At 34.5% G+C, this 72,089-nt stretch overlaps 5 protein-coding genes and 1 long non-coding RNA gene across 7 annotated transcripts; 3 read left to right on the forward strand and 3 right to left on the reverse strand.

The window, feature by feature from the left end:
- The first annotated feature begins 60 nt into the window (after positions 1 to 60).
- LOC127259902 (uncharacterized) lies at positions 61 to 4,356 on the forward strand. 2 transcript variants are annotated; one of them, XR_007840596.1, is made up of 4 exons: positions 61 to 459; positions 2,395 to 2,483; positions 3,877 to 4,012; positions 4,108 to 4,356. It is a non-coding gene; the product is annotated as an uncharacterized LOC127259902 (long non-coding RNA). The 2 variants fall into 2 exon arrangements; XR_007840594.1 differs by having other exon boundaries at positions 2,395 to 2,471.
- Positions 4,357 to 10,441: 6,085 nt separating this feature from the next.
- LOC127260084 (tropinone reductase homolog At5g06060-like) lies at positions 10,442 to 11,779 on the reverse strand. The gene is made up of 4 exons (XM_051287752.1): positions 11,427 to 11,779; positions 11,133 to 11,349; positions 10,949 to 11,055; positions 10,442 to 10,861 (listed from the first exon to the last, which is right to left on the reverse strand). The coding sequence occupies exons 1-4, from the start codon at positions 11,718 to 11,720 to the stop codon at positions 10,676 to 10,678; spliced, it is 804 nt and encodes a 267-aa protein (XP_051143709.1). The 5' UTR covers positions 11,721 to 11,779; the 3' UTR covers positions 10,442 to 10,675.
- A 16,842-nt stretch (positions 11,780 to 28,621) lies between these two features.
- On the forward strand, positions 28,622 to 31,098 carry LOC127259826 (uncharacterized). Its single transcript, XM_051287441.1, has 5 exons — positions 28,622 to 28,799; positions 28,939 to 28,990; positions 29,149 to 29,274; positions 29,341 to 30,601; positions 30,649 to 31,098. Exons 1-5 carry the CDS (start codon positions 28,622 to 28,624, stop codon positions 31,096 to 31,098), a joined length of 2,067 nt encoding a protein of 688 aa, XP_051143398.1.
- Positions 31,099 to 32,788: 1,690 nt separating this feature from the next.
- LOC127259827 (uncharacterized) lies at positions 32,789 to 33,680 on the forward strand. Its single transcript, XM_051287442.1, has 2 exons — positions 32,789 to 33,498; positions 33,641 to 33,680. Exons 1-2 carry the CDS (start codon positions 32,789 to 32,791, stop codon positions 33,678 to 33,680), a joined length of 750 nt encoding a protein of 249 aa, XP_051143399.1.
- Positions 33,681 to 39,683: 6,003 nt separating this feature from the next.
- Positions 39,684 to 41,188, reverse strand: LOC127259910 (tropinone reductase homolog At5g06060-like). Its single transcript, XM_051287526.1, has 4 exons — positions 40,659 to 41,188; positions 40,352 to 40,568; positions 40,167 to 40,273; positions 39,684 to 40,079 (listed from the first exon to the last, which is right to left on the reverse strand). The coding sequence occupies exons 1-4, from the start codon at positions 40,950 to 40,952 to the stop codon at positions 39,894 to 39,896; spliced, it is 804 nt and encodes a 267-aa protein (XP_051143483.1). The 5' UTR covers positions 40,953 to 41,188; the 3' UTR covers positions 39,684 to 39,893.
- Positions 41,189 to 67,857: 26,669 nt separating this feature from the next.
- LOC127260036 (tropinone reductase homolog At5g06060-like) lies at positions 67,858 to 70,798 on the reverse strand. The gene is made up of 4 exons (XM_051287676.1): positions 70,314 to 70,798; positions 69,836 to 70,052; positions 69,083 to 69,189; positions 67,858 to 68,195 (listed from the first exon to the last, which is right to left on the reverse strand). Exons 1-4 carry the CDS (start codon positions 70,593 to 70,595, stop codon positions 68,013 to 68,015), a joined length of 789 nt encoding a protein of 262 aa, XP_051143633.1. The 5' UTR covers positions 70,596 to 70,798; the 3' UTR covers positions 67,858 to 68,012.
- Between the last annotated feature and the right edge of the window lie 1,291 nt (positions 70,799 to 72,089).

Here is a 72,089-nt window from a genome sequence, read left to right on the forward strand (position 1 = left end):
GTAAAAAAATAAAAGTATGTTACAGTTTGGGTTTTAGCCAAAATTATAATCGATCTCAATTTCTCTCGCCTAACTCTCCTTCTATTATCGAACCCTCGTTGAAGCAAGCTCCGCCGTCTCCGGCGGTGAACTTCCGTTCACCAGATCCGGTCCACTGCCACTCCCCGCATCCTATCCTAGCCCCCACTTCTATCTCTTGCCTCATTATCTATCTCGTGTCTATATGGTAGGTCGAGTCCGTTTAGTTACCATCGCATGCTTGTGGTCATTCTCTGACCATTTGCTACAGGTAATGGCATCCCTTCGTCGACCCCCTAGGTTTGCCATCAACCATTGCTTAGATTAAGCTATTCCCCGCTCAATCTCAGGTTGTCCCAATTGTTCTCCCTGTTTCATGGTTATCTCTCTTCTTCATTGTCGATGGTTTCTCGATGTGGGGATGGAGATGGATCAATTTTGGTAACATGTGGCTTATCTTTTTCTGTGTTCTTGCTTGATTATTGTGGATTCTTCATTGTTTGATTGTGGCTCGGTGTGATTTCAATTTCTTCTCTATTTGGTGGCGTTTTATTTCGATTCTTCTGTGTTGGTGTTGTAGTTGGTTTGTGTATGGTTTGTCATTATAGAAAGAGGTGTTCTTAGCCATTGATGAACATAAGGTTCACCTCGACCAAGCTTTGCCAATTTGTTCTAACCTCCACCACGCACACAAACAGTTCAACTAGTTGCATGTTTGAAATCGTGTGTTTGTTTCGCTATTTTGTGGTTAGAAGAATGCTACAAAACTTTGTTTTGTTAATTGAGGTTAATAAATGGATGAATAAGATGAAGAGGATGATAACACTCTTGATTTTGAAAGATAAATGAGTTTGTGAATTAACATATTTGGTTTTTTATTGTTGTTTAATCAATCTATCTATGAATCTAGGTCTTGAATATGTAGTTCAATGCTCTCAATGTACTATACACTATAGTGTGAGTGAAAGAAATCTAGATAAAGCGAAGAGTTTACTTGCAGTGTTTATTTAGCATTAAAGTAAAACTATTGGGCATCAATTTTGAAATAAAAACTGTTTTTCTTTTAATTTGATTTTCTAAATCTTGATGGAGGTTAGAGATTAAAATATAAGATTGGAAAGAAGAATTAATGTTTTATGGGGGGCATATTTTAGAATTATGTTGCTGCTGGTAAGTGAAGGTTATTCATATTTGTGTAATTGTGTTATTACGGTATATAGTTGGAGGAAATGAAGTAGTTGTTGTTCCTTGCTCGCTAATATCAACATCGTGTGCAACCTCACTCAACCTCTCTCTTTTCTTAACAATCATGGCCATGATAGATGATCATAAGTTCATCAGCTTACCTCTGATCCAAAAACTGAATTATTTAGCACACAATTAGAGGTATACGGTGTATGTATATACATATACATATGTAATGGGTTTCTATGTACGTATGTATTTGTATTCATTAAAATGGTAGCATATATAGCGATCTATATCTATGTAACTAGCAACGATATTTATTGGATTATGAATGAGCTTCATGGAAATCATCACTTCCTCTTGTATCAATGAAGATATCATTTTGAAACTTTCTTTTCATGTTCTAAAATAAGCTTTTCTTTCTGATGTCCCACTATGTCATAATGTTCATAAGCTTATACTCTTGTCTGATTGTTGGATTTTGTTCTTTTTTAACAACCAATCACTGCGTTTCTGTGAGCCCTATGTTTTATTAATTGAAAAACATTGGGCAATGTTCTGGCAACTTCTCTGTATTTGATTGATTATTGTATCTTATGTGGTTAGATTATTCCTTTGATGAATGTGGTACTCCATCCTCCGATAGCATGATGGCAGTTGGTTTCGTCCTCCGTATATTTATACTTTTGTCTTATATCCTTACTATTTTGTCCCCCATGTTTTACTATCAATTGAATCGTAAGTTCACACACCATCATGATTATTATTGTTTATTATTTGACCATGTTTGCTTGTTTGAACTAGTTTATGTAGGCAACCAATACTTATAGTAGTCTTTGTTTTGATCACTTGTTCATCATATCAACCCTTACAAATCTTTAGTTTATTATAAGATACATGTTGGGTTTACTTTTTGTGTAGAATTTGCTTATGCCTGGTATCAAACTTACATTTCAAATAGTTTGCAATGGAACAATTGTAAGGACAAAGCTATTAAGGGTTTATATTTGTTCTCCCACAATCTGGAAAACTTGCCATTAAGAATGGCCATAGGAATTTAGTCATACTACCTTCAAGAGATTTCCCTACATGGAAAATATCTAAACCAATTACGTATATACATATATATGTAAATACTTCACTCTATTCCTGCTGAATCATGTTCCCCTCTCTCTTTTCATCTTTCAGACTTGTGAGTTGAGGGGCAAAAGAGAAAGGAGAAAGGATAAGCTGTATGCGACTGCTACCATAACATACCAATCTAGGTAATCCGACAGGTACTTCTTAAGAAGATTTCTTTTTTTATAGAGGCAAGAGTGCATAGAAGAATTGCAAGTGGTGATTAGTTTCTTTCTTTTTACTGTTATACACAAAAGTGATATAAATATTATCAATATTTATCTATATATCCAATGTCAAAGCTAAGTTGACGTTGAACTAACTTATTGAATCGAATTATTATCCAACCGCCAGTCTTGGTCCTATCAACAAGAAAACCTTTGTAATCCACAACAACTGCCACTATCAAACTTATCTATGCCGCACCATCTGCAGCCTGCAATATTTATACATAGATTGTTAGATAAGGTTGTCCTAATGAATAAGCTATTTCAAGAATATATATTATGATGATGCTGTATTTAAAGGGTTAGTTAACTACTAACCATAGAGGTAGGTTTTCTGCTTCTTGCTTGCTTTGTTCTGTGCAATAGATTTTGGTTTCTTTGGATTAGGCTCAGTCAACTTAAGTGGGAAAGAGATGATGAAGAAGAGAGAATATAGAGCAGTTTTAGTTGCACGCTGGTTCAGTAAATATTATTGCTGGAGGCTGTTCTCTACTTGATTATATTATATTAATATAGTCGTAATTATGTAACTACTAGATTGTTAATTACGTCTAGTTAGTCTAAATTAGCATGTTGCCATTAATTGTTAAATTGCAATTTTTGTTACTGCAATATTGATTATGTTTGTTATTGTTGTTTGTTTAAATTATATTAGGATAAGTGCTCATTGATTAATTATTTTGCTATATAGATTAGTCTTGTTTTTATTTATATTAGTATATGGGCTGTTCGTGGATATTTATTTTATTATTTGGAGTAACTTAATAGTAGTAAGTAGTTGAATGGCACATATTGGGATTGAGATTGGTATTGGATGGCATCGGAAAATTTGTTGGCATCTGCTGATATTGTTGTAGGGACTTTTATTCGGGTATCAAGTAGTTGTATGGTCGAATTTTCTATATAGAGCTTGATTGGTGGTTATTTTTTGCCATAGGAGATGTTATCTTATTTTTCTTGCTGAAGGATTTTCCCCGTATTGTATAATTTTAGTTGTATGGACTGATATGAATTATGATTGTGGTGGTTTATAAATGTTGTTTTACCAGTGTTGGGAGAGTTGTTTCGTAGTTTATTGTTGTGTGGTTTATCTTCCTAATGTTTGGTGGTCAGTCTTCTTGACTAATGCTTTCGGTTGTAGACATTGGTATATTTATATTTAAGATAGTGTCCATACATCAAATTGAAGGATAACTTTTATTTTATTATGAAGTTTCCATTGCTATCATTACTTGATGTATTTATATCTTTTATTATATTCATTCATGTTGCTTAGAGATATCATATTTCCTAATATTAGCTTTGGTTTTATATTTTTATATAGGTGATACCCTAGCTATTGTCAAGGCATTTGTTACCGCTGTTACAGTCCCGGTGACCATACTTATTCTCTAAAGTAATGCAGGAGTAAAATGCTCGATGAGGTACTCGACGAAGAAAACATCAAGTGGACTTACAAGGTTGTACAATTTCTTTAAAAATGTTTATTCTTTTGGGAATTAAATTACTTTAGATGCCGATATAATTCTTATATATCATTGGAAACACATTGCAGTTGGTTGACCGCCTCTGATTGCTTTATCTGTGATTTTACACTCGATGAGCTTGGTCGTTCATAGTTGTATTTGTTAGTCGACCTTAGGATTGTGCAATTTGATACCATATTTATTTATTTCACGTATTAATTTTGGATTTGGGGATCAAGTGTTAGCAAGTTGTTTGGTTGTTATGGTGTATGGCATGGTGACTTTTGAAGATGTTTTAAAGTACGGTTAACATCTAGTATTCTATTTTTGACACGAACATAAATGTTGTTGGATTGATGTCAGTGTGCATATATGAACAAGGATTTCAGATTAATTACGATAATATTATGTTCTAATTTATTTGTGATGCAAATTGATCAATAAAAAATTCAACAATTGGATTTTATTCGTGGCGACAAAATCCTTATTTGAGACAGACACCTTTTGTAGCGGATTTTTTATTACGGACAATGGCTGGTACAAAAAGTGTTGTACGTTTGCATTAAATTTCTACCGAATTTTTCGTTGCGGAAAAATTTTGCAACAAACAGTTCTCTGACAGGACACTACTTTTGTAACGCAATTTTTTGTTACGGACGAAATTGCAACAAAACGTTTTCTAGCAAGATTCCATATTTGTACCGCATTTTTCGTTTAAAAAATATGTCCTAACAAATAGTTCTCTGACAGGATTTAAGTTTTGTTCCGAATATTTTGTTACGGACATATGTTGTTCCAAAAATATGATCGATGTTTTTGTTACGTACAAAAAACGCAACAAATACAATAAACACATGCTTATTTTGAGGGTTGACCGCCACCTATTTGTTACGGAATTTGTTGCAACCTAGACTTTTTGTACCACGATTTTTCGTAGCGGTCAAAATCCGTAACAGAGTTGACATAAAAGGCTATTTTGCACAAAAATTGAATTTTCGTTACAAATTTTTGACCGCTACAAAAAGTCATTTTTTTGGTAGTGATATGATTACACTCTAATGCTATAATTTAATCAATCTCATCAAGAAAAGAAAAATAGCATCCAATGAAAAGTGAAGGGTAAAAAATCTTTTTGCTGCCAACCAGAGTACACCATGTGACATCATTCGAAAAGAAAATCAAAATAACGCTTTCCATAAAAATAAGGGTTTTTAGCAAAAAACGTACACTAATGTCAAATTCAATACTCAACCAAATAGTAAGTGTTGGGTGTTGGTGAAAGAGGAATGTGGACTAGAAGGGATTGTGTCCCACTTAGAACAAAGTTCACCTTTTTTTATATATATATTGAATTTGGACTCATTAAGAGTTAATGAAAAATCGAATTGGTGAATTGGACTTGAATTGAGTTTGGACTTGGGCCTTGTTTACGGTCTTTCAAAGTGTTCTTCTAAATATATTAAAGCATATGAAGAAATGCGGCCAAAAATTCCCCAAATCTTAAGAGAAATCATTAAAAACAAATCGACAATCAAATTCGCTTCACAAATCAATTACATTGTCAATCTAGATTTGCCAAAACAGTTCTCAAGAGAAATCATTAAAAAAAAATCGACAATCAAATTCTCTTCACGAGTCAATTACATTGTCAATCTAGATTTGCCCAAACAGTTCAAACCACCGATTATGATTACAAACTGTCGATTACGGCTTGTCAGAATTTCAAATCGAAGCTGAACTTTCCGAATGACGGTTTCGATTACAGTTTGACGGTTCGATTACGGTTTATAAACCGACGATTACGGTTTAAAAATCGACAGTTACGGTTAGAACCGCTGGTTTATAACTTTATATTACTTCCTTTTCCGATTTTTTCTTTATATTAATTTTTACTATTAATTTTGATTCTGGCTTTAATTTACTAAATCTTTGTATTTTTATGAAAAATATATAAATAATACTTCCTTTTTATAAAATAATTATTTATCCGTTTATTAATTAAGAATTAAGAATAAAATTATAATTTATACAATTGTGTAATAAGTTAATTTTTAAATTAAATCACACTAGAAATTTAAAATTATTTTGTTTAAGACTAAGATTATTTTTTATTTAATTTATATTAGAATTTAAACTTATAAATTATTTAATTAGATAATCCAAAGATTGACGACTTTTTAAATATTTATTTGACTTTACTATTTATTTTTACAATTGTAAAACAATTTTTTTTTAAAAAAAAGATTATTTCAACTTCCAAGTTTCAAGTAAACAAAAAATTATTTAAGTAATTATTTTATAAAAAAATATGTAATTATAAATATATAAATAATAATTATTCAAAATTGTGTAAGTTTATTATTATAAAAGTGTTTCTAAGTTTTAAAAAATAATTCAATTTTATTAATTCTTATCTTCTTATGTTATTAATAATATTATAAATTTTAGATGAGTTATTTGTGTAAAGTGTAAACAATTAAATTATCTAAGTGCTAATTTCAATTTTCGGTTACAAAATTATGTATATATTTTTTAACTTATGATTTTTATTTATAAATTATATTATTATATTTTATGATTATGATTTTATATAGCTCCTATAATACTATGTTAGTAAACATTTTATTTAAGAAATTAAGTTGTGTTTAATTAAGGGGACTTGGACATAGTTTTAAATTTCTAATTTAGATTTATCTAAATTTAAAATTTATAAAAAATTTAAACTTAGAAAATCTAATTTAGAAGTTTAAATATATGTTGTCTACGTGTCAAATTGGAATCAAAGCCCATATAGTTCTTTTAAATATTATATACTTAGAGCTGTTACGATCCGAGTCGAGCCGAGTCAAATTTTAACTGTTCGTTAACATTCGGGAACAAGGCTCGTGTTTGTTCGTTAAGCGTTCGAGCTCGTTCGTAGTGTTCGAGCTCGGCTCGTTAAAAATTTTTGTTGTTTGAGCTCGTGTTCGTGTCGGCTCGTTTAGGTTCAATTAAGCTCGTTCGAGCTCGTTTGTCTTATTTTTTAAAATTTATATATAAATTATAAAGAAAATTTAAAATTATTTTATTTATATATTTTAAATTAATATTTTATTTATTTATAGATTATAATTTTATATGTATATATAATATTTATAATAAATATATTATTTAAACGAACGTTCGCGAACATTCGCGAACAAAGCTCGGGCTCGTTCGTTAACCAAACGAGTCGGTTTATGTTGTTTGGCTCGGTTCGTTAACGTTCGCGAACGAGCTTTAACCGAGTCGAATCTAGCCGAACCGAGCCGAGTTCACGAACGGCTTGGTTCGTTTAACATCTCTATATATACTAATCTAAATATACCCAAAATTAATAAATTTTAATCATCAGTTTTGGTTATATTTTGAAGATCATCACTTGAATCCTATTATTAGATTTACATTGACTTCTATCTTTAACTTTTACCCAATCATCAAGTAAGCAATGATTTTCTAAGTGTTCAACAATTAATTTAGAACGTTTAGCATTTAATGTATGACCACCCATACTAAAAGCTTGTTCGACGGCTACAGTTGAAACGGGACAAACAAGTATTTCTTTCACAATTAATGTTATTATTTGATAAGTAGATGCTTTTTTAGACCACCCTTTTTAAATATCAAATTCTTCTAATTCATTTTCATCATATTCAAAAGTAGTTGTTAACTAAGTTTTTTAATTCTAAATATGGGTTTGAAAATATCAAATTCTTCTAATTCATTTTCACCATATTCAAAAGTAGTTGTTAAATAAGTTTCTAATTCTAAATATGGGTTTGAAATTTCTTTAAAATGTTTACGTCCTCTTACATTATAAAAATCATAAAAGAGTGAAAGTTGTGAAGGTTGAGATGAACTACAAGATACGTTAGAACTAGTATCTATATTTTGGCTAGGATCAATTCTACAAGTATCAAATTGTTGTTCATACTCTCTATAAATATCCTTTAAAAGTCGTTTTGCTCCATATGCAATTGGAATAAGGTTAGGGGTTTTATTATCTTTTTCAAGAAATAACGAATCGTAATAATATGTTTAACAATTATTCTAATCCATCTAATCTTACTCTAGGATCAAGTATTTTAGCAACTAAAAATATATCATGTAAATATAAAAAATATTTAAACCATTTAAGTTTCATGGAAGCAATAGCATTTCGAAGCAAACAATTTGAAGATTTCTTTAATATTAAATGAATTTTAACACAATCATCTATAGCCAAATTAGAAGTAGGATAATATGGAAATAAAGTAAAACCACATTCACATGTTTCTCGTGAGAAATAATCACATAGTGCATTTTTATATTCATATGAACCACGTAGCATTTTATAAGTAGAATTCCATCGAGTTGAAACATCAAGCGAAATTTTTTTGGGTTGTAAATTATTTTGTCTACAATATCTTTTCCATCGTTTTAATAGTGAGGCATGTCTTACTAGATAAGAAATTGTTTGTTTAATAGAATGTACATGCTCTTTCAAACAACATAAACCATCTTGAACACATAAATTTAAAACATGACAAAACATCTAACATGGAAAAATTTACCACCAATTGATGGTTGACAATATTCAAATAAGAGAATTTAAACTAGCCGTATTAGCACTTGCATTATCAAATGAAAATGAAAAAAAATTAGTAAGTAAATTATATTCTTGCAAAATAGATCATATTTTGTGAGAAATGTTTGTTGCCCATATAATTAAATATTTTTGTAAATATAATTAAATATTTTTGTGTGTTTTACATCACATTCTCTATATGTAATTAAATATTTTTGTAAATTCCATAAGTTATCAATCCAATGTATTACATGTAATGCCCATATAATGATGTTCTTGCCAATGATCACTCCAAACATCCGAAGATATAGAAATATTCTTTTGTAAATTATTAAACATATTAATTAATTCTAATTTGCATTCACCGACCATTATATCAATATCATGAGTGAGTGTTGACCGTGAAATTCTTCCAGCCGAAGGATTGTAAACATTAGTAACCCATTTTTCAAAACGTAAATCATTTGCAAATTTAAAGGAAGATGTTTAGAACAAACTAACTTAATTAATTCTCTTTTAGCAGTAATATCACTATATTTAAATAAAGTAGGGTCATTTACCTCATCTCCAATTTTGGAAATGAAAGACGGCATTTGCCATCAAATTTGTGTTTGTGATGAAGTTATTCCAATTTTAGAAGGGTGTTTCTTCTCGATATGGAGTGTAATGTTTCATATCCTCCTCTCTTCTTGTAATTATAAACTTTAAACTTTAGAACAATAATTACAAATAACTTGAAAGCAATACCTTACCTCAGTTGCTTTTTTGGTAAAATGAACGGAGAAAATATTGGATCTTAAGGCTTGAATTTGAGGAGCTTTTCGTTTTCCACTTACATCTTCTTCATTGTTGGGACCCTCGGGGCATTGATTTTGATTTAAAAATTCAAGCTCATCCAAATTTTCTATATTCCATTGCTCATTAAAAAAATTATTCCCTCCGTCTCAGATACCATGTCCACGTTGCTGTTTCTATCCGTCCCACGTACCATGTCACTTTCATTTTTTAGAAAATGATTACACACTTTAATTTTATTTTTTTAATTTTAATTAAACTAATTAGTTATCTTAATCTTAATTTATAATTATTTATATTATTAAATAATTATTTTCACTAATACATTCTTAATTATCTACTAATTACACCCCTCCTAAAATACCGTGTCTAGTATAAAATTAGAAATGAGGAGGAGAATGTAAATCAACAGTAGCCTTACCTTTGCCTTTTCCTCTAGACATAGACGATGACATTTTTCTATTTAAAAAATTAATTTTTAATGGATATCAAAATATATAAATAATGTAATGAAATAAATAATACAAATAAATAAAAATTCAACTAATAGCTCCTCGATACTTTAAAAGTATATTTTTATCTAAAATAAAATATTATTGAATAGAGTAGATTAGTAGAATATTAAAATATTAGTATAAAATAAACTTAACACTTAAATAATTGTAAGTGAGTGAGAGAGTGAGATTTAAAGAGAGGATAAGAATGTAGAAGTTGGGTGAAAAAATTTATCCAATTCATTCACCTATTTATACACACGGTCATTAAATATCATCCGATTCATTTACTATAATGTACATTAAATCTCTAGCATTCATTTCAAAATTTTGATTTATTTTTTTAAAAAAAACTGCCCAAACTGCCAGTTTGTTCCATCGAATCTCGGCTGTTGGATTGACGGTTTCGGTTCAGTTTGAACCCGGTTTCGGTTCAAACTGAAACAGCCAGTTTGTAAACCGGCAAACCGAAAGTTCCAAACCAATGAGCAAGTCTATGTCAATCCTTTAAAGAAGCTACAAAGAATAGCACAGATATGGTTGAAGATATGAAAAAATATTATTAAAGCATTTCATTATCGTTTCAACAAACAAAATGTATATATAGTCAACCGTGTTTACAACTCAAAGTCACTCTCACATTATGCTTTAAGACTAGAAATATGAAAAAAAATACATCACAAAATAGTTTTAAAACAGCAAGAAATATGAGAAATAATACATCGACAAAGATAATTTTAAGTAAAACGGACAAACAAACAGTATTAATTATTTATCATTTGTCTAAGGGAACGAGAAGCCATTGGCAGTGGATCCTCCATCGACAGATATAATCTGTCCGGTGATATATGAGGCCGCCGGGAGGCAGAGGAAAGCCACCAAGCCCGCCACTTCTTTAGGCTCTCCGGCACGCCCAAGTGGTGTTTCGGTTTTTACCTTGTCGGCCAGCGCTGTATTATGCTCCAGCATCTGAAATTGAATTACTATTAATTAGAGAAGAAGCTTTCTTACTTGATTAAGCATTGGATATATATACACACAAAAGAGAAGACTTACAGATCCGACGGCTGGCGAAGTGATGAAGGAGGGAGTGATGGCATTGACCCGAATGTTGTCCTTCGCCCACTCGCAGGCTAAGTTCTTTGTGAGTTGGTTCACGGCCGCTGTAGGATCATATCATATATTTACAAAATGAGATGATTTGTTTGCTGGAAATGCAATTGCTATATGAATTAAATACCTTTGCTGGCTCCATAAATGGATCCGACAAAGACATGGGTAAGACCCGCAACAGAGGAGATGAAGACGATGCTGCTGTTGCCGGCGGCCTTGAGAAGAGGATGAGCAAGTTGGGACAAATGGAAGGAGGCTTCAAAGTTGGTAGACATCACTGACGCATAGTCTTCAGCGGTGAAATCAACAGTGGCCTTGAACACATTAGTCCCGGCATTGTTCACCTACAATTCCAATTCCAACATTTCACTCAATTGCCATATCCACAAAATCAAAATCAAAATCAAAATCAACCACTTACAAGGATGTTGAGCTTGCCATTGAAAGCAGAGGAGGCGCTCTCGATGAGCTTTTCCCTCTGTTCCCGGGAAGACATATCGCAGACGGAGCCACCCACTTTGTAGCCCTTGGAAGTCCACTCCTGCAGGCGCTGGTTCAGATCCTCGGCGCTCCTGGCGCAAGTGTAAACGTGCGCACCCAATTCAGCCAGCTCTTCCACAATCGCCTGTCCGATGCCGCGAGTCCCGCCGGTGACCAGAGCCGTGCAGCCGGAGAGCGACCATCTGGAGTTTGAACTCGAACCCTTTGCTGCCATCGGATCAAGTTTTGGTTAAAATTAGGGAGTGTTTTTGTTTGCAGTAGTAAGGAAGGAAGTAGGTTGGATGTAGAATTTATACACATTCGATGGGGATATATAGACAGACAATCCAAGACTTTGAAGAAGACTTTCTGTCGTAGGAAACACGGTTGGTTTCCCTTTTGTGTAGAAAGAGAAGTCAATAGTAGAAACTAAGCAAAAACTGAGTCATATTAAGACAGCGCCTACATAATCCAAGACAATCTTCACCCAGGAAACGATCTTTCTCAAAAATGTCATTCAAGTTTCCAGAAAGGAATATTATGACCACGGCTGGTGTTCACACATTATTATTATTATTATTATTAAAAATAAATAAAAGTGGTCTAATTGAAATAAAAAATAATTAATTTTAGTTACACTATAAAAATATATTAATTTTGATCTTATAAAAAAAATTACAGTTGTTTTTGTTCCATAGTTGAAAAATTAACAGAAATTAATATGAACATAACTAGATCTAGACTGATATGTGTATGAGTAGCCAACAACAAACTAATCAACTCATATGCCAATGTTCCATAACAATACGTCCATATACAATAGAACGGTAATATTCCAAAATTGACCGCTGCTTTGTTATCTTGATACACAGTCATATTAATCGGAACAAGGATAATTCTTTGCCTTATTAATATACTGTCGTGCGGTATTCATAATCATATATATATATTGGTAAATTCAAATTATTGAAATTCCAATCTAATCAAATATTAGAATATTAGGATTGTTATCATCACAATTAAAAAGATTAAACAAATAATCAAGCCAAAATCGTTCAAATAAAAGGTGAGAAAGTGATTTTCGCTCAAAACTGCAAAGGTTTAAAAAAACATCGATTCCCGTTTCGTTAACCTTTCAGATCAAGTTGAAATTTCCGCGGAGTCTTTGTGATTCATTACTCTTTCAATCCAAATGTAGAATTTACGATCGGATGTTCGTAGTTCAACCAGATTATTTTATGTTCGTTTTCTTGATTTTGATTTTAATGTTAAGTTTGTGATTTTCGTTGGTTGATTGAGTGATAATTGTGGCATGTTTATATTTATTTTTTAAGGACTCTCCTATATAATTTGATTATAGTCGATTTTCTTTTCTGATTTGGTTTATCCGTGATTTTTTTTCTTTATCTTGAAATGTTTTCTACTTTTTATTTTTTTCAAATATAATTTGTTACTTCCTCTGTCCCACCAAATTAGTCCACGTTTCCTTTTTTAGCTTCCCACCAAATTAGTCAACTTTCCTATTTTAGTAATAATTAATAACTAATACTTATAATTAAAAATTTAACCATATTTTATTAACTTACTAATATATTTAATGTTACTATTTGTAAATTTAGAAGTTGGACAAAAATTTTGAATAATAAAAATAAAATAAATATTTAATATGATATAAATAAGTATTCATCTAATTTAATTTTTATTTAATTTAATTTTTAATGTAATATAAAATATTGATATTTGATTTAAAAATTTATGGCCGAAAAATTAATTAAGATTTGATTTTAATTTTTTTTTTCTTTATGCAAAATAATAATAATAAAAAAACTTATTTATCATGCAAAATTATAAAATTATTTTCAATTTCGGTATTTCAATGTAACATATTATATTCTAATACGGTGTATATAATTCAGTTAGAGATGGTTTGAAAAAGTATAACGAAAATATCGAACTATATTGTACACCGTACCAAATTTTTTAATTTATTAAAAAAATATCAATATTGTATCGAATATTTGATATATACATAAATATCAATTTTTTTATTATCTATATATACGGAATATATCATGTATATCGTTATTATAATCGTACCAATAATTTAATTTTTTTTCGATTTTTTTTTGTATAAGTATGTATGTTATTTCCGTAATTCAATATTTTTTTTATTCATAAATTTGGTATACCAAAATATTTCTACAATATTGGTACAGTAAAATATAATATTAAAAAATTTGATATGGTATACAATGTGGCATTAAATTTAATGTGTCATAACGAACTGTTTCTAACAAATCAATTTCGAAAAATTTTATGTATTTTTTATATAAAATTTTATTACATTTTTTACTGTATTAATTACATTTAAATTATTAAAATAAATTTTTTTTTTTATCTAATTGCATGTATTGATTTACAATATATATAATAATTATTATTATTTTAAAATAATTTATGTAAATAAAAAAATCAATATTTAAAAATTAAAATAAGATATTTAAACTTTTAATTTTATATTTTATCAAATAAAAATAGTTAAAATAAAATTTATTTTATCAACTAATCAAATTAATTAACTATATTTGTTAAACTGCATGTCCAAAAGAAAATATACTAATTCCACGGGACAGAGTGGAGTATTATTCATCATGTTCTTGTAAGGGAATTTCATTTTTCTATTATTAATATATATATATATATAGTGAAATCCTAACAGAAAAATTATTTGTTTAATTTTAAAATTTCAAACTTGATTATATAGAAATTAAGTAGTTGATTCTATTATTATTATTATTATGTATTTTTTAGTTTTTACTAATCAATTCTAATAGTCATGCCCGTGATGCAGGAAAAAAAAATCACAAAAGAAAAGAAAAAAAAATACAATGTATGTTTTATTTGTAATTGTTTATTGTGTTTTTTTTTTCCTTTTACTGATAATTTTTTATTTTTATTGTATATATTTTTTTTAAAATTAATTTGATTTTAAATATAATATTTTAATAGATTTTTTAATTCTCTAGATAATGTTTAAATTTTGACTCTTTTGATTTGAAAAAATATCTGGGAAATTCATATAGAAAATTATGATAAATTGTAAAGTATAAAAATTTTATTTTTAAGGTAGTAGTTCTATTTTACTGTGTATGTATTTTTTTTAAAATTCTCTATTTTTTAATTCTTATTTATTATGTATGTTCTTTTTAAAATTAATTTCGTTCGAGTAATATTATATATATATAAACTATAAGTATTATTTATAAATGTTAGAAATTTTGGGAGAAAATAATGAGATTGTCTGATTGATCATCAAAATAATGAGCCTATATATAGGCAATACAAAACAAACTCGATAGATTCAAATCTAAGTAATCTAATCTATGAACAAGATCAAATCTAGATATAAATCTACTAAATCTAAAACTGAATATCTAAAATATCTCAACATCCCCCCTCAAACTCAAGTGGTATAACATAAACCAATTTGAGTTTGATAAGAAAGTTGAATATAAATGCAAAAAAGAAACATAAATAAAATTAGCAGTTGGCTCTCCATCCATCGGAGCAAAAAACGAGATGACTTTCCACCGAAGTCGAAAACGAGATACCTTTCCACTGGAGCAAAAAACGAGATGACTCCACCGGAGCAAAAAATGATATAACTCCATCGGAGCCGAAAACGACATGACTCCACCGAAGCCGAACACGAGATGACTCTCCACTGGAGCCGAAAATGAGCCGAAAATGAGATGACTCCACCGGAGCCGAAAACGACATGACTCCACCGGAGCCGTCGAAAACGAGATAACTCCACTGCAACCGAAAACTAGATGATTCCACTGGAGCCGAAAACCACATGACTCCACCGGAGCTGAAAACAATATGACTCTACCGGAGCCGAAAATGAGATGACTCCACCGGAGCCGAAAACATGATGACTCCACCGGAGCAACAAATGACATGACTCCACTAGAGCTGAAAACGACATGACTCCACCGGAGCCGAAAATGAGATGATTCCACTGGAGCCTAAAACGAGATGATTCCATCGGAGCCGAAAAATGAGATGACGCTCCACAGGAGCCGAAAAACAAGATGACGCTCCACCGGAGCCGACAATGAGATGACTCTCTATCGGAGTCGAAAACCATATGACCACCGGAGCAAAAAAAAACAGACAAATCACAAACATCGGATAGATCAGATCGTACGCAGGCAACAGACAAACAGCGGACAGATGGCAGATCATAGACAGATTTCCGACAACAAATAAGCAACGAAAGATGGCAGATCGCACGCAGGCAACAGACAGGCAACGACAGATGGCAGATCGCACACTGCAATACAGACAACGAACATATGGCAGATCGTTTCAGATCGCACGCAAGCAACAAACAAGCAGCGAATATTTCAGATTGCACACAGGCAACAGACAAGCAGCGGACAGATGGCAGATCGGAGACGAGATGAGACAGATTTGCGAAAAGACAACTTGCAAAGGCATGATCTCAAAATCACAAGACGTCCGGGTACAATCCAGGTTGAATGTACCCGGAGAAACACGGGTTGGTAGGCTTATATCTACGGCATGAGAAAAATAGGCTCTGATACTATGTTAGAAAATTTGGGGAAAAATAATGAGATTGTCTTATTGATCATCAAAATAATGAGCCTATATATAGGCAATACAAAACAAACTCAATAGACTCAAATCTAAGTAATCTAATCTATGAATAAGATCAAATCTAGATATAAATCTACTAAATCTAAAACTGAATATCTAAAATATCTCAACAAGAAAAAATATTAAATTAGTATACAATTTAATATAAAAATAACTCGTGCATAACATTAGTTACACACTACTATGAAGATAAAGTATATTGTTTTTGTTGTAAATTATTCATAAAAATAATTCCAAGAGTTTATTGGCTAACGTGGATTTTACAATTGAAAGCATCTAGCAAAAAGACTTAAACAACATAGAAGTAACATTAAACACATAACACATATAAATACTTGGAATTAATTAAAAATAAAATTAATAAAAATCAAACAATTGATAAAGACATTCAACTAGAAATTATAAAAGAAAATGAACGTTTAAGGCAACTTTTAATAAAAATAATATCGGTTGTAAAATCTCTTTCTAAATACTATAATTTTACTTTTCGAGGATCGAGTGAAAAACTTTTTACATGATAATGGTCATTTTTTAGGAATAATTGTGGAATTTGATGTAATAATACAAGATCATATTAGACGTATTTAAAATATTGAAATTCACAATCATTATCTTACTCACAAAATTCAAAATAAATCATTTTTTTTATTAGCTCATAGTATTAGAAATTCTATTATAAAAATTATTAAAGAATCAATATATTTTTCTACTATCTACGTCCCAATTCAAAGTATCATTTTTTACCATTTTTATTTGTTTCACTTCAAAGTATCTTTTCGATTTTAGAAAAAATATTAATACACTAATACCAAAATACTTTAACTTTTACTTAAATTACAAACATACCATTACACATACAATTTCTTTATATATAAAGTTATTGACAAAAATGTTAAAAACTCTTACACACTTCCATTAACTAATAAAATACTATTATTTCTTGATTTACTATAAAATCTCAAAGAAGCTCTTTGATTTGGGACGAAGGGAGTATAATTTTTTTTATCCTACTCCGGATATTAATAATAACAAACAAATGACATTAATTGTGCGATGTATAAACACGTTAAGTAATAATATTAAGATAGAAGCATATTTTTTACAATTTTTAAAAGTAGATGATACAAACAGGATAGACTTTTAACGAAGTAAAAAATGTACTTATAAACTTTAGATCTTGATATTAATAATATAAATATTAAAGTTATGATAATGATTCTAACATAAAAGTTAAACAACAAGGGGTTCAGAAAAGATTAATTCGTATAATTCTAAAGCATTATATATGTTATGTGTTAGTCATAGTATTAACCTTAATATGACACTTGTATGAAAGTAGTTTCATTTTTTTGAGTTTTTCAACATATATATACATTATTTTCAAGTTCTACAAAAAAAAGAAAAAAATTTATTTGATAATATTTCAAATTTAACTTTAAATTTTTTTCAAATAACCGTTGAGAAAACCAAATTAAAAATATTAAAGCTATTACATTTTCAAGATCCTCAATTTAAATTAGCTTTATTATTTTAAATTAATTCTTAGGATAATGCTAAATCAAAAAATGAAGCAGAAAATTTGATTAATTTAGTTGAGTCTTATGAATTTTTACTAGGAGTGATTATTTGGTATGATATTTTATTTGTCATTAATAGTATAAGTAAAAAATTACAAAATAAATTTGTGTTCATTGATGCTATTATAAAACAATTAGAAGATACTTTATTATTTTTGTTGGGGAAGTGATTTATCGAACAAAACACATTCTACTAATCAGTGCTGATTACATAGTATAAACAATCACAACTCCTTCAACTCAAACTCCTATCATGGTCTACCTTGGAAAATACCTCCACAGGTTCACGTTGTCACAAACGTGTACTGACAACGACCATATAGCAGAGCCGCTCAGAGTTTGATCATCCTCTCCGGTTGGAACTCCTTTAACTCCGATCACGTCGACTTCTCCGGCGAATTTTTATGTCAAAAACTCATTCAAAACTAAGGGGAATCGATATGGATAGAGCGTTAAAACTTTACTCCATATTCTTCTTTCTAAAGTATGATCTCCAAATCACTCGTCACCAATCTTCAACCCTATCCGGTTGAGTAAATCACTCACATTCCTGGAATAAAAGATTTCACATTAATTTCCCTTTGCACCGAAATGGAAGGAGTGAGTTTCCATGTTTTGACATTTCCTCAAATATGCCTTTTGTCTTTTGGAAAGTCTTTGTTGCAGAAATTAAGGCACCATTAGTTCATATGCCAAAATAACATAGAGGAATTTCCATTCACATTCTCCCCATTTTTGGCATATGAAACCACGAATAAAAGTGTAGGAATTTACCTACTCACGCACTAAATCATCCAAGAGTGAGTCCAACTATTACATGCCAACAAACATAAAAAGGCTACAAATAGCCTTCACATTGATATGGTTGTAATCACTTCGGACTTCCAACAAAAATAGTAACAATAGATAAAATCAACAATCAGCAAAGTAAACAACATCTGAACTTGGGCAACTCCCCCTGAAAATATGATCTCCCATTTTCCTGCATTACTCCCCCTTTGTGGGAGCAGATGACAAAAAGAACAAGTACCTTCAATTTGTTGAGAAATGGTTGTAGTAACAACTTTATCACCGTCACCAACAACTGTTCCAACAATATCATCAAGAATTTCTGTTGCTTCACAAACAATTTCACTTGTTCCATTTTCACGAATTCCTTCTCATTTTGTCCGCTGAAAAATGCTTGCAGCAGCAACATCAACATCAACATTAGCAGCAACACCAACATGAACAACAATAGCAAATTCGGTTGTTCGACATCAGATTTGTTGTAGCAGCAACTTCGCAGCATCAACAATGATTTGTGCAACATCACAAGACCTGAAAATTCTTCAAAATCCAGTGTATGACTGAAATGTCCTCCACTTCGAATTAATCCATAACCAAAACATCAACATGGCATCAAATCTGACTCTTGCCATTTGTACAAAAAAATTATACAAATATAGATATTTTAATCTTAAGTACAATGACACAAAAAGTAAATGTGACCCTTAGAGACGGACAAATGGAGTATTTGATATTAACTTAGAAAAAACTATTTTCGAATTAAAAGTTTTGCAAATGATTTTACTGAATAATTTGAAATTGTCAACAGAAAAATTTGAATTTACTAAAGTTGCATATTGTATGAAAATGTTTCAATTTCTTATCGTATATTATTAACTGTCGGTAGCTGTATCGGCTGAAAGAAAATTTTCAAAATTAAAATTATTAAAAACTTATTTAAGATCGTTTATGTTTCAAGAAAGATTCAATGATTTAACAATGTTATTTACTGAAACAAAATTATTAAATAAAATTGATATTGATGCTACTATCGATGATTTTGCTTCTAAATTTGCTAAAAGAATTTGTTTTATTTTATTATTTAAATTTATTATAGCTAAAAATTATTTTTACATATAGGGGCCCATTTTTTCTCCTTGGGCCCATCAAAAGTCAGGACCGGCCATGCCCTGTACCTGTATTTTCTTGTTTTTAATATAGTTATGGAAAGATAATTGTGATTGCATAATTAGAGTATGAAATATATATCAAGAAAACAATATCTTATTATTTGCATAGGTTACTCGAAGTTTGTGCTCTTTCAGAAAAAGAAAATAATAATATTGGTTTTATATATATATATAACAACATTACTCTACGGCAAGCACGTTTAACTCTAGAGTTCTTTCAGTAGGACTTCCGAAAAGGAATGTATATATTGTTGACATAAGTAGTCTATTCAATCCATTTAATTACTATTCAATCCATTTAATTACTATTCAATCTTGGATGGCCTGGCACCGGCTCATCCACGGGAGTTGGCCTAGCACTGGCCCAACTCTAGAGGTATTACAATACCATTTTATCATTTGTATAGATTTTTTTTTTTTTTTTTTTTTTTTGTGTATTATAACAAATCAGAGTCTGTACTTTCGCCCAAAGATGTTTTCTTCCGGTCCAAAAATATGTCATTTTCCCTTCTCTCTGTGGGCAATTTTGTACGGTCTTCAAATTCAACAATAGTATCTAGTAGCAGAGTAGTACTACTGTAGCACTATTTGAAGTGTTAATATATATATATATATGCAATATATTCTTCTTAGCTTGTTTTTACTGTGGGCTAGGTGGGTGGATGGATTTCCGATTTTATAATTTTTCTTGTCTGTGAACGAGTGAATGCATTTCATTAATTGTGATTATTATTCACCGCATTATTTCATCCAACCATCTTTTTTTTTTTTTCTCTCTTTCTTCTTGTGGTGTGTGTGTGGGGAATATATATGGGATTATTTTTTTATTTTTCTTTTGTACGAACTTTCATTGAGTAACCCATGGAACTAGTTCTGGCTAGTCAGCTATATCAGCGCCAACTTCAGTTCGTAGTTGCCAGATCCTCTGAGCGCCGTACTCATGATCAGAGTCGCAACAAGCATGGATTGATAATGGGAGTTCATGGGGACCTCAACAGCTAGGCAATCAGCAGTCTTGTACCTTGCAAATTGCCTTTAGTGTGGCTCAATAGTAGGTGGAGGCAGAGTGTTGGCGGGATTCGTAGCAGCATGAGCCATCTGCGTTGCTTGGGTAGCGAGAAGCGCATCGAGTAGCTTGAGTCTACTCAACCTAAATGAGATGCGACTGCAGGACAGCCATTCCTCGCTGCATGTTGGTTAGTGTCCTAACAATTTGTTCCTTAGTGTTGGTTAGGACATAGGGAATGGTGGTTGGCTCCGTAATGATGGAAGTGTTGCATGGGGCCTCTTGTGAAGATGCAGATGTGGTAGCGGTATTGGTGTCCCAATGGCAGTAGGGAAAGTTGGGGCAGTTGGGACAGGGGCACCGGAGTTTCCATTGTTGGCCATTATTCCTTTCTCCAGTAATCTCTCTAAAAAGACATCTCTGAGTGCTGAAGGACGGAGTAGGACTGGTTTCACGTTGAAAACGTCTAGGACCCCTTAAGTATTAATTGCCATATCAAACCAACAAGTTAGAATAAGAATAACAATATGAAATTGACATAATTTAACTAAATTATGGCGCATAACTCAAATATTCCAGAGATTCAATTTCTTGATGTTAAAATCCCCAACAACAGCACCAGAATTATGATAGCTAACATTTAGTTTTCGGAAATAATAGGGATTTTTGATAAATTAAATTTGGATTAGATCTTGGCTTATGGAAAATGATCATATATAGAATTTATGAAAATGATGTTGTTGTAGACCCTAAATGCTATAATATAATTGATTTTATATTCTCTAGCTGTTGAGTTTCAAGTTGAACACAGAGATTTTAATTTATAAAATTAAATCAAGAAATACTTACTGAGTCTGGTTAATTTCGAAAATTATTAGCGTGGCTCGTTAGCGAGCAAATTGAAAGTTATAAGAGATATAAAATTAAATAAAGCAATAAAGATGAACGGGCAACGACAGCAAACAGAGTGACAGTTTGCAAGCAGTGGGTATTGTGAATGTGTTGGTGAGCGGGATGGTAGGGATGGTAAGTGGGTAGTATACATATAAATGAGAGATGACTAGAAAACGGCGGCAAATAGTGATAATGAGTAAATGTGCGATATTAAACTAGTGAATAGAATATACATAGGTGTTTGTGTGATTTGTGCATTCCTTAATGGCTAGGTTCTCATGGATGAAATAAGCGGATGATGAAGTTGGACTAACAAAACATATATGTATAATACGAAATGGCAGAAGAAATACATATGATCATACTTGTTAATTTAAATCAGTTTCATTAGTGGCTGATACCTCTCTTCAATCAAAATTGAATTCAAATCAGTAGTTAAATAGGTCAACAAGACCCCTGCGTACTTAACTATATTAAACTACATAAAATATGTTAATGAATACGATGCAAAATTAGGCTTTGGCAATAAATTCTTCTGAAGAACTTTCCACAACGAGTTGAAATTCTAAACTTAAACAATCAAATCTAAACTTGAAATTGGGATTGACGTTGCAGATGAAGAAATGATGATATTCCTTTATCAACTATGAAGACAGTAAGTCAACATTATGAAAGCATTAACAAAGCAGTAGATCTGCCTAAAAAACAACTAAACTGGGTGGTCAGTGGCTCAACTTTCCCAACCTCCTCAAACTAAGAGAACTTTCTTATATGATTGAAGCTCTTTGAAAATTGAACAGAGTAAAAGCAAAGTAAATTGCAGTATATAGAGTTGATATTACAAATGAAATACGACCCTATTTATAGAATTTCTGGATCGGCAGTTGGCAGGAGTTGAGTGGTTGCAGAGCAGCAGTTAAAAGCAGTTGAAATATTGTTGCAACCATTGTGCAGTTAAGGAGTTGGGCGGTTGATCGGTTGAAACTTAACTCCTAGCTTGCTTGCTCCTTTGCGGGACTGCTATGGCTGGTCATAGATATTACTCACTTGCTTTGCTAGACTTGGATTGGTTGGAGGGCATCGGCGCAATTCAACCGGTGCTGTCGTCGCTGGCCGGTAACTGAAGGCTGACCGCTGGGAGATCGACACTTAGGCAATTTTGATACTTCGGGATCTCATTCATCAGCGGTGGATGTCTAGTTGGACTGGCTCGAGAGCAAGAGGAAAGAGCATCGCGTGCGCACAGCTGGCTGCACCATCGCTTGTCTTTCATCTTTAAACAATTTATAGGCTAGAACATTGCTTAAGAAGGCTAAAATATCAATAATCTCCACAAGCGGGCTTTTAATCATGCGAAACGAAACAAATCAATAAAGTATGCCATAAATAAGATATTGTGATGATTTTCACATAAAAAATCATAAAATACGCAGTTTTATCAAGCAGTAAATATGCTATTATTTTAGAGTTATCATTAGTACATCAACATAGCTATTATAATTTGCAAAAAAAATAAAAAATGTTTCAGATATCATCTTTGCATACGACAATTAGCATATCCATTATTTACATGTAGCATATATTGTTGATTAGTACAACATCAAAACTATTATATTTTAAAAAAATATGTTACAATCATCGTTTCCACATAAGATAATTACCATATCTATCTAAAGTGCACAACATATTTTGTCGAGTAGAATAGCAACAAATTTATCATATTTTTGAAATTAAAGTGTCCCAAATATTTTTTAACCACGATTTGATTGAACCAACCATCTGCATCTAAAAGGCATTAATTGCATTTATAACTTAAAAGGTCTTTTAAAACATACCCATCGCTATAGATTTTACATACCCATCGCTATAGATTTTAAAGTGTCCCAAATATTTTTTTGGTTGTTTAGGATCGATTCCATACCCATCGCTATATATTTTACATATAAAAGGCCTTTAAAACATGTTTGTCTTATAAAGTACCTCAAAGAAGCACTATTGGGGCGAAAAAAATTTTCGTGGTTGATGTCAACAACCCTTCTCGGCACACATGAGAATGTGGTCTAACACGATGATGTTGTTTAAATCAATGGGCGATGGCATGTGGTGGTTTATTCCGGCGACGTCTTGCCGACGGCGATTCGGGAGGGTTTTGGGGGTTGCGAATTGGGTCGGAAATGAAATTAGTCACAACGGTGTAGTTTTAATCAATGAAGATAGCGTGCGGGCCGACGAATCTGGCGGTTTCTTTCCGATGGTGCATTTTTGTAATCAATCGTATTATTTTTGGATATTATAAACTCCAAAAAATTCCATATATAATGACTTATTGGTAAAAAATATATCATGTCCTATCGTACTACTTGCATAATTTTTGGATATTATTTACATCATATCATTCATGTGTAATTTTATTAATACATCATATTATTAACGATTAAAATATCATATTAATACTATTTAAATAATGTATTTGTTGATGTCATTTTCCGAGGACGCACATCCGAAAATCACATAGCAAAACTCACTCTATGAGGAGGACGAATGCTTCAAGAGTACCTCCGCACCAGTCACCCCTCAAAAAGTTGCAACTCATTCGACTGCATCAAGTTATGCCCCGGTGATGACCACGAACGCTTCAAACATAGAAGACCAACTCGCTGCACTGGCCAAAGTCATTGAAGGGATGTCTCAACACATGCAGCAACAAGACAATGTCATCGCAAAGCTACTTGCAAAACTAGACAAGCCAGAACCAACCAACCATAATGCTCCAGAGGCCCAAGACGAAGCGGAAGCATCCACGGATCAACGCCATGTTAAAGAAAAAATGGCGGGACTGCAATCACCAAATAAAAATTCAAAAATACGGTTCATATAGATGTAATCAATTAAAATATAATGCTATAGAACTCCCTTTTCAACTTCTTTGTGGCTCGGAGAATTTTAAAACATTCCCCTCCTCTCACTCATAAGCGTCAAGTTTTGGGAACATTCTGAAAATTTCAGAATATGCGCGCACAACAGCATGTCCTTCTAGTGGAGGCTTTTCATGAATTTCCTATCCTCGTTTATCAATTCTCAAAATCAATTAAATCTCAAAATTCGTCAAAACAGCCCCATAGCGCTTGATTTAGGACTTGCGGTATTTGGACGCAGTTTTCAATTTTAATTTTCTCTGGCAGGGACAAACAGGTTTGGACAGACCGGCGGTTCGCTTGCGCTTGCAGTTTCCACGCCGCTTCGTTCAAATATCGGCTAAGGAAGATAGACTCGCTGCTGCGCTTACCGATGCCGCTCAAAAATTGCACTGAGAATTGGGTGAAGCTTCAGCGGCAACATCGTTGGTAAATCTTCGTTGTGGAAATCGCTTGAATGGTTCTGGAGTTCTTGGCTTCAATTGGGCGCTGCAGAATTTCCAAGATTTCTTGGCGCAGGGGAGGATCTTGATCTGGAAGAATTTTTTAAATCCCAAAATTGTCTATCGCTGCTCAGATTAGGGAGATATTTTAGAACTCCGCTTCGCTTGTGGAAGACGGACGAATCCCTCCTCTTGGACTCCATCGCTGCTCGAAAGAAAAAGAAAAACGGATGCCAGATCCCCTGTTGTGGATGTCCGCTTGCTGGGGTCTCCTTTGATCCGCTGGGTGGGAGATGCTGCTTACAGCAGTTACCGCTCTGCTTGTGTAATCGCCGCTCAAGCGCGCAGGCCCGCTCACTTCTCCCGCTTGTTTTTGCCGCTTCGCTTGCACACACACATTGACGCCGCTTCGCTTGCATACAGAGATATTAACGCCGCTTCGCTCGCCATCACCGATGGTTCACAAGGATAGATGTCTACTTCGATTTTAAAATTCAATCTGAATGAACGAGTAGATCATCTTGGAAATCCTGAATAAACAACAAAATAAAATTATTATTATTTTGTATAAAAAATATATATATATTTATTATATATATATATATAAAGGGGAGAAAAGGGAGCGACGGCTCCTAAACCTAATTTTTTATTTATTCTAATTATTCTTATTCTTATTATTACTATTATTTTATTATTGTTGATTTATCATTATAGTAATATTATTATTTATTATGATTTATTTATTATATATATATAGTAAATATTATTATTATTTTTATTATTATATGATTATTACTATATGTATATTTAGAACACAACTGCAGAGGCCGCTCCCGAGCTTTTTTTTTTTTTTTGAAATTTTTTTTTGATTTTTCTCCGAAAGATACATTGCCGTGTAGGTTTGATCCTTGAAGGATATCGCACTCTCGAAACCTACAAAGCATACCGCCGATGGATTAGATGTTCAAAATACAATAAAATTCAATATTAAAATAAAATTAGCATTAAATCAATATTTTCCAATTAAAACAAAGATACTAGGCTTATTCCCTGGCAACGGCGCCAAAATTTGATCGAATATTTATGAGAGTTTTTAAAATATCTTTTAAGATACAAAAAAAAATGATATATGTTTAAAATGAAAATAGTGTTGTGCGTGTTCGTGTAGTAACTCCAAAAAGTTCGTCAAAAATAAAAAATCTCTTTAACCGGTGAGTGTCCGGGTCGAACTAAGGGAATATGCGAATATCCTATATTTAATTAGAAAAAGTGCAATGAGTTAATGCAATCGAAGAAACTGAAAAGATAAATTGCGGAAATTAAATCTAACTAAAAAGCGATAAAATATACGTATCTCGAAAAGGATAAAGCGAGGCGTTTGTGTCTGACTTTTGCGTTCCTTAATGGCTAGATTTCCATGGATGAAATGAGCGGGATGAAGATAGCGTGATAGCGAAAAATATATGTATAATTGCGGGGCGGCTCGGAGAAATGAATGTGATCGCATTTGCTCGCTTAAGCTGATTATCGACTCGGTTGGTACTTGATCTTGGGGGATTTACAACGAGGCTTCAGCGACACCCGGCGAAGAACATTATAAGCAAGAAACCCTACTGTCACTAGGAATCTCTGTGACCCAATAGACCCCCGCCTATGCCCCATGAATTATTCTTCCAACCGTTCCGCTAGTGGCTCTACCCCTTTTATTACCTCTCTTTAATCAAAATCGAATTCAGAACAACAACTAAGCAGGTCGACAAGGCTCCCGCGTACTTAGCTACGTTGAACTACCCGGAAACCGCTTTTGGCGCATAACAGGGCTGAAATAGTCGATTCTTCTGTCGCCCTTCCGCAACCTTGTCGAAATCCAACTTGAACAATTCAAATCGAACATGGAATTTTTGGGTGAAGGTGAGGTGGAGAAATATGATAGGAATTTTACTAGCTAAAATACTATGCTGAAATTAAAAGAAAAAGGGGGAGAAAATCAGTTTGTTCGCGACACAAAACCGAAAATCTCGTATTATTAAACTAGATAAAAAAATACGGAAGAAAAGAAATGGAGAAAATAGAATGTATATTATTGTGTATATATGGTGTATATATATATCTATGGTGTATCATATCTATCTATGGTCTATATATTCTATATGGTACAATTAGAGGGGATATTTATAGAGGGAAAACTTTTAGAAACTTGGCGGTTACAACCGCCAATAAATAACTAATTCTAAAAATAACTACTAACTACCTCTAAAAATAACCATAAATAACTAACTCTAAAAATAGCTACTAATATAACTACTAATAACTACCTATTTTCTAGAAGATTCTAGAATAAAAATTACACAAAAATAGCCAAAAATTGGCTAAAAAGTAGTGCAGGATTTTAATTAAGGGAGCTGAGAGAGTGTAGTAAATGCAGGAGCTGAGGGTGCAGGAGACATAAATGCAGCGGAATTCTGTGCAGGAATTATTGTGGCGGCGCAGTAAATGCACCGCTGACCAGCGGCAATAAATGCAGCGAGAATTAATGCAGCCGCCGCTTCGCTCACTTCCACGTATGGCTTTCCGCTCCGCTCATATTTCCATGTCAGCCGCCGCTTGCCTTTCGTGCCAGCCGTCATCGCTTCGCTCACTTCAATGCCAAAGTTTCCGTGCAGCCGTCGCTTGTCTTCCGTGCGGCCGTCGCTTGCCTTCCGCGCTCATAAATACAGCCGCCGCTCGCCTTCCGTGCTCGCTTGCCTTCCGCGCATGCGCACTCCTATTCAGCCGCCGCTTGTCTTCCGCGCTCATAAATACAGCCGCCGCTCTCCTTCCGCGCTCGCTTGCCTTCCGCGCTTGCGCACTCCTAGACGACTATGGTTACCAACTTGGGGACGAGTATAGCCGTACAACACGACGCACCCCCGCAGCCGCTGCTTGTCTTCCGTGCGTCGTTTGTCTTCCGTGCGGCCGTCGCTTGTCTTCCGTGCTCGGTTGACTTTGACTTTTGTGCGTTGACTTTTTGGCGTTGACCGTTGACTTTTGTTGACTTTCACGCTGGTGACTTTTTTTTTTTTTGCTTCTAAAGCCATTTTTTCACTTTTTAAGGCCAGTTTTGGACTCTCATATCAGTTTTCAAGCATTATTTCACCTATATAAATAATGAACATCTTATAAATATTTCTTTAAATAAATAATACTTATTAAATAAAATTAATTTAGTTAAAATTAAATACTTAAATAGCACATAAATAATGCCAAAAAATATAATTCAAGAAACACATCAATTAATTTAATTTATAAACCAAAATAATTATAAATTGCATTTAAAAACTAATAAATTAATATTATACAAACAATATGAAATGAATACAATTATTAGAATAAATTAACATAAATAATACCAAAATTCGACATAAACAAATAATTAAATAAATAAATATAAGCTATAAAATATGGCAAAATCAAGAGTTATCAACTCGTCAATGGAAAGATGAACCAGCAATCGACTACATCAATCGCTGGAGGAGTCTGAGCTTGAAATGCAAAGACCGGTTGTCCGAGGCCTCCGGTATAGAGATGTGCATCCAAGGAATGCACTGAGGGTTGAAATACATCCTGCAAGGGATCCGACCCCGCACTTTCAAAGAACTTGCTACCTGCGCTCATGACATGGAGTTAAGTATAGCTTCAAGCGGGATGCACGGACCATCAATTCAAGAATCTTCAAAAGCAAAAAGATACGAAAGATATGATGCCGCAAAGAAGGGGAACAACGCCCCTATCAAACCTTTTGGAAAAGAAGCCTTGGCCATAAAAGCGACGACCAAAGCACTAGTGAAGATCCAAAGTAAAGAAAAGGAAGTTGCAAGGAAAAGATAGTCAACTCAGATAGATAGACCTCCAAGGCCCACCCGTAAAGAGTTGCAATCCAAAACTTATCATTTCCTGGATTATGACGTCTCGGGCTTCTTTGACGATCTACTCAGAGGAAACCTCATTGATCTTCCAAATTCAAAAAGACCGGAGGAAGCTGGAAAGGTTGATGACCCAAAATACTGCAAATACCATCGTGTCGTAGGACATCCCATCCATAACTGTTTCATCTTTAAAGAAAAAGTCATGAAGTTGGTTCATGAAGGAAAGATCACCCTTGAAGACGATTTTGTTGCTGTTAATGTCACTTCAATCATGTTCAGGTCTCTCGAAGTTGACATAAAAGATGAAGAATCATATTGCCTCACTACCGAGAAAGATGACAAGGCGATCAGAGAGAAATCGAGTGAAGAATGTGCCACGATAACTTTCACTGATGAAGATTTGATGTAAGGATCAAAACCCCATAATCGTCCATTACTGGTTGTGGGTTATATCCATGAGCAAATGATTAGCCGGATATTCTTAGACGGAGGAGCCACAGTCAACGTCCTTCCTCTATACACATTGCAAAAATTGGGAATACCAGTAGATCAATTGTTTGAGAGTCGTATGACAATACATGGATACAATCAAGAGGGTCAAAGAACACTTGGCACCATAAGATTGAGACTGTTAATCGATGAAATGGAAACTAACCCTTTGTTCTACGTCATAGATGCAAAGACATCTTTCAACGTTCTTTTGGGAAGACCATGGATACATGAGAATGGTGTAGTTCCATCAACGTGGCACCAATGCTTCAAATACACTCAAAATGGAGTGACAAAGAAAGTTCTCAGAGACACAAAGCCATATACAGAAGTCGAGTCGCACTTTTCGGACGCCAAATATTTCTCTACAGAAGCAAAAGAATCCAAGGTACATGAAGATGTCAAAGCGCCACAACTTAAATTGGGGGCAAAGTCAAGAGATAAAGAAAAAACACCCGCCTCAGGTTCTGCAGACTTATTAATTGAGCCTCTGAAAGATTTGACTCTTCCAAAGACCCCACTCAACCCAATCTCCCCCTCACAAACAAGGAACGGAAAAGAAGAAAAAATAGAGGCTATGCGGTTGCAAGAGGACAAAAGCTTTGGCCCAAAAGCCTACAAACTTTTCACAAAAGCTGGATATAATCCAAATGAGGAGTCACTACTGGGAAAGTTACCACCACAGACAACCCAAGGTTCGAGGGCTGGTCTTGGATACATGCCACAAGCTCCCGTACGCATCGCTATTAAAAGGGCCACAAACTATCATATCACCGAAAGCGAGAGCTTGTCTTTCAATTCACCTAAAAAAGGTAAGAATACAAGAGTATCGGTCTTCAGGAGGCTAAAACCTTCTCTCTTCACAAGGTTAGGACTAAAGATCAATAAAGAGAAAAACAAGATGAATTTCACATCAACAAAATATGTGGAGATGGATGAAGAAATCAAAAGCCGCTTTCCATCCCACATGACACGTCAAACAAAAATGACGATACATTGCGGTAAAGTTTTAAAGGCTAAATGGCAAACCATTGTCTTCACCAAACCCAAAGAAGATAATGAAGAAAGTGTTGCATCATCCTGCTACATCACTGAAAGGGGTGAAGAGACAATGATTGAAGAAGATGCAGGAAATGCACCCGCCGCGCTTGAAAAAGGGGTCAAAGCTGCAGTGGATGAGTTAGAAGAAATCAACTTGGGAATTGAAGATCACCCAAGACCCGTCTATGTCAGCAAAGAGCTGGTGAGGATGATATGAATGCCTACACACGACTTCTCAATGAGTTCCAGGATGTCTTCGCTTGGTCATATAAAGAAATGCCCAGTTTAGACCCGAAAGTTGCGGTCCACCATCTAGGTGTGAGGAAGGGAGCTCGCTCTATGAAGCAAGCGCAACGAAGATTCCGTCCTGAACTCATCCCTCAAATTGAAAATGAAGTCAATAAACTCATTGAAGTGGGATTCATCCATGAAGTCAAATACCCCCAATGGATTTCTAACATCGTGTCTGTAAAGAAGAAAAATGGACAAATCCGAGTTTGTGTGGATTTCCGGGACCTAAATAAAGTATGCCCAAAAGATGATTTTCTTTTACCCATAACTGAATTGATGATTGATGCAACGACAGCACATGAAGCGCTTTCTTTCATGGATGGATCATCTAGATATAACCAAATTCGCATGGCACATGAAGACGAAGAGTTAACCGCCTTTCGTACACCGAAAGGTAACTACTGTTAAAAAGTTACGTCTTTCGGATTGAAAAATGCGGGGGCAACCTACCAAAGAGCAATGCAAAAGATCTTTGATGACATGCTACACATAAATGTAAAGTGCTATGTCGATGACTTGGTTGTCAAAACCAAGAGAAAAGAGAATCACCTACAGGACTTAAGAAAGGTTTTTGAAAGGTTGAGGCGCTACCAACTAAAAATGAATCCTCTCAAGTGCGCTTTTGGAGTCACCTCCGGCAAATTCCTCGGATTCATTGTCCATAGTCGTGGAATTGAGATTGAACAGGCAAAGATAGACGCTATCACAAAAATGCCTGAGCCTCGCAACATCCACGAGCTAAAAAGCTTACAAGGAAAAGTAGCATATATAAGAAGATTCATCTCTAACCTCGCTGGACGCTGCCAACCTTTCAGCCGAATCATGAATAAAGGAGTGTCTCTCCATTGGGATGAAGCATGCAAGAAGACATTTCAAAGTATCAAAGACTACTTGACGAAACCACTAGTGCTGACAACGCCAATTCCTGGACATCCGTTGACACTTTACATTGCTGCACAAGAATATTCAGTTGGAGCCTTGTTAGCACAGGAAGCCAATAAAGGGAAAGAAAACGCCCTCTATTACCTCAGTAGAATGATGACACAAAATGAACTAAATTATTCACCGGTCAAAAAGATATGCTTGGCGCTTATCTTTTCCATAAAAAAGTTAAAGCAGTATTTCCAAGCGCACACTATCCGGCTGGTGTCCAAAGCAAATCCCTTAAAATATGTCATGTCAAAACCTGTCCCTTCTGATCGACTCGCAAGATGGTACCTGCAGTTGCAACAATTTGAAATCATTTATGTACCACAGAAAGCTGTAAAAGGACAAATATTGGCTGACTTCCTTGTTGATCATCTCATCCGCGCTGAGCGGGAGTTGTCTGATGATTTCCCTGATGAAGACGCGCTATTTGTCGAAATCACCCCACTGTGGAAAATGTATTTTGACGGCTCATCACAAAAAAATGGAGCTGGAGCCGGATTAATATTTGTCATATCACAAGGAGAAGTCCTTCCATACTTTTTTGCCTTAAAAGAAAAGTGTTCAAATAATGTGGCTGAGTATCAAGCACTCATCCTCGGCCTAAAAATGGTGGTAGACATCAAGCAACACCAATTTCAAGTATAAGGGGACTCCAAGCTGGTTGTAAATCAAATCATTGAAGAGTTTGAGTAAAGAAACCATAACTGATGCCTTACTTAAAGTATGCTAAAGCACTCATTGAGCTACATGCTATGCCTAGTTCAACGGCATACTCTATCGTCGGTCGTTCGACAACATGTTCTTTCGATGCCTTGGCAATCATCAAGCCAAACAAGCTATGGAGGAAACTTATGCCGGAATCTGTGGAGCTCATCAAGCTGGCCCAAAGTTACACTTCCGAATAAAAAGGATGGGGTATTATTGGCGAACCATGGTTAAAGTCTGTATAGAGTTTACACGGAGATGCCAACCATGTCAATTTCATGCTAACTTTATCAATCAACCACCGGAACCATTGCACCCAACTATTGCTTCGTGGCCATTTGATACCTGGGGCATGGACGTCATAGGACCACTCACAAAGTCATCCGCTGGACATCTCTATATATTGGCCGCAACAGACTACTTCTCCAAATAGGTAGAAGCAGTTCCTTTGAAAGAAGTCAAAATGGAGACAGTAGCTGACTTCATACGAGTCAACATCATTTACCGTTATGGGGTTCCTCGGTGTATCATCACTGATAATGGAAGATCTTTCGCCAATACTCACATCAACAAACTTTGCGAAAATTTTGGCTTCCAACAAAAGAAGTCCTCGATGTATTATGCACTGGCTGGACTCGCAGAGGCATTCAATAAAACACTTTGTAACTTGCTGAAAAAGGTTGTCTCCAAATCAAAAAGAGATTGGCATGACCGCATTGGTGAAGCTTTATGGGCCTATCTTACTACATTCCGTACTCCAACACAAGCGAGACCATACTCATTTGTATATGGGGTCGAAGCTGTCCTTCCATTAGAAAGACAAATTTCTTCACTAAGGATTGTTCTTCTGGAAGAATTGACGACCAAAGAAAATGTCCAATTAAGACTCGAAGAGCTAGAGGCTCTCGACGAGAAAAGACTACAAGCTCAACAAAGACTGGAGTGTTATCAAGCACGATTGTCTCGAGCTTACAATAAAAAAGTCAAATCACGATCCTTTCAAATCGGGGACTTGGTTCTTGTTGTGAGAAGGCCCATTGTGATCAACTTTCGTTTGGGAAATAAATTTTTATCCAAGTGGGATGGACCCTATGTCGTCACTCAGGTCTACACAAATGGTGCATACAAGTTGACATCTCAAGACGGACTCCGGATAGGGCCAATCAACGGGAGGTTCCTCAAAATATATTATCCGCGAGACCTTCAAATCAAATCAAGACTCCTTAGCATGAGAATAAACTGCAAAATAATAATAAAAGCAAATTCAAGTTGCTTTGAACTACGTTATGACTTGATCCCTTTACCGGGTACGTAGGCAGCTTGAGATATACCTTCAAGTTCAGTCAAATAAATAAAAATAATAATAATAATAAAGGATTTGGGTAAAAAAAAAATTCCCGAGAAGAAAAAAAATTAAAAAAAAAAGAGAGAGAATTTAAATTTATTGATTGGCAATCAAAAAGAAGAGTACAAATTGATCTTAAACATTAAGATTATACAACTCTTCTTTGCTAATATCCAACAACTCTTCTAAGCTTATTAAGTATTCTTCGTCTTGCGCGGAGACATTCTCTACGGCGGCAAGTTCATCCTTGACTTCAACAATTTGAATGATGATATTCTCATTAACTCCTTGACGTCGCTTAATAAGGGAAAATTCTCTCTTTTTTGCTCTTGTAAAGAGCGAAGCTTCACGTCAATATTCTCCACACACCCCTCTAAATCCTTGATAGCTTCGCACTCCTCAATATGCCTCGTCTCAAGGTGCGACAAACGATCTTTGATCTCAGAAATCTGTTGGTTATGGGCCGCCAAGAATACGGCGTCGATCGAGTCATAACATGCCTCGTCAAAAGATGCAGCGTCATAAAAAAGGGCCCTGACTCGGTCTTCAATATAAGAAATTTCGGAGTACTTAAAGCTTTTTATTGATTGGAGCGCTACATTAACCTCGTCCTTAATCGAGGAAAGCAAACGAGCTAGTGTCCTCAAAAGCTTGCTCCGAAGATCCGACCATACTTTTCCTATATATTCGCGCTGGATCGCCTTCACAAAATCCGCGCCACAGAATTCTGAAACCGCGGGCACAACGGACTGAACAACTATGGGCTTGGTTGGAGCATCCTTTACTTGCTCATTGCAAACACCTCTACTTTCTCCAATCACCTCAACAATGGAATCTCGGCTCGCCATCTTTTCATCCATACTCGGGATTCTTTGCTCTAACTGAAAAGGGGATATAAAAAAAATCATGTCAAAAAAAAAAATGAAAGAGAAGTTACCTCTCTCGCGAAATCGCTCGAAGAATGGTGTTGGCTCGAACGAGGATTTGACGGGTTGATGATATAGGGATCTCGACGAGCTCGCTTCCAATGAACATCATGCTCACTACTGCTTCGTTCCGAAACAGAAGGTACCCGCCCGCTTTGAAGAACCGATATTAGGAGTACTTGAATTTCCATTGTTCCTCTCAGGAACACCCGGAATAAGTAGCGGCATCTTTCGAGCTTTATTCGATGGCTTGGTCTGATTGGTGGTCGTTTGTACCGGTGGGATATACTCATCCAAGAAAGACCCGCAAACTTGAGTTCACCACTTCTTGTAGACGTTGGAAGAAAATTCCCTCAGAATCGCAGTAATGCGTGGAAGAATAACTTCGGCTGAAGATTTCAAGTAAGTGCTTTGGTGCCAATGTTGATAGCCTTCCTCAAAAGCGCAGCAACGGACATCTTTCAAAAGAACTCCGGGAACTCTTGGAAAAAACCGAATTGACGGCAAAAATGGTGGGGACTATACGGCTCCAAGAAGCATCGAAATCCATCCCGCAAAGTCAGAAAAAAAGAGCGAATGGAAATGAAGTATTCTTGCTCGTAGTCTTCGCGCTTCCCGTCATCAACGAACCGTACGTCGAAGTCTTTTGTGATCATGGTGCAAGCCCAACGAAAGTAGTCACCGCGCAAGATTTTTTGGCATGTAACATCTGCTCTATACGCACGAGCACTAACAGCCCCGGAGTGCTTCACCATCCCCGGACCACGGATTCCCTTCCATACGCCGTAGTGGGTCTGAAAATATTCACCGATCCATCCAGTCAAAAAGTGGAGAGGAATTTTCGACCGAACTTTCCCAGGACAGGATGAATCTGCGATCTAGTTCAGCACTCTATAAATACTAGTCAAGACTGGAATGGCCAAGCTTACTGGAAATCCCGACGCTAGGGCACTTGCCATCTTGAAAGTTGAAGGACGTATCAAACAAACATCGTCGAGCGGAAGCACAAAGATGCAAAGCCAACAAGAAAGGAACGCTGCGAGAAAAGTCTCCTCAAGGTGCTCCCGTCCAACTTTGAGTTTGGCAAAAGATGACTCTTGCGCCTTCGACCATGGCTCGTGGGCACCAATCTCTCCGGTAGGATTGTAAGTCGCATCAGGCCGAGAAGAACGAGTAGACTCCTTGCCGCGACGGATTTGAGGACGCTCGTATTTGACAGTCTTCTTGCACCAAAAGGAAATCCATTCGGTTGCACTGACACCACGTCGACCTTTGTCACGACTGCGGAGAAGGTGGTAGGCCTGCAACAAGTACCGGCACAAACGGGGAATCAGCTTTCTATCCTCTTTACTGTCATATAGCTCCTTTGCGCTTGGTGCCACCTCGTCGTAAAAGGAGCCAAGTATAGGGAGGCCCGCCAAGGACGCCAAGTCACGGAGAGAGATCGACACTTCACCGGCGGCAGTCAAAAGGGTGTTGGTTCTGGGACACCACGCCTCACAAACGGCCTTGACGATCTCCGAAGAATAGTCGTAGGAGAACAAGGAAGCATAGACCGCATCGTAAATGCATCATTTCTTTAGTGGAATCACGCATCGATCCAGTATATCCTCCGCCCATTCCCAATAGCCGGCCATATACAAAAAGTTGCTATCAAAGGAAGGAAGACCATTCCAAACGCACGCTCCTTCCATGATCCGCCGCCCCAAGGTTGGAAGTGGAAGAACATCGTTTGACATGTGTTGATGGAGTGAGGATTGCAAGGTATGCTTTCCGCCAGCGACATTCCGAGACCACGTCTTTGGGAAATTTGGGACCTCTAAGCGAGGGCGAGCAGCTTCGCGTCCTACGAGTGGTGGATGCACCAATAGACGAGTCGTCTTGTCTAACGGTTGACCTTCAAACTCGCAAATCACCAACTCGGCGTTTCCAGATGGGGATGAGACATCCTTGAAGTAAGCCATCTCGCCTACAAAAATAAAAACACAAACAAAGATCAAAAGATGAAAGAAAAAAAAAAAAAAAGAAGAACAACAACACAAGAGAAAGAAACCTACGCTAGAATGAGAGAAATCAAAGTTGTGAGAAATTGAGAATGACAAAGTTCTCTCATAGTGAGGGGTTTATATAGTGTCTAAAAATTGAGACGTGGAAAGACATGCATAAGGGAAGGAAGAAGATAAGAAAATAAAGAGAAAAAGAAATTAAAAAAAAAGAAGATAAAAATTAAAAAAAAAAAACAAGGAAAGAATATATATATATGATATGTGTATAAAAAAAATGGGTAAAAAAACGCCATTTAAAATAAATAAATAAATAAAAATTTTGCAAAAAACAAAAGATTGGAAAAAAATGCCATTTTTTTAAAAAAAAAAAAGAATGAAAAAAACAAAAATGGTAAAAAAAAAAATGCCATTAAAAAAAAAACCCGCCTTGAAAAGAAAAAAAGGAAAAAGAAATTCTTTTTTGATGTTTCGAGACTCGTTCACGCCTTAAAAGCTTTGCGTCCGCTTAAACAAATTTCGAGGAGGTATTTTGTAGGCATTAAAAATTAAATGTCTAAATTAAATTAAATATCATGTATTTTGGAAGAATATAAAATTCCAATAATATAAATATATAGTATTTAATTATGCACATATGTTAAATTTTGTACAATAACTATAAACCATTAATGCAAAAATCTATTTAAAATGAAAAATATCGTACAAATATTACGTGTATAAATAAGAGCCATAATAAATTTGGCAGCAAAATAAATTAATCTTGTCAATAAAAGAAGTATATAAATTAATATCTTTAAAAAAAGACAATGATATAAAGATTTTGACGAGAAAGAAAGGTGCACAATCAAATCCGTCAAGAATGGAAAACGGCATCTGATGGAAAATGTAAGATTATAAAATCCTTCTATTGGCCAATCAGGACGCGCCACGTGGCACCATCCGAAAAGGAAGCCAATGCCACCCTCCCCATAAATAGGAGCCTTGGCCAATTCATTATACACCGAAGTTCATTTGAAGACTCGCGCAAGTGTAAGTCTCTCTAGACTCTCTGCAATGTTCTTCATTGTTCTTCGTGTCCTTCGAAGCGTTCTTCGCCGAAAAGTCACCGATTTGGACAAATGATCCAATATTGGTTGACGAATCGATGGAGTTAACGTTCTTCATCGTATGTCCGAGTCGGAGGAAAGATCAAAGCTCCCAAAGCCATCGAAGAATCCATCAAAGCCAAGGAAGAGCCTCCAAAGTCGCTCCCAAAGCTTCAAGATGTTCATCGCGTTCTTCATCAAAGACGCAAATCCGGCCCTATTCGATCCAAAAGTCAAAGGGACACGCCGTCAAAAGCGTTATGGAGCACCAAATCTACCCCCTAAAAGATCAAATTCTGTCTGATCATCCAAAGGAGGCATCAATCCAAAATCGACGATCAAAATCGCCAACACGGGTACCAAAGCCCTCCAAAAGCCGGCAAAGCCAAACCGAAGACTAAAATCCCTTCGGATCAAAGAAGCCACCCAAATCCAAGTTGGAAAAATGGATCAACCCGGGAAGAAAATCAAAGGATCCGAATAGAGAATATGACTCGCATATATTTAAATTAAATGTAATTTGTACGATTTTGTATTTGTAAAAATATAACACAAATTTTTTTTTCTACACCAAAAAAAATAATAATAATTAAAAGCAACTTAAAGATCAAATTTATTTAAGAAATGATCAAATCTATTCAAAATCTACAAAGTAGCATCCAAACCAAGTTAAAGTCAAATCACCTCCTAAGGATTGAAAACTTATATATAATTAACAAATGTAATGCTGATCAGACAAGATAATTTACTCGGCCTATTTTAGCTTATATTTACCTGTGGATCGAAAAATAAATTGGCTGAAAGAGTTATGTTCGGGTATCATGAATTTTTTGTAATGAAAATAATAAAAATAAAAATTGCTCAATAACAAATAATAGTACAAACTCTTGTTTTTTAATATCATTGGTCGAAAAGGGGTTGAGGTGAGACCCTCAACTTGTATATATATTTTGAAATAAAAAAATATCATGTACAAAAAGACCAAACATGTCTATCGGTCCAACTGCAAAGACATAAGAACTCATGTGTAAATTATAAACAACGATGTCTATATTTTGTTTGTAACAAAATTTAAAAACAGTTAAGTTGTCAATCCTTTCAAGTTTATTTTTTTGTTTAAATTTTTAAAATTTTACATTTTACATTTTTAAAAAATATATATATACATTTTCTTATACAATATCTCATCGCACATAATTTTAATACTAAATCAAAATCAATTTTTTTCAAAATCACCCAAAATAAACACTAAGAGAAAAGCTACGAAAAATAGCACATTAAGAGCATATGGAATAGTTGAAAGCTTAAAAAAAGCCTCACAGATGACGTGTCCAAGCTTATTTGTCGATTGGAAGCTTTATTCTTTTTTTTTTAATTTTAAAAACAAACTACAAAATGACTTTAATTTCTGAATTGAAAAATAAAAACACAAGTGAGGCGACATGGTAAAGATTTGGGCCTCTCAAGCATTTACTGTCTCTCTTTCTTCTATTCCTTTTTTTACTTTGCGTCCCATCTTGTCATTTTTTCTCTTTTTCCTTTTTTTCTCAAGCCTCTTTTATTATTATTATTATTATTATTTTCTTTAATTTTTTCTCACTGTAATTATAAGAATTGGTTTTTCTTTTTCTTCTCCACCCCCTCTCTCTCTCTCTCTCTCGTCCTTTGATTTTTAAGCTATTGTTAAATAATTGAACATTAAAAAATAAAGCTTCTATTTATACTTTTGACACATAAGTCTTGAAAGTTTTTCTATACTTCCATCATTGCTGTTGCTATTGCACAACCGTTTGATACTTTTCCCTGTCTCAAATCTTCCTTGGTCTGATAATTTTTGCCTCCGTGTCGTCTCTACCTCACCCAAGTTTGTGCATTAAAACAACCTGGAAAATTGTATTATTGTATACTCACCTTTTTAGTGTGGCCTCTGTTTGAAGTGAGAGGGCTTTGATACATGTATCATTGCATATGCTAGAAGATATTGAAGACAAATATATATAGTTAAAGCATTTCATTATTGTCTCAACACACAAACTGTATATATAGTCAACCCGTTCTCACAACTCGAGTTATACTCACATTATGCTTTTACGACCAGAAATATGAAAAATGCATCACAAAATACTTTTAAGAACAAGAAGAAATGTGAGAAATACACCACAAAGATAATCGGGCAAACAAACGTAACTAATTAATTATTGTTTGTCTATGGGAAGGAGAAGCCATTGGCAGTGGATCCTCCATCGACAGATATAATCTGTCCGGTGATATACGAGGCTGCCGGGAGGCAGAGGAAAGCCACCAAGCCCGCCACTTCTTTAGGCTCTCCGGCACGCCCAAGTGGTGTTTCGGTTTTTACCTTGTCGGCCAGCGCTGTATTATGCTCCAGCATCTGAAATTGAATTACTATTAATTAGAGAAGAAGCTTTCTTACTTGATTAAGCATTGGATATATATACACACAAAAGAGAAGACTTACAGATCCGACGGCTGGCGAAGTGATGAAGGAGGGAGTGATGGCATTGACCCGAATGTTGTCCTTCGCCCACTCGCAGGCTAAGTTCTTTGTGAGTTGGTTCACGGCCGCTGTAGGATCATATCATATATTTACAAAATGAGATGATTTGTTTGCTGGAAATGCAATTGCTATATATGAATAAATACCTTTGCTGGCTCCATAAATGGATCCGACAAAGACATGGGTAAGACCCGCAACAGAGGAGATGAAGACGATGCTGCTGTTCCCAGCGGCCTTGAGAAGAGGATGAGCAACTTGGGACAAATGGAAGGAAGCTTCAAAGTTGGTAGACATCACTGATGCATAGTCTTCAGCGGTGAAATCAACTGTGGCCTTGAACACATTAGTCCCGGCATTGTTCACCTACAATTCCAATTCCAACATTTCACTCAATTTCCATATCCATCAAAATCAAAATCAAAATCAAAATCAAAATCAAAATCAACCACTTACAAGGATGTTGAGCTTGCCATTGAAAGCAGAGGAGGCGCTCTCGATGAGCTTTTCCCTCTGTTCCCGGGAAGACATATCGCAGACAGAGCCACCCACTTTGTAGCCCTTTGAAGTCCACTCCTGCAGGCGCTGGTTCAGATCCTCGGCGCTCCTGGCGCAAGTGTAAACGTGCGCACCCAATTCAGCCAGTTCTTCCACAATCGCCTGTCCGATGCCGCGAGTCCCGCCGGTAACCAGAGCGGTGCAGCCGGAGAGCGACCATCTGGAGTTTGAACTCGAACCCTTTCCTGCCATCGGATCAATTTCGCGGGACGGCCTGTACGGTTTTCTTAGGGTTTTTTTGAGAGTAAGTAAAGTGAAGTAAGTAGGTTGGAGAATACGTAATAGGTCCGATCCGATCTTATATATAGAGGGAGAGGGAGAGGGAGAGGGAGAGAGAGAGAGAATAGATCATGGAGATGGAATTGGTTGGGCACTCCATGGAAGACTTGTGTGAAGAATGGGAATCTCCTCAGCAGGAAGGAAGGAAGCTTCTGCAAATTAAAAGTAAAAGTAAAAGTCGTAATTAAGTGGAAACGCATTTTCTATTCACCAGCTGTACGGGTGGTCGCGTCACAAGGAAACACGTTTTCTAGAAAACGATGTTTCTAGAAGAGTCAGTCACAAGTATAAAAAAATAAAACAAAGTCAATAGTAAGAATGGGTTTCTAGAAGACCTTGTCTCCATGTTGCAAATTCAATAAAAATGGAGTATTAATTATATGTACTATTTACGACTAGATATTATAACGGTTTATAATAGAAATATATAAGTGTTAATAATACTCCTTCCTCTCATAATTAGATAGATATTTCTTTTTACACGTAATTTTAAAAATATTAGTACTTTCTTCGTCCATGAATTAATGTCTTATTTGGGACGTCCAACAACTATTGTCCTATTTCCTTTTTTAAACACAAATTTTACATTTTTACCATTCATTCATTTATTACTTTTAATGTCTACCAAACAATTAAGGGCAAATTTGTTAATTCATAACAAAAAGACAATTACCTAAAGAACCGTGCAAATATACTTTAGGACAATAGAAATTGGACGGAGAGAGTATTATATTAGGATGTAGAAGGAATAAAATAAAAATGACTAAAATAACCTTACTAGTATGTGTGATATAAATGTAATGACATTTGTGTAATATATTATAAGTTGTAAGGGTATTTATAAAATTAGGTAGATAGTACAGTTACTACATACTTTGTTATGGGACGAACTAAAATAAAAAAATTGATACTTTATTATGAGACGGGAGGGGTATACTTTTTCGTCTGCTATACATGATTTTCTTTTTAAATAGAGATATATTTTTATTTTTAATATATTTATTTATTTTAAATATATTTAATAAATTTAAATTAATTTAATTTTAATTTTAATTTGTTAGATGTAAAATATATTCAAAACCTCTTTATTTTTTTTCTTTTCAATAAACAATATTTATCAACATTTAAAACTCATTATTTTTTATAAAATTAATTTTAGTTAATTATAAATAAATAAATATTTTTTATTTGTATTATAATCATTCGGTCTCTTAACAAACTATCTATTTTTTTTATTTTGGTTAATTCCAGAATAAAGTATCAATTTCTATTTTTAGTACCTAAAATTACAAATATCTTTTAAATTTACAATATATTACACATTGGCATTTGTATCATACAATACTAATAAGATTAGTTTAATCTTTTTATCTTTATTTCTACTATATTTCAATATAATACTAATATTTCTAAAACTCCGTAGAAAAAAAAAACGGATAGATAGATATGAGACAGAATGAGTATAAAATTTAATTATTTACAAAATAATATTGATATTATATATATTTTATTGATATATAATGCTAAAAATATTTAAATACATACTTTAAATTTCTTTTAATCGTATAAATTAATTTATATTTTAAAATATCAACAATATTACTTATATAAAAAATAAGTGGCCGGCTTTCCGGCCATTCCTAAGGGTACTCCTGTTATGCGCATCCTGAACCTGCACCATTTGTCTTCAATGATATCTCCATCTCAGTCATACGTAAATCGTCTCCCTTCCTCTGTCATAGGTAATGTTAGCCCTTTTTACAAGCTATTTATTCGATCTCCTGATAATAGTCTTCTTTGTCATTTAGGTTGTGTTAGTTTTGTCCCCCTCCCTTCTCATAAGCACACTAAATTAGAACCTCGTAAACATCTGTGCTATTTTTTAGGTTACGGGTTAGAGCATAAGGGTTATCATTGTTGGGATCCTATTTTCAATAGCTTACGTATTTCCCGTCATGGTTATGTTATGAGAACATACTAAGTTGCTTCCATATCTCGATTTTGAGTTCCCTTTGATCGCGTCTCCCTTTTTCACTATGACTTGACCTTTTTTGTTTCTTTCTAATGATGCGGCTCTGTTTTCCACTCCTTACGGTATTCCGGTCGCTTCTTGAACAAACACTAATTCCTGAGTCTTCCACTACTCCCAAGACTGATCCCATATCACTACCAGAGTCTGACACAGCTTTGACCTCGGACCTTGACCTTGGTCCTTGACATTCCATTCAGGTTAGTCATCCTCCTATCCATTTACTTGATTATCATTATTTTTCTGCCACATTGTCCCAACATGAGTCCAGGTTCTTCCGTGAGGCGTATGTAGACCCATTGTGGTAGCAGGCTATATCCGAGGAGTTACAGACTTTGAAGAAAATTCATACGTTTTATATGGTTGATCTTTCACCTGGGAAGAAACCTATTAGATGTAAGTGAGTATTCCAGATCAAAATCCACTTTGATGGATCCATTGAGCGCTACAAGGCTCATTGAGTAGCTAAAGGCTACACCTAGAAGTATGTTATCGACTATAAGGAGACTTTTGCCCTGGTTGCTCGTCTTACCTCTATCCGTTGCCTTATAGCTATCGCTGTCACTTGTCAGTGGCTTCTGCATCAGCTAGTTGTCAAGAATGCGTTCTTATATGGTGATCTATCTAGGATATTTATATGTCTCTACCTCTATATTTTCCTCCATCCTCAAAGGTATGCAAACTTTGTCGTGCCTTATATGATGTGAAACAAGCACCCCGAGTTTGGTTTGCAAAATTTAGCTATGCTTTGCTTCAGCTCAGCTTTACTTCAAGCTATCATGACTCTGCTCTCTTCATTCTTCGTGGGTCCACTGAAGTTATTATTCTATTACTTTATGTGGATGACATGATCATCACGGACGATGATCAAATTGGTATCTCTGAGCTGCAAGATCATTTTCACCGCCACTTTGAGATGAAGAGTTTAGGGCCTTTTCAGTACTTCCTCGGTCTTAAGATTTTCGGCACCTCTGATGTATATTATCTCTCTCAAGCCAAGTATGTCTCCGATCTTTTATCCGGAGCATGTTTCACTTACTCCAAGACCTCTCTTACACCTCTTGATTCTGACTACCACCTTATTCCGATGGATAGTGTCCCTCTTGAGGATCCTACCTTGTATCATCAACTGATGGAAAGCTTGATTTACTTGATTGTTACTCTGCCCAACATTACTTATGTTGTTCATGTCGTCATTGGTTTATGTTTACTCCTCGGACGACTCATTATTCTGATGTTCTCCGAATTCTTCGGTACTTCAAAAGCACCCTCCTCTATGGTCTTCATTGTTCAGCTCATTCATCTTTGGTTTTGATTGGGTATTCTAACGCTAATTGGGCTGTGGATCCTATTGATCGCTGCTCGACCATTGACTTTTGTTTCTTTCTTGGTGATTCACTTATTTCTTGGAGCAATAAGAAATATACGGTTGCCTCTTGATCCAGCACAAAGTCTGAGTATAAAGCTATTTTCGATACCACTGGGATTTTATGGCTTCATTGGTTGTTGGTTAATCTCGGTGTGCCTCAGTCCTCTGCTACCGTTGTTTATTGCGATAGTCAGAGCGCCTGAAGATTTCGACCAATGATATTTTTCACGTGCTTATGAAGCACATTGAGATCGACTATCACCTTTTCATCACCACGTTGCTCACAACACCGTCTCATTGCCTCCCACTTCTTCCATTGATCAAAATGCCGACGGCTTCGCCAAGCCCCATCTTCCAGATTGTTCTCAGTTGTTTTTGAGTAAACTCAAGCTAGTTTCTACAGTCCCACCTTGAGTTTGAGATGGGGGATGTTGATATATATTATATATATGTGTATAGTCTGGCCCATTATCCAACATGTATATATATGACGATTTAACTTTAATTGTTTTTTAAGAAATTTAGTTCGTTCATATTATTCTAACTAATAAAAAATACATCCATAAAAAAACTACAAAGTGAACACATTGTTTAAAAAAAAATCTTAAAAGCACTCAGTGATAAAAAAAATCAAACACAGTGCAAAAACCCACTATTAAAATATTGTATATTTTCCTAAAACAATAGCAAAAACATTGTAGAAGCCAAAAAAATGCTCCTAAAAATACAATATGTTGCTTAAGAGAACTAGTGTCAAACATCATGTAAATTTGCAACAAAAGTATTTCCCATCAAAATTAATCCTAATTTGGATTTGGTGCAAAAAAAACAATGAATAATTTTTTTCCTCACCAAATCTGTTACAAAATTGGAAAAAAAAAAAAAAAATCACCGAAATTTTACCAACAAATTTACCTCATATTATTTTCCCAAATGAAAAATTAAAGCAGCAAAATTAACACAATTTTTCCACCAATACATCAAATTAGCATCTCATACATTTATAAGTAGAAGTAACGTTTATATTTACTATACTTTCACTAACGTAAATCAAAAATCATATTAACGGATCCAAAATCAAGATATCAACATCATATCCGAGGAAAAACTGAGGATCACTCAATTTCTTCTACAACACAACAAAGATGAGAATATCGAGCGGGACAAAATCAACGATTGCGTCAGCATGGTAGAGACCACTTGATGTACTGTTTCTACAATCTGGACAACAAGTAAGATTTAAATAAGTTTTGAGGAGCCTATTTCTTTAAAATATATATATATAATCGCAGTATGATCTAAACATTTTGATTAGATAATGTTTGATCCGGTGAAATTTGATAGCATACCTTTACAAAAAATATCAACATACAGAAAAATAGCGAAAGAAATTGATAAGAATAGGCATTTACTGCAATCATAGAGACATACTAGACCAGAGAGTAATGCTATACACCCCGAGTTAACATTACTAAACAAATATGTAGGTTGAAATTTTGTTTGAGTGCATTAGTCTACAATAATAAAAGAGTAGAAAAATTTTCATGTAAGTCCATGGATCATGTAGTGCATACAAAGATTAAAAATGTTGTATATTATAATGGAGAGTGAGAAATATTATCTACACTCAAGGAGTCCAATCCTTATAGATCATGCAAGAGTAAAAGATTCATCACTAAACTTATATTATTGTGTGTTGTGAGTCAACCCCAATATTCAAGCAACATGGAGCTTTATATATATATATATATATACATAGAAAAATAGGAATTTTCCACTTACAAAAGTTGAGTCTTCTAAAAAATAGCAAAAGCAAAGTGAAAGCTACTTTGAGATTAAAACCCATGACACAATTACAGAAGTCATAACCAAGAACTGCATAATAAACCAGGTATATGTTTATTTGTCAATAGCAGCTACTTATCCTTTAGTGAAAAAGGTTACTACACTAATAAATGCATTTTATAAGACATGTGGGGGCCACAATAGCAGTTTAAAGTCATGGACAACAACGGTAAAAATTAAAAATTAGCCCTAAACTTTGAAACACTTATTCAACATGACTTATCTTTTCTTTTTTTTTCCCTTTCATGTCTTAACGGAAACTAAAGCTAAGTGGCAAAGTTGAACAATAAAAAACATCACCATCCAACAAAATAATGCAAAGTCATACATCCAAGATGTTATCTCGAAGTTTAGAAATGCAAGACCATTAGATTGATTCAACCCCCTAATTCCCTATATCTAAATATCAATGATTTTTGTTGGTTTAGGGTCATACAAAAATTTCAAGCAGAAACATCATTGTTCATAGTGATGATCTTGCACGTAATTTGTAATTGAGTTTTTAAGCTCCCTCACACACTATTTTGAACAATGTATTTTAAATTTTGCAAGCTTATATGGTGGAAATTGTCAAGTGCAACGACCATAACTTTTACAAGCTTACACATATGAACAAAGAGGGGGTGATTCGTGAAGACACTTTCTAGACTTTTAGTTGTGGATGTACAACTCGTGAAAGATAGGCTTGATTTTTAAAGTTGCATGATAATTAAGACAATGCACATATAGATGTAACTCAATTAATGCATGACATGATATAGGTTGAATGAAGTGTGTGAGTAACTTCTTTTGTAGAAAATATTGTGTACTAGAACCTTTTGAGTTTTTATATATATATAATGTAAGAGTACTTAATCCTTTTGTTAAGTATGAATTTTGGTAATAATAGAGTTTTTTTTTTAAAAATAAATAAATAAATAAATTTTGAAAAACATAAAACTTGTATGACATGCAATATATAGAATTCAAAATTGGAAATTCATTTTTAAGGGTTGCCAACGCCGTCATCATTAGAATAGAACATTGGACATTAGCCTCTCGAAAATACAATGGAACATGTTGATGACAAAATTTCAGTGATTTGTACAATTAGAGAGGTACAAGCGGTGGATCAATGAGAATTCTATGTGGTAAAATTCCAAAGTCGCTTGCATATGCTTCATAATAGTGAGCAAAAGTGGGATTTCTGTTCGATGGAATTCAATAATTCCATATATTTTTTAGCGTTTAATGATCACTAGGAAAAATCACACAAGTGGATATATTACTAAGGAACATACCACATACAAGGTCCTTAACTAAAAATAAATACAAAGGATATAGAATCAATACCACACCTTGTACAAATAACTATAATAATAATAGATCTTTCCGATCAAATAATAATAATAATAATAATAATAATAATAATAATAATAACAACAACAACAACTCCGTCCTATAAGGGATGACCTGGTGGTGTGGGGAGTCGACTTGTGACCAGTGATGAAACTAGCATCAAAATCTCGGGGGGGGGGGGGGCAAAATGTTATAATTTATTTAATATTTAGCTAACAAATTTAAATAAATAATGATGACAAAATTATATATGAATTTAGATAGTTTTGGAGGGGGGGAATTGTATATAAATACATAAAAATTAATATTTTTAATACTTAAAAAATCATAAAAAAATTGGCTTGGGGGTCAATTGACCTCCAAGCCCTAGTGTAGTTTCGTCCCTGCTTGTGACTGTGAAGTCATGGGTTCAAACCCCGACGCCTCCAGGTCCATCTGCCACACATAATTCGCCTAGTGTGACTTGCCTTATCGGACCTAGTTTGCAAGGTATTAGGTCCGACAGAGGGTTTAATCGGTAATAAGTCGTAGAGATGGACTCGTGACCATGAGAAATAGCGGACCTACACGGGCTACATGACCTACAAAAAAATTACAATTTGTACATTTCTCACTTTCTAGATAAAAAAAAAAAAAAAAACCCAAGGAATGGTTGTTGTTGTCATCTCCATCACGTCAAAAGGGAGAATTCATTACAACCTTCATTCACGAGGTGAGTGGATAGCAGGGTGAGAGATTAGAAATTGAGCAATTTTCACATAATTCTCTAATTTTATTTTCAATTTCTTATTTACTCTATATATTTTAATTTCATTTTGTTTACTCTTTATTTTTACAAATTTATTCATTTGTCACCCCTTTATTCATGTAAAAACCCTATAGTACCCTTATTTAATTTCTTATGTCTTTTTTCATCTACACTACAAGCGCTAATTTGCAGGGGTGGACATGGTTCGAATATTTACAAATATGCAGGTATTTGATATCCGAACCGAATTGAACAAATAACTGAAATCGCGAACCGTATTCGATCTGAAAATTCGGAACCGAATTTTCAAAAAAATTTGACAGGCGTTCATCACATGCTGCAAAATTTAAATTAAATTAAATTAAATAAACCTACTTCTACAATTAAAATAACGTAGTATAAATAAAGTAGGGTCGTCTCCTAAGAGAATTAAAAATAATTTATTTTCGATTGTTTAATATATAAATATAATAAAATTGGGAGTTTTGAAAGTAGAAAATAAAAATAAAAAACAAAACAAAAAAAATTGCGACTAAAAGACAAATTCAATAAAAATAAATTTCCAGTCTAGAAATGAAATTTACAACTTGGGTAGTGAATTTGATCATCAATAAGTATTTAATTTTATTGGTTTCTAAATAAATTATTTATATTTATCGACACGCGTCTAATAACCAACTCTTTCTTAATTTCTCGACAGTCTAGGTACCCCCGTCAACTGCTTCCTTAATTAGACTAGAACCCTAGTGAGGCCACAAAGAATTTACTAGTCTAACCTCCTTGTGAATTAGAAAAACCTAATTCAATTTAACAATTACATATGCGGAATTGTTTACAATTGATTCCGTGATTTCCTAATGGTGTCTGTCACTAGCTGCTACTTGAACCAAATTAAAATGGAATTATGAACATCTAATTTAGTTTAGCAATTAATCTTTAATCTAGTTGAAATACCTGGCCACAATATATACTCAACCAAGTCAAAGATTATTACACATTATAATCATAAATCACAAAAATACTTATGAACCAAGAAATATCATAAAATCGAAACAAAATCTAAACTCACAAATCCATACCATGTTGTTTATTTCACTCATAAACTAGAAAAGTAAACTACTAGCTAAGCATAGGAGGAAAAACAAAGAAAGCACAGATAAACATCATCTGAGAATGATGTTGGTAGGGGTAGAACTCAAAATCTTCTTGAAAGAATCTTTCTCCTTCTTGCCCTTGCACGATTTCTCCTTGGGACTGTTCTGCACGGTGTCCTCCTCCTTGGCATGTAAAGTGTGGGAAGTGGCGCCTCCCTCATTCTTTCTTTCCTTTATATTTGCTCTAATTTTGTAACAATTGGGCTTTGGACCTTTTAATTAATTCTTCAAGTCATTGGACATTTTTGTTCTCTTTTCCCTCAAATTCTACCAATTTTATTATTTTTGTCATGCAAATCATAAATAAATAATATGTTAAAAAATCAGGATAGAATCTAATCAAAATCAACCAAATATCGCAAATAATATGAATGTTTAATGTATGCGATTTCTGGCTATCAAATCCCCCCACGCCTATATCATGCTTTCCGTCAAGCATAAATTCGAAACAAGCCAAAAGAAATCGCAGACGACTCAATATGACAAGAAAATCTAACACAACCAAATCAATAGGAAATTCAACATATCAAACCAAGTCAACCTCACATGATAAAGTGTATACGCACATACTCTCGGAAAAAAAATAAGTGTGTATAATCAACTATTGATCAAGTAGTGCGAGAAAATATTATCCCATAGGCTTGAATGAAAATCAGATCTTCCTTGCTTAAGATATTTGAATCTACCATCAATAATCAAATGGACTTTTTATAAAGGTTGTAACTGGGCTGATGGTTAGGGGTATAAAAAAATGGATATACAAAGGCTAAAATATGTCAGAAAAGAACACAATAAGAACATATGCTAGCACATGAAAAACAGTTCGGCATAAACAATGAAACTTTTACTTTATTCACTACCCAAACTTCAATAACATAATTATATCAATAATATTTCATCAAGATGATCTTTTTTTTTTTTTTGCCCTTTTTATTTAATATATATATACATCTTTCACTACCCATTCTTATTGTAGGAATCACTTCCGAAGGCATTATTTATTTATACCTAAACTTCGTTTCTAATTGGTGGCGAACAAATAAGGTGCATCACAACATGAACTTAAAATAATTCTTTCTAACATAAGGTTCAAATGAGAGAAGGCTTAATATCAAAAGAAGGGTATGAGGCTAAAAGACAATTTAATATAGAAGAAAAATAGGCTAAAAAGTCTCAAATGGGCTAACTAGGGAAAATATATTGTGCTGGGAGATAAAGAATCAATGAGGTTACCTAATGCCCATATCATTTTCAAAATGCAAGACTCGATAGTTTCAAGTTCAACATGCATAATCACTTAAGTTCTAGGTCATCTAATTGAGCACTAAAAATCACACAAGAAGAAATTTCCAAAAGCTTGATAATATGTAGCTTATTTTCTAATGTAAGCTTTTTGGAATATAGACTCGAATTCTCATAGGGTTCAAATGTCAAACTGGTTCAACATATTTCAAATCCAATGTCATCAATCATGTCAGACTAACCAATCACACAAATCACATTTGACTCACTTCAGACAAATCTCAAAACATGCGAAAGGACAGCAAATCAGGCATAAAAAGTAGCACAAAATGAAAATTTTGTCCAAAAAAATTGCATCACTCTCTCCCCACATCTAAAACATGCATTGTACTTAATGTAAAAATAAGTAAAATAAGAGATGAACTTCTTTGGAGTCCGTAGTGTTGGTGCAACTGCATGTTTTTGCTTTAGATTTCAAACTTCCTCAATTTGATTGTGCGTCTCTTTTAGCCAATACCAAAATTGATGGCTCACTGATGTCGGATAAGCTGAGTAGGGAGGAAGAAGAAGAAACGTGGCGGCTTGGTGGATCTCTATTTAGAAATTAGGTTTTGTTTTTTCAAATTTCTCCGAGAAGTTTCCTACAAAACAATAAAGAATCCAAATCAAATAGGCGATGTTTAATTGAACAGGATCCAACTTATTCGGAAGGGGCTTCGATTTTATGTCCAGGATAGAGTTATCGTGCAATCCCAAGACTCCATGCATACTTTTGTGAATAACATTCACACTGCACAACGCATTAGATTTTTCAAGGTATTTTATAGAATCGGAAATATTAATTTGCACTTTCTCACCGTCAAATTCCATAGAAAGTATACATTATTTCACATCAATTTTAGTTTGTGTGGTGCACATAAATGGTCTACCAAGTGAAATTGGTGCAGGATTTGGAGAATTATCATCATGCATATCAAGCACATAAAAATCAACCAGAAAGATTAATTCGTTAACTTGCACTAGGACATCTTCAATCATTCCTTCAGGGTAAGCATTTGTCCTATCGGATAATTGTATAATAACTCCAGTTTCTTCTATAGGCCCAATATTCAAAAGACTTATAAATGGATTTAGGCATCATATTAATTGTGGCTCCTAAATCTAACATTGCTCGCAATTTACCTATTTTGCAAGGAACTAAAAACATACCTGGATCTCAGCATTTAGGAGGAAGCTTACATTGTAAAACGGAAGACACACTCTCTCCAGCAATAATGCATTCATCTCCTGTAGTATCTTTTTGTTTGCACACATATCTTTAGAAAATTTTGCATATTTTGGTACTTGCTTGATCGCATCGAGTAGGGGTATATTCAATTCCACATTTCGAAACATCTTCATCTTCTCTTTGTTTTTGTCAATCTTCTTTAGTTTCGCCAACTTTATTTGTTTCTCAATGTCATCCTTATTATTGTAATTTGGAACTTCAGTTTTTGAACTTCTAAATGTTCTCAACTCTGTAGAACAATCGAACTCACACTCCTCGGATTGACATCGGGTTGTGAAGGCAATCTTCATTTTTCTCTTGACTTCATCTCGTACATCTCATTCACTATTTGACTTACTTGTTCTTCCAAGCTCCTTATGCTATTCCGCATTTCCTGTTGAAATTGCAACATGTTAGACGCCATAGTTTTTATCATATTCTCTAAGGAATTACTGGTAACCATTTGAGGGGGTTGTGGATGGTGGTTAGGTGCTGGGAATCCTCTCAAATGATGTCCAAAGTTGGCTTGTTGATTTTCATACTTTAAGTTCGGCTGATCTTTCCATCCTGGATTGTAGGTATTCGAGTAGTGGTTGTATGCTCTTGGAATTAATCCTGCTGCACTGACATCTACTTCTTGACTCAAAGTAGGACAAATATCAGTAATATGTTCCGAACTTGCACAGATCCCACAAGCCTTAACTTTTGCCTTCCCTGCAACAAATTGTCGAACAAATGAAGTCAGTTCGGTCGATTGTTGTTGAATAGAACTCACCTCGCTTGCTTCTTTAACTACTACTGCTTCTATTGGTCCGAACTATTGTGAGTTCATCGCCATATTGTTCAATAAGTCCCACGCCTCTCTAGGATTTTTGTTCATCAAGGCTCCTCCACTTGCTGCGTCTATGATTCTCCTGTCAATGGAAGTCAAACCTTCATAGAAATATTGAATAAGTAATTGCACGAGGATTTGGTGATGGGGACATCTAATAAGTAAAGTAGTAAAACGGTCCCAATATTCAAATAAAGACTCCCTTATACGTTCTGTGATTCTGCATCTCTCTTTTCTCATGATCGCAGCTCGTGAGGCGGGAAAGTACTTCTCGAGAAACTTCCTCTTCATGTCAGTCCATGTAGTGACGCTTCCGACAGGTACATTGAATAGTCAATCTTTTGTAGCGTCTTTCAGTGAGAGGAGAAAAGCACGAAGCTTGATTTAATCTTTTGTTACTCCTTGTGGCTTTATACTTGTGCAGACCACATCAAAAATCTTGAAGATGCTTATGTGTCTCTTCTCCTGACAACCCATGGAAAAAAGGCAACAAATGTATTAGTCCTAATTTTAATTCAAAAGCACTGTTACCGTCTACCGTCGGGTGTGTGATGCAGAGATGTTGTTGGGTCAAGTTAAGAGCTGTCAGCTTCCTTAGTGTCCGTTGATCTATCTTTTCTTCTACCTCGATCTCGTCAGAACTAAAATCGCTAGATGATTCTGAAGCTAAATCTTTTTGGCGATACTCCTTAGTTTTTTTACTCAATCGATGCACAATTTTCTCAATTTCAGGATCGAAACTCAAGATTCATGTGCGATCAGATCTCGACATAAACCCAAAAAGGTAAGAGTTTTTAGATAATAGATAACAACAAAAGATAAATAAACCTATTAAAATTTCCTGGCAACAACGCCAAAATTTGGCAGGTGTTCGTTACACGCTGCAAAATTTAAATAAAATAGACCTACTTCTATAATAAAAATAACGTAGTATAGATGAAGTAGGATAGTCTCCTCAGGGAATTAAAAATATTTTATTTTCAATTGTTTAATATATAAATATAATAAAATGAGGGGTTTTGGAAGTAGGAAATAAATAAAAAATAACAAACTAAAAAATCTGCTACTAAAAGATAAATTCAATAAAAATAAGTTTCCAATCTAGAAATGAAATTGACAACTTGGAAAGTGGATTTGATCATCGATAAATATTTAATTTTATTGGTTTCTAAATAAATTATTTATAGTTACCGACACGCGTCTAATTACCAACTCTTCCTTAATTTCTCGACAGTTTAGGTACGCCCGTCAACTGCTTCCCTAGTTAGACTAGAACCCTAGTGACGCCACAAAGAACTTACTAGCCTAACCGTCTTGCAAACTAGAAAGCCTAATTTAATTTAACAATTACGTATGCGGAATTGTTTAAAATTGATTATGTTATTTCCTAATGGTGTCTGTCACTAGTTGCTACTTGAACCAAATTAAAACGCAATTACGGACACCTAATTTAGTTTAGCAATTAATCTTTAATCTAATTAAAATACCTGGTCATAATACCCAACCAAATCAAAGATTATTAAACATTAAAATCAGAAATCACAAAAATATTTAGGAACCAAGAAATATCATAAAATCAAAACAAAACCTAATCTCACAAATTCATACCAAGTTGTTTCTTTCACTCCTAAATTAGAAAAGTAAACTACTCGCTAATCATAGGAGGAAGAACAAAGAAAACAAAGATAAACATCGCCTGAGAATGATGTTGATAAGAGTAAAACTTGAAATCTTCTTGGAAGAATCTTTCTCCTTCTTGCCCCAGCGCGATTTCTCTCTAGAACTGTTCTGCACGGTGTTCTCCTCCTTGGCATGTAAAGTGTGGTGAGTGGCGCCTCCCTCCTTTTTTCTTTCCTTTGTATTTGCTCTAATTTTGTAACAATTGAGCTTTGAGCATTTTAATTAATTCTTTAAGTCATTGACCTTTTTGTTTTATTTTCCCTCCAATTTTACCAATTTTATTATTTTTCTCCGGAAAATCATAAATATATAATATATACACAAATCAGGTAGAATATAATCAAAATCAACCAAATATTGCAAATAATATGAATATTTAATGCATGCAATTTTTGGCTATCAGTTAACCGAAAATATTAGCAAACAATTCTAACTGAACCGAAATTAAAAATATATATATTAAAAATAATTAAAATTCTAATTAAATAAAAATATTTTAAATATCCGAATCGAAACCGAATCAAATATAATTATTAATATAAAATTAAAAATATAATAATATAAAGATATTAGGTTTGATTAATCGAACCAAAAAAATATCAAAAACCGAAAACAAATCGAACAAAACAAATATCAAATGAGTAGTATTTGTATTCAAACCGAAACAGTGAGACAACAAATATTACAGTGTGTGAATACTTTATTCATACTACTTACACTTTAAGGGCAGGGTATAGGAGTTCTATACCAGGTCTATCTCAAAAATAGGTTTATGTAGCTCTTTATATGTGATAATAACAATAATATCATTAAAATTATATAATAAATAAATTTTTATATTTATATTTATTTTTTAAATTTAATTAATTGATTATGTATTTATTTGTATTTTTTGTAGTGTGTTTATTTAATATTTATAAGTTTATGTATTTTTGTTGTAAGTTATACATAAGTCTAAGATAATGATAGTGTGTATTTTTAATATCCGTTTTATTATGTATATATTTAATATTTTTTTTGTTCATCAATTTTATAATAATTTTTTTCTAATTATTATAATCATTTTTTCTTAATTAGAAAAAAAAAAGGGTATAAAATTGACAGATAGAGAGCATTATACGTTATATTTTATTGCAATATGTTGAGATAGATTAGATTACTTAGATTTGAGTCTATCGAGTCTGTTTTGTATGGCCTATATATAGGCTCTTTATTTTGACGATAATAAGACAATCTCATTAGTTTCCCCCAAAATTTCTAACATGGTATCAGAGCCTATTTTTCTCATATCGTAGATATAGCCTACCAACCCGTGTTTCTCCGGGTATATTCAACCTGGATTGTACCCGGAGGTCTTGTGATTTTGAGATCATGCATTTGCAAGTCGGTCTTTTTGCAAATTTGTCTCATCTGCGATCTTTCATCTGTCCGCTGCCTGTTTGGTCGTGCATGTAATCTGAAATTTGTCTGCGATCTGCATATGAAATCTATCTGCGATCTGTCTGATATCTATCATATGTCCACTGCCTGTTTGTTGCCTGCGTGCGATATGTCATTTGTCGTTGCCTGTCTGTTGCATGCGTACGATCTGTCATCTTTTGTTGCTTGTTTATTGCCGGAAATCTGTCTACGATCTGCTATCTGTCCGCTGCTTGTCTGTTGCCTGCATGCGATCTGATATGTCCGATGTTTGCGATTTGTCTGTTTTCGGCTCCGGTGGTCATGTGGTTTTGACTCCGGTGGAGAGTCATCGCGTTTTTTGTTCCGGTGGAGTGTCATCTTGTTTTTCGGCTCCGGTGGAGTCATCTCTTTTTCGGCTCCAGTGAAGTCATGTCGTTTTCGGCTCCGGTGGAGTCATGTCGTTTTCGGCTCCGGTGGAGTCATGTCGTTTTAGGCTCCGATGGACTCATCTTGTTTTCGACTCCTGTGGAGTCATTTTCTTTTCGGCTCCGGTTGAGTCATGTCGTTTTCGGCTCCGGTAGAGTCATCTCGTTTTCGGCTCCGGTGGAGCCATGTGATTTTCGGCTCCGGTGGAGTCATCTCGTTTTCGGCTCCGGTGGAATCATGTCGTTTTCGGCTCCGGTGGAATCATGTCGTTTTCGGCTCTGGTGGAGTCATGTCATTTTCGGCTTCAGTAGAGTCATGTCGTTTTCGGCTCCAGTGGAGTCATCTCGTTTTTCGGTTCCGATGGAGTCATCTCATTTTCGGCTCCGGTGGAGTCATCTGGTTTTCGGCTCAGGTGGAAAGTCATCTCGTTTTTTGCTTCGGTGGAGATTCATCTCACTTTCAGCTCCGGTGGAGTCATCTCATTTTTTGCTCCGGGGTAGAAAGTCATCTCGTTTCCGGTTTCAATGGAGAGTCAACTATTATTTTTATTTATGTTTTTGTTTTTGCGTTTATATTCAGATTTTTTTATCAAACTCAAGTTGGTTTCTGTTATACCACTTGAGTTTGAGGGGGGATGTTGAGATATTTTAGATATTCAGTTCTAGATTTAGTAGATTTATATCTAGATTTGATCTTATTCATAGATTAGATTACTTAGATTTGAATATATCGAGTCTGTTTTGTATAGCCTATATATAGGCTTCTTATTTTGACGATAATAAGACAATCTCATTATTTTCCCCCAAAATTTCTAACACAATATTTTAAAAAATTTGTGTAACTATCTTTTCGCAAAATAAACACATACAATTCTTTCTAAATAATCAATATATTACACACATTTATTATTTTTATACTATTTATACAATTTTCTATATTTTATATGAAAAATTATATTCTTTCAAATTCTTTCAAAAAAAACACACTAAAATACTAAATAAATATTCTTTATATTTATACTATTTAATATATTATTTTTTAGAAAACACAGTGTGCTTGTTTTGTGCAATGGTTTGAAGAAATTTTTTTATGTGAAATATATGAAATTGTGTCGATAATATAAAAATAATAAATGTGTAATATATTATTTATTACAAAAGAACACAAACAATATTTGCATTTGTTTGATTAGTGTTTTAATTTGAGAATTTTTATTTGAGATGTAGAAAATTGTGTCGATAATATAAAAAAATACTTCCTCCGTCCCACTTAATGTGTCCATCTTTCCATTTCCGTTTGTCCCACTTATTCTGTCACTTTCTTTTTTTGGAAAAGTATTATACACTTTAATCTCATTTAAAATTTTTAGTTTAATTTTTTTTAATTTTAATTATACTAATTAGTTATCTTAATTTTAATTTTAATTTTTTTTATAATAATAATTATTTTTACTAATACATTCTTAATTAGTTATTAATTATATTTTTCCTAAATTCTCGTATCTATCATACGGATATCATATCTGGGACAAAGAGGGTAATTTTTATATTAAATTTTAATTTTTGTAAAGAAATAAAATATACCACCTATATATACTATTGGATTTTTTGATCCAATTAGATCCACCCCAAAATAAGACACACACACCTTAATTATGCAGTCCACTTGTACCTTGGCCCTGGCCGCGACCCACACCCGTTGACCCGCACCCGTAACCCGCTTAGCCTGAACCGTTTACACACTCTTGGCTGCAACCCGTACCCATTTACCTGACCCGCGCCTGTGACCCGCTTAGGATCCGCATCCTTTTGCTAGACGCGATCTGGACCATCCATTCTAGGTCTTTGATCTAGGCCGTCCATTCCTTTTGATTCTACCTGTATAAAGATGAGAGAGAGAGGGTGCTACTCTCATTTCGCTCTCGCACTCTCTCGCTCTAACTCACCCACTCTCTAGCATCTCTTTCCCTCGACCTCTCTGTTCATCCTCTCCGGCGACTTTTTCCAGCGGTTCACGGCGGTGCCTTCCTTCTGTAACTTGTGGAGTTCCTGTGGCGCATTTTTAAACCCCATGTTTTATTGTTCGTAGCCACAAAGGGCTCGTTCAACCTTTAGGAATTTGTATTTGTTCTGTTTCGCCTTGTATGTTCTTGAGGGGGTTCGATTTGTGTGAGTCGTGTAAGTTTCGGGCCGGTTTCAAGTGTGTAGTCGCTAGTTAGGTGTTTTGTTTGTGTATCGATTTTCGGTTCGAATTGATTAGGGGCTGAGCCTAACCAAAACTAGTTCAATACTTTTGTTTTTACTCGATTTCGTTAATAAAACTGTAGATCCGTTTATACTTTTATAATAATAAGTGGTATCAGAGCGTTTTGGTGTATTTTTGTTTTCAAAATCGAGTTTTCTTTTCTTTTTTGATGAGTTTTGGTTGTAAATCATTAGATCTAACAAGGATCTGGTTGAATCGAACTGTTTTTAAAGTGTTTCAATTCATTTCCTTGTAGATCTACTTAAAACCGGCCGAAATCTCACTCGATCCGTGCTTTCTAGCCTCGGTCGTGTACGATTTGTGTTGAACGTGACTTAATCGCTACAAATCTGTGTAGTTTGGTTAAGTTTGGATCTAGATTTGGTTAGTTTTTTACAAAACCGTTTTATTTTTTATAAACGAGTTTTGTTTTTCAAACTTTCTTTAAATAATAGGTGTAAATCGGGTTGTCTCTGTTTTGTAAACTTTTGTTAAAGATCCTTGCGGATCTATTCTTGGGGAGTCAAAATCTAAAAGATTTTTTTTAAATCTTAAAAGTTTGGTAAATATCCTTGAAGATATTTTTATTTTAAAAACTAAATCTCTTTTGAAATCTTCAAAATCTTTAAGCCGTCCTTTGTTTGGGTTTGTTTGAATCGGCATTGTGTAATATTCCATTTGTTTCGGGGATTCTAACAATCTGTTAGAAGAGAAACATATTTGTTGTTTCTGTTTTTTGGTGATATCGTTGGCTAACCCCTATTTTCTAAAAGAGAATAGGTTTTGTTTTGTATTTTTCCTATTGTTTTGTAGGAATATAAATTTTTGTTGATGTGCTACAAGGGTAACCCCTTAACTCACATTATTTACTGTTTTTGTGTTTGTTTTAATTTTTGCATATAATTTTTTGCGCCCAAAAATAAGTTGTAAAGGCTATTGTGAAACCAATGTTACTAAACTCCGATCCTCACTTTGTGAGTGATTCTCGAGTACCTCGGTTGAATAGACACGAATGTATGTAGTAATAGTTAAGTGATATATTTCTTTGATTGCCTAATTGCTTGTTGTGATTATCTTTTGTGTTTGATAATCTGTGTTTGTTTGGTTCGTGTGATTTGCTTGTCATATATTCTGTTTTTGTGTGAAAATTAAAATAAACAATTTTCTGAAATTAAAAACAGAATTGGTCTTTTGAAATTAAAATTTCTTTTTCATTAAAACATTAGAATGGCTGGTAACTCTGGTTTTAATATTCAACCTTTTGATGGGAAAATGGACTTTGCAATTTGGAAACAAAAAATAAGAAGCATTTTAGTCACTCAAAGAATAATTAGAGCAATTGAGCTGGATCATGTAGCTAAAGTTCCTCTAGAGAGGAGGGTTGAGTTAGATGAAATGGTTTACTCTATTATAATACTTAACTTAGCAGATCATGTAATTGAAAAAGTAGGTAAACAAGAATCTGCTTTGGCATTATGGAACAAATTGGATGAACTATACACTCAAACTTCACTTCCTAGTAGGTTGTATTTGTTAAAAAAAAATGTTAGTTTTAAACTTAATTTATCAAAATCAATAGATGAAAATTTGGATAATTTTTCAAAATTAATACAAGATATAAAACTTACCAGTGATAAAAAAAAAATATTGATGATTATAGCTATAGTTTTGCTAAATGACATACCTAACTCATGCATGGATGTGAAATCTGCTATTAAATATGGACGTGATTTTGTGACATTAGATGTAGTCATTAATGGGTTAAAATCTAAAGAATTAGAATTATAAATTCATAAGTCTAATAAGGGTGAAGTCATGTATGCTAGAGGTAGGTCTCCTTTTAGATCAAATAAAAAGGGTAATTATGGAAATATTAATAATAGTAATAAAAACCAGAATAATAGTAATAAATATAGATCTAAAAGCAGAGGAAACAATAGATCTAGAACTCCAAATAAATGGGGTAAACGATGTTATAATTGTGGTGATCCTAACCATTTTATGTGTGAGTGTCCTAAAAAGAAGAATAATAACACTACAAACAATAATAATAATGGTAGCCAACAACATGTTAATGAGTTAGCCAATATGACATTACTTGATCGAAATTGTGGTGATGTGTTTACTGTTACTGTTGACTGTTTGAATGTGAACAATGTATGTATGAATGAATGGCTTATTTATTCTGGATGCACTTACCATATGACTCCATTAAAATTGATTTTTTGTGAATACAAAACTTTAGAAAATTGCATTGTTTCCATGGATGATAATAGTGTCTCTAATGTGCTTGGAGTTGGTAGTGTAAATTTAAAATTTAACACTGGTTTTGTGCTAAAATTAAACAATGTGAGGCATGTTCCTGGTTTATCAAATAATCTATTATATTGTGCTACTTTATCAGATTTAGAATTAGAGGAAAAATAGGGAAATGATTGTATGAAAATTACTAAGGGATTTTTAGTTGTGTTTAAAGTTGTAAAACGTAATAATATGTACGTTGCTTGAGCTGAACCAATTAATATGCCTGTAAACACAATAAATTATGTTAAAGAGAATAGTGATTTGTGGCATAAGACATTAGGACACTTAAGCAATAAAGGATTAGAAATTTTACATAAAAATGGATTATTAGGAAATGTAAAATTCAATCCAGTTTCCTTTTGTGATAATTGTGTGTATGGTAAACACCATAGGGTCCAATTTCCCCATCCCCTTTGTCAAAAATGTGAATTATCTAAATCTGTGTTGGATTATTTACATGTTCATGTGTGAGGCTCAGCTAGTGAGCCCACACATGGTGGGTCTAGATATTTTTTATCCATTGTTGATGATTTTTCTAGAAAAACATGAGTATTTCTTATGAAAAATAAATCTGATGTCTTTGATATTTTCAAATTTTGGAAAATTAAAATTGAAAAACAAACTAGAAAGAAAATTAAATATCTAAGAACTGACAATGGTTTAGAATTCTCCAACTCCTAGTTTGATGATTTTTGTCAAGAAAATGGTATAAATAGACATAGGAGTGTCCCCTACACACCCTAGCAGAATGGGGTGGCTGAGAGGATGAACCGGACTCTCTTGAAGAGAGTTCGAAGCCTTTTGGTTTCATCCGGTTTGTCTAAAAAATTCTTGGGGGAAACTGTTATGACAACAGCTTATATATTCAATAGACCACCCTCAATTCCCTTGAATGGTGCTTGTCCTGAATTTAAGTGGACCGGTAGGAAAATTGATTTTTCAAATATTCGAGTGTTTGGGTATTCTGCTTTTATACGTGTTAATAATGACAAATTAGACCCTAGAGCTGAAAATTGTATTTTCTTGGGTTATCCAGAAGAAGTTAAGGGTTATAGATTGTGGTTAAGATCTAGGCCTGATTTTAAAACTATTATTAGTAGAGATGTTGTTTTCAATGAAAATGAGATGCCCTGTTTAAATATTGACAAATCTGTTTTGGATAAATTTGAAATTAATATTGAAAATCTAGACTGGTAATATTCCAAATAAGGTGGAGTATAATGTTGTTAGTATAGGTGAGGCAGAAAATATTGAAAATAATGCTGAAATTCGTGTAGAATCTGGTGTGAGAGAGGAAACTGTTATTGAAAATAGCATTTCTGAAAATCAAAATGAATCTGATTTTGATAATAATAGTCAAAACGAATCTGATTTTGATGCTAGTAATCAAAATGAGTTAGAAAATTACCAATTGACTAGAGATAGGGATAGAAGAATCCCTAGGTTGCCTACTAGGCTTGGTGATTTTGATTTATCTTCTTTGGCTTTTAGTGTATTTGAAAATTTAGATGGTAATGAACCTAAAATATTTAGGGAGGCCATAAAATCTGAAAATAAAAATCAGTGGTTAAAAACAATGAAAGAAGAAATGGATTCATTATATGATAATAAAACTTAGTGTTTGGTTCCTAAACCTCCTAATTATTCTCTTGTTGATTGTAAATGGATTTATAAAGTTAAACAATAAGATAATGGAATTAGGTTTAAGGCTAGATTAGTAGCTAAGGATTTTACCCAAAAGGAAGGAATAGATTATAATGAAATTTTTGTCCCTGTTGTCAAATTTCCCACTGTTAGAGTCATCTTAGCTATAGTTGCATTTTATGATTGAAAGCTGAAACAATTAGATGTTAAAACAATTTTTTTGCATGGTGAATTAAATAGAAGATTTATATGAAACAACTTGAAGGTTTTGTTGATAAAAACAAAATGAATCATGTTTGTTTGTTGAATAAGTCATTATATGGTTTAAAAACAGTCACCTAAACAATAGAATATCAAATTTGATAATTGTATGAAAAATCTTGATTTTATTAAAAAAAATTGATTAATGTTTGTATTTTAAGACTGTTAAAAACCAACATGTTTTTCTTTTCATTTATGTTGATGATACGTTGATTATTAGTCCATATTTAAAGCTTATTGATCACGTGACTAAGTGTTTATGTGATAATTTTGACATGAACTGTTGGGTGATGTCAAAATAATTTTAGGTATGTGTATTACTAGGGATAGAAAGAATTTGAGACTTTTTTTGAATCAGTCTGCTTATATTACTAAAATTCTTAAGAAGTTCTCTATGAGTGATGCTAAATCTGTTTTTGTTTCTATGGCTTCTAATTTTGTGTTAAGTAGGGATCAATGTCCCAAGTCGGAATCTGATTTTGATTATATGAAACATGTATCATATTCTAATGCTATAGATTCCATAATGTACTTAATGATTAGCACTAGGCCAGATTTAGCTTTTGTTATTAGTTGTTTAAGTAGGTATATGTCGAATCCTGGTTTAAAACATTGTCATGCATTGAAATGAGTTTTTAGATACATAGTTGGTACAATAAATGTTGGTCTTGTGTTTGGAAAACATACTGAAAATGTTAAATTAGAGGGTTTTGTGGATTCGAATTATCCAAATGATAGAGATAGTAGGAAAAGTACAAATTCCTATGTTTTTACTTTGTGTGAAACTTGTATTAGTTGGAAATCTCAATTGCAACACATTGTAGCTCTATCCACAATAGAATCTGAATATATTGCAATAACTGAAGCTTTAAAAGAAGCATTATGGTTAAAAGGATTAACCAGTGAATTAGGTTAGTTACAACATGTTGTTACTGTTTTTTCGGATAGTCAATCGGGAATCCAATTATGTAAAAACTTTGTATTTCATGATAGAACCAAACATATTAACGTGTGTTTTCATTTCATACATGATATTATATCTAAAGGAATATTAAAGTTAGAAAAGATTCCTTCTAAGTATAACCCATCTGATATGGGTACTAAATTTTTGCCTGCAAACAAGTTTGTATTTTGTATGAAATACATACATTGTGATATATTTGATTAGTCTTGTACTACTTAGAGCAGTAGATAGGCTAAGTTAATATTTTTTTACTAACATTTGGTTTTTTTGTTTTTTTTTTTTGTTTTTGTGGAGGTAAATATATGGCCGATGATGTACCACAGTCTCTTGAACAAAAAAATCAGGTGGAGGATTTGTTGGATTTTTTGGTCCAATTAGATCCACCCCAAAATAAGACACACACCTTAATTATGCAGCTCACTTGTACCTTGGCCCTGGCCGCGACCCACACCCACCGACTCGCGCCCGTGACCCGCTTAGCTTGAACCGCTTACACACTCTTGGCTGCAACCCGTACCCACTTACCTGACCCGCGCCCGTGACCCGCTTAGGATCCACATCCCTTTACTAGACGCGATCTGGACTATTCACGGGCGCGGGTCGGTGGGTATAACCCATCTGATATAGGTACTAAATTTTTGCCTGCAAACAAGTTTGTATTTTGTATGAAATACATACATTGTGATATATTTGATTAGTCTTGTACTACTTAGAGCAGTAGATAGGCTAAGTTAATATTTTTTTACTAATATTTGGTTTTTTTTTTTTTTTTGTGGAGGTAAATATATGGCCGATGATGTACCCCAGTCTCTTGAACAAAAAAATCAGGTGGAGGATTTGTTGGATTTTTTGGTCCAATTAGATCCACCCAAAAATAAGACACACACCTTAATTATGCAGCTCACTTGTACCTTGGCCCTGGCCGCGACCCACACCCACCGACCCGCGCCCGTGACCCGCTTAGCTTGAACCGCTTACACACTCTTGGCTGCAACCCGTACCCACTTACCTGACCCGCGCCCGTGACCCGCTTAGGATCCACATCCCTTTACTAGACGCGATCTAGACTATTCAGGTCTTTGATCTTGGCCGTCCATTCCTTTTGATCCTACCTATATAAAGAGGAGAGAGAGAGGGTGCAGCTCTCATTTCGCTCTCGCACTCTCTCGCTCTAACTCACCCACTCTCTAGCCTCTCTCTCCCTCGACCTCCCTATTCATCCTCTCCGGTGACTTTTTCTGGCGGTTCTCGGCGGCGCCTTCCTCCTATAATTTATGGAGTTCCTGTGGCGCGTTTTTAAACCCCCTGTTTTGTTGTTCGTAGCCGCAAAGGGCTCGTTCAACCTTTAGACATTTGTATTTGTTCTGTTTCGCCTTGTATGTTATTGAGGAGTTCGATTTGTGTGAGTCGTGTAAGTTTCGGGCCGATTTCAAATGTGTAGTCGCTAGTTGGATGTTTTGTTTGTGTGTTGATGTTCGGTTCGAGTTGATTAGGGGCTAAGCCTAAGCAAAACTAGTTCAATACTTTTATTTTTACTCGATTTCGTTAATAAAACTTTAGATCCGGTTATACTTCGATAATAACATATACATTGAGAATTCGTATCTGAAAAAAGTTTTTAACAAACAAAGCCTTTATTTTTTATTTAGAATATTATAGTATTAAATAATTAGTTTATCACTAAAATAAAAATAAGTAAAAATACAAATGAACATACTTCAAATAATTTAAGTTAATAAAATATTTGATTTTATATTCAAATAATTATTTTTTACTTTATGGAGAGTACTCCCGTTATTTTCGGCTCTAGTAGAGAGTTCGGCTCCAGTAGAGAGTCATATCATTTTCGGCTCCAGTAGAAAGTCATGTTATTTTCGAATCCGTTCTGAATTCTATTATTTTCGACTCTAATTCAGTTGAGAGCATTGTTTCAAGCTTTGACACGGTAGAGCGGTGGCGGCAACGGCAGACAAGTAACTGTTATTTCTTATTTGTTTGCGGTCCATGAACCTGTCATACCTCATCGATCACATAGAGTGAGCCACCTTCCTCCTCACTTCCGTGATTATCATTGTTACTTTGTCATATTATCTCATCATGAGCCTAGGTCATTTCATGAGGCGAGTGTTGATTCATTATGGCAGTAAACTATGACTGATGAATTAAAGGCTCTGGCAAACACACACACTTGGGATTTATTGGATTTTCCTTCTGGCAAGACACTTATTTGGTGCAAGTGAGTTTTCAAAATCAAGACTAATCTCGATGGTTCCATTGAGTGCTACAAGGCTCCTTTGGTGGCCAAAGGTTATTCCCAAGAGTATGGAGTTGACTATGAGGAGACTTTTGCTCCCGTTGCTCGTCTAACTACTGTTCATTGTCTTTTTGCCATTGTTGCTGCTCGTCAGTGGTCTCTTGTTCAGTTAGATGTCAAGAATGCATTTTTACATTACTCACTTTCTGAAGAAATTTATATGACTCCCCCTCCAGGTTTCTCATTATTTGAAAAGGTTTGTCGCTTACGTCGCACTTTATATGAGTTGAAGCAGGCCCCTCGGGTTTGGTATGCCACATTTAGTGTTGCACTATTGGAGTTTGGTTTTACCTCGTGCACTTAGAACTCTGGCCTATTTCTTCATCATTCTTTATCTGAGATAGTTGTACTCTTGTTTTATGTTGATGATATGATTATCACATAAGATGATGTGTCTGGTATTTCTGATCTATAAGCATATCTTAGCCAGTATTTTGAGATGAAGAGCTTGAGTCCCCTTTGTTACTTCTTGGGACTTGAAGTCTCTGATTCTCCCGATAGTCTCTTTCTCTCTCAAGCTAAGTATACCTCCAATCTCCTTGCTCGAGCTGGTCTCACAGACTGTTAGGTAGCCTCTACACCACTTGTCTACGACATTCGACTTACTCCTCCTGATGGCTCTCATCTTGATGACCCTACCCTCTATCGTCAACTTGTTGGGAGCTTGATCTACTTAACTGTCACTCAACCAGAAATCGCTCATGCAGTTCATATTGTGAGTCAGTTCATGGCCGCTTCTAGGATCTCTCACAACTTTGCCGTCTTACATATTCTTCGATATGTGAAAGGTACTCTCCTGCATGGTTTACACTTTTCCTCTCACTCGTCTTTGACTCTTAGCGGTTACTCTAATGTTGATTGGGCTGGTGATCCTACTGATCGTCGTTCGACCACTAGTTTCTTCTTCTTCTTCCTGGGTGATTCTTTCGTCTCTTGGTGCAGCAAGAAGCAGACTTTAGTTTCTCGATCGAGTGCCGAGTCGGAATATCGTGCCCTTGCTAACTCTACGTCAGAACTTCTATGGTTTTGCTGATTACTCACTGATCTTGGTGTTCCTCAGTCATCTTCTACGGCTCTTCACTGCGACAGTCAGAGTGCTATGAAAATGACCCACAATGATACCTTCCATGAGCACACCGAGCATATTGAGCTTGACTGTCACTTTATTCGACAGCATGTCGTTGGTGGTGCTGTCCATCTCGTTTCAGTCTCCTCCGCAGATCACACAACATATATTTTCACCAAATCACTTATTCCCAGCCGCTTCCGATTGCTCATGGACAAACTCAAGTTGGTTTCTACATCACACACTTGAGTTTGAAGGAGAATGTTGAGATATTTTAAATATTTGATTTTAGATTTAGTATATTTATATTTAGATTTGGTCTTATTTATATATTATACTATGTAGATTCGAATTTATCGATTCTATTTTGTATTACCTATATATAAGCCCTTTATTTTGATGATTAATAAGACAATTTTATTATTTTCTTCCAAAATTTCTAACATTCAAGTTCTTGACACTTGTTATTTGCCATGGCCTCCACTGCCTTTGTTTCTTAATCTTCCACGGCGGTGACGAACATAACGGCGGTGACGACGGCTCAGAACCCCCGATCCTCTATGTGGCTCCGCCATTGCTGACTGGGTTCCCATCAACATATATAATAAAGACAGAGTGTATGTTTATATGTATTGTAACGCAACATTATGTTGTAAAAATTATATCATGTCCTGTCCAAACTCCTAACCGTCGCCATTATTAAAGCATTTCATTATTGTTTTAAAACATGAGATTTATATATAGTCGACTGTGTTCACAACTCAAGTCATTTTTATTTTGAAACCAGAAATATGCAAAATACATCACAAAAATACTTCTAAAACGAACAAACATACTAATTATTGTCAAGGGAACGAGAAACCATTCACGGTCATTCCTCCATCAACGGATATAACTTGACCTGTGATATAAGACGCTGCGGGAAGGCAAAGGAAAGCGACCAAGGAGGAGACTTCTTGTGGTTCTCCGGGACGTTTGAGTGGAGTTTTAGATATTACACTATTCAAGAACTCTTCATTCTCCAGCAACTGGGATCAAATTAAACATTAAACAAGCTTAAAGTTTTGTTAGGTGATTAGATTTTGAATAATAACAACCTAATCTAGTAGATATGTATAAATATTAACAATCTAATATAGTAGATATGCCTAAATAATAACTACCAAATTTAAATAATATTATCCAAAAGATCTATCTATAACATATATCAACATTAATCAATAGATATGTAGTACATAATCACCATAATTCAACCAGGCCATTTAGGGAGAAGTTTGTGCTTCACAGATGAGTTATTTGGATTGAAATGAAGCAAAAGAAACTTGCAGTAGGAAACTCTCTTAATATCATTAACTTGCTAAGGGAACATTAGGGTGTGTTGTTTGGATGATTTGTTTTTATTTCTATTATTCACAAAAAAGAATTTCTTCAAAACACAAATCAAATACTTATTTTTTATATTACATTAAAAATCAATTTTACGTTCAAAACATCACATCAAACAACTACTCAAATTAATATTTTTACTATTATCAAAACTCCTAAACTATATGCCGAGAGAAGAGCTACAGATGGAGAGGATTTTATTGCTTGGTTATAAGGCTGCTTATCTTGAGAATGCTTACACACCACTATAAATCTAATTCAGTCTGTTTTGGATCTTCTGGTTATGCTTCAGGTTTGTGGTTTTTGTTCTCGGCTTCCTAATTTTTGTAGCTATAATCTATTACACTCTATGAATCCTCCATAGTTACCAAAAACATTGTTATGCTACGTAAGAGACAAGGTAGCATGAGTTATATTTGCATAGAAGAAAATTGTAGAAAGTTAGCTATGAAAGTAAAAATATAGTGATTTCAAAATGAACATTACAAATGAAAGGAATTTATGGTAATGAAAGAATAAGAACACTTACAGGTTTCACAAGGGATGTTCGGATGTACCAAGGAGCGACACAGTTCACCCGAATGTTATCCTTTGCCCACTCACAAGCTAAATTTTTTGTGAGCTGGTTCAGTGCCCCTGTAAGGACAAAAGTTAACAGACATGCATCTTGTTTGTTAGAAACTAATGGGTGTTTTCTTCCCATTGAACAAGATAGGAAGCAGTAAAATTATCCAATAAAAACGCAATGATTAAAACAGAATTCTACCACAATTATCTATAATCACAATATCTAACTACTGAAATTATAGTTTGATATAAAGAAAAACATGGTAGCAAATCATATATTGGTACCCAAGTTCAACTAGTTATATTTCCAAACACATATTGAACATAAACAACAGACTCGCAACACTAATGCAGAATGAGATTGACCATACTATAAAAGTTGTTGAATAGAATAGAAAATTCCACAAATTGATTGCACACGGCTATAAAACATCTAAGAACGTTCTAGAACTACAAGGAATAAAGCCATTGGATAACATGGGAAAAATCGAGGGCATTGCTAAACTATGTCTTTCACATTGAACAGAATAATAGAGCATTTAATTTATAGAGATGCGATACAGAAAGAAACATAGAAATCAAACAAGAATTATAATATGGTCAACAATTATCACAAACATATGAACCGATCATAATTTACATGTAAATGCAATTACTATATGCTTAGAAACATTTCATAAAATCATCCATTGAAAGGATCCCGCTCAGCTAATACCTTTAGTGGCTCCATATATAGATCCCGAAAACAAATGCACAAGACCAGCAACAGAGGAAATAAATACGACGCTGCCGGTCCCAGCAGCTTTAAGAAGAGGATGAGCAAGTTGGCATAAATTGTAGGAGGATTCTAAGTTTGTAGCCATCAGCATCGAATATTCTTCAGCAGTGTAATCGACAGTTCGCTTCCTGATATTAGTCCCAACATTATTTATCTACAAAGAAACATTTGCTCATGTCATTCATTGCCAAATGCACTCAACATGATATCTATTTACCTATCTATCTATCTATCTTCTGAATGGCTCAGATCAGTCAGGCAATTGCCATGGATAAAAACACAATAGAGGCTAGTAAGGCAGAAATTTCAAAATCAGATTAAACATCCTTGTAATAATTAACAACAATTTAGTGTATCCCCAATTCCAAATGATTTGGTATTTAGAAAATTAATTTTTGCATCAAAGATTACTTACAAGGATATTGAGCTTGCCATCGAAAGCAGAGGATGCGCTTTCGATGAGCTTTTCCCTTTGGTCTCTGGAAGAGGCGTCGCAGACGGAGCCAGTGACTGTGTAGCCCTTGGAAGTCCATTCCTGTAGCCGCTGGTTGAGCTCCTCCGCGTTCCTCGAACAAGTGTAGACATTTGCACCCAATTCAGCGAGCTCTTCCACAATCGCATGTCCGATGCCACGAGTCCCACCGGTAACGAGAGCAGTGCATCCGGAAAGCGACCATCTTGAACCCGTTCCTGCCATCGGATTTCTTTGCTGGACGCCGCAACGATGGCCCTAGCGGTTTTTATCTGCGTTTAATTTGGTTGATTAAAATATGAATTAATCAATTTTCACTTAAATTTCTCCTTCCTTAGTTATTTAGAACGAATTTAATATGAATTTAATTGCTCTTTCCTTCTTCTCCTTTCCTCTAGTTTTTTCTCCTCGCCGCCGCCGCCGCCACCGCCGCCTGCTAGACACTGCTATGTTATCATTAGACCTGCTTGGGTCTCGACTTCTGTCATATCCAACCTATTGTCACAATTTTTTATATACAGAAAGTATCATGCCCTATGATACCATCTCTAATTTTTTAGGTATGGTATTTACCTATATCTATAATACATATTTTATTTTTGTTACGCACAAATAATAATAATAATAATAATAATAATAATAATAATAATAATAATGTATCCAGAGTCAGTCGGTGGGTTCTCAGTCGGTTGGTTCTCAATCAGATAAGCAAGTCAGATGGTCCGCGGTCGGGCAAGCAGGTCGGATTATCCGCAGTCGGATAAATGGGTCGGTTGATACAAAGGTTGGCTGCTATGGGGGTCGGTCGAAAAAGGAAGTCGGGCGAAGAAAGGTCTGTTGATAGGTCAGACGATTGAAGAGACCAAATAGTGGTCGTTTGATGGGGCGACCAGTGAGTCTTTTGATCTGGCGACCAATTATGTATCTAGATTGGTCGGTTGGTCGGTCGTTGGGTTATGCGGTTGGCGAGGCGGTTAAAGACATGTGTCAATGAAAGAGGCAGTTCTGAGTTCTGTAACTGGTGGGAACGGTTGGTGAAACAGTGCGACTGTTCTGAACGTTTTCTTCAAAGAATATTTAAGGATTCGGATCATCATTTGGCAAGGCATCTTCAATCAACTTCAACAAAGCAAAGTCAGATTTGGGGATCACCACTTTAAATTTCAGTCTTTTATTTTCCAGTTTATTTTCTGTACCGTACAGTGTTTAGAGATTCCTAATCTCAGGCACTAATTAATCAAGTTTAAGGATATTTTCTATATCTTTGAATTTTACTTTATTTTTGTTGAAAAATTACATCAACAAATTGGCGACCACAGTGGGAGAAAATTGCTGATCCATATGGCAAATTTTCAATTCCACAGTACAGCCGTTGGCTTTATCACGGCAGAAGAAGCTTCCCAACTACGGGCCGAATTGACAGCAGGTTTTACAGCAGGTTTTCGGCAAATGTACGACCAGCAGATAGCAAATCTGCAGGCAATACATGACACAATGCAAAACTTGATGGAGCAATCAAAATTCATGTTGAATTCGGTTCCTGCACCGCCAGAAATGTCATGCCCCCAAACGGACAACGCCATTCCTGAGCATATACCCAGTCAGACAGACTGGAGACAGGACCAAACAGGAGGACAGGCCCGACCAGGGACGACCGAATGGACGGAGACAGGTCGGCAGGATCACGACGCCTGGACGGACCATGGTCGGGAAGACCAC

Source organism: Andrographis paniculata, unplaced genomic scaffold (genome assembly GCF_009805555.1).
Source record: "Andrographis paniculata isolate CXL003 unplaced genomic scaffold, ASM980555v1 Contig60END, whole genome shotgun sequence".
Taxonomy (NCBI): Eukaryota; Viridiplantae; Streptophyta; class Magnoliopsida; order Lamiales; family Acanthaceae; genus Andrographis; species Andrographis paniculata.

Coding starts and splice junctions, on each gene's coding strand:
- LOC127260084 (XM_051287752.1), bottom strand. CDS start 11,720: ATGGCAGCAAAGGGTTCGAGTTCAAACTCCAGATGGTCGCTCTCCGGC. Junction 11,350..11,426: donor ATGGCAAGCTCAACATCCTT/GTAAGTGGTTGA, acceptor TTGGAATTGTAG/GTGAACAATGCCGGGACTAA. Junction 10,862..10,948: donor CTTCGCCAGCCGTCGGATCT/GTAAGTCTTCTC, acceptor ATTCAATTTCAG/ATGCTGGAGCATAATACAGC.
- LOC127259826 (XM_051287441.1), top strand. CDS start 28,622: ATGGAGTTAAGTATAGCTTCAAGCGGGATGCACGGACCATCAATTCAA. Junction 29,275..29,340: donor TTCACTGATGAAGATTTGAT/GTAAGGATCAAA, acceptor GCAAATGATTAG/CCGGATATTCTTAGACGGAG. Junction 30,602..30,648: donor TCTATGTCAGCAAAGAGCTG/GTGAGGATGATA, acceptor AATGAGTTCCAG/GATGTCTTCGCTTGGTCATA.
- LOC127259827 (XM_051287442.1), top strand. CDS start 32,789: ATGGAGACAGTAGCTGACTTCATACGAGTCAACATCATTTACCGTTAT. Junction 33,499..33,640: donor ATAGGGCCAATCAACGGGAG/GTTCCTCAAAAT, acceptor CCGGGTACGTAG/GCAGCTTGAGATATACCTTC.
- LOC127259910 (XM_051287526.1), bottom strand. CDS start 40,952: ATGGCAGGAAAGGGTTCGAGTTCAAACTCCAGATGGTCGCTCTCCGGC. Junction 40,569..40,658: donor ATGGCAAGCTCAACATCCTT/GTAAGTGGTTGA, acceptor TTGGAATTGTAG/GTGAACAATGCCGGGACTAA. Junction 40,274..40,351: donor CATTTATGGAGCCAGCAAAG/GTATTTATTCAT, acceptor ATGATCCTACAG/CGGCCGTGAACCAACTCACA.
- LOC127260036 (XM_051287676.1), bottom strand. CDS start 70,595: ATGGCAGGAACGGGTTCAAGATGGTCGCTTTCCGGATGCACTGCTCTC. Junction 69,190..69,835: donor TATATATGGAGCCACTAAAG/GTATTAGCTGAG, acceptor TTGTCCTTACAG/GGGCACTGAACCAGCTCACA. Junction 68,196..69,082: donor GAACATCCCTTGTGAAACCT/GTAAGTGTTCTT, acceptor ATTTGATCCCAG/TTGCTGGAGAATGAAGAGTT.